Source organism: Haliotis rubra, unplaced genomic scaffold (genome assembly GCF_003918875.1).
Source record: "Haliotis rubra isolate DU_JTF1 unplaced genomic scaffold, ASM391887v1 Scf2170, whole genome shotgun sequence".
Taxonomy (NCBI): domain Eukaryota; kingdom Metazoa; phylum Mollusca; class Gastropoda; order Lepetellida; family Haliotidae; genus Haliotis; species Haliotis rubra.
Window position 1 is genome coordinate 1 of NW_025766193.1, and position 59,535 is coordinate 59,535.

At 41.4% G+C, this 59,535-nt stretch overlaps 4 protein-coding genes across 4 annotated transcripts; 2 read left to right on the top strand and 2 right to left on the bottom strand.

The window, feature by feature from the left end:
* Nucleotides 1-25,883: 25,883 nt before the first annotated feature.
* On the bottom strand, nt 25,884-30,369 carry LOC124277054 (myosin regulatory light chain, smooth muscle-like). The gene has a single exon (XM_046712708.1). The coding sequence runs from the start codon at nt 28,374-28,376 to the stop codon at nt 27,900-27,902; it is 477 nt and encodes a 158-aa protein (XP_046568664.1). The 5' UTR covers nt 28,377-30,369; the 3' UTR covers nt 25,884-27,899.
* Nucleotides 30,370-30,699: 330 nt separating this feature from the next.
* Nucleotides 30,700-31,654, top strand: LOC124277053 (myosin regulatory light chain, smooth muscle-like). Its single transcript, XM_046712706.1, has one exon. It carries the CDS (start codon nt 30,700-30,702, stop codon nt 31,174-31,176), a length of 477 nt encoding a protein of 158 aa, XP_046568662.1. The 3' UTR covers nt 31,177-31,654.
* Nucleotides 31,655-37,777: 6,123 nt separating this feature from the next.
* On the top strand, nt 37,778-38,883 carry LOC124277052 (myosin regulatory light chain, smooth muscle-like). Its single transcript, XM_046712705.1, has one exon. The coding sequence runs from the start codon at nt 38,081-38,083 to the stop codon at nt 38,555-38,557; it is 477 nt and encodes a 158-aa protein (XP_046568661.1). The 5' UTR covers nt 37,778-38,080; the 3' UTR covers nt 38,558-38,883.
* A 2,283-nt stretch (nt 38,884-41,166) lies between these two features.
* Nucleotides 41,167-45,749, bottom strand: LOC124277055. Its single transcript, XM_046712709.1, has 2 exons — nt 45,513-45,749; nt 41,167-44,539 (listed from the first exon to the last, which is right to left on the bottom strand). Exons 1-2 carry the CDS (start codon nt 45,629-45,631, stop codon nt 44,218-44,220), a joined length of 441 nt encoding a protein of 146 aa, XP_046568665.1. The 5' UTR covers nt 45,632-45,749; the 3' UTR covers nt 41,167-44,217.
* Nucleotides 45,750-59,535: the final 13,786 nt, after the last annotated feature.

The following is a 59,535-nucleotide window of genomic DNA, read 5'->3' on the forward strand; positions in this document are numbered from 1 at the left end:
GGTGCTACGCATTGCTCCCCAGCATGTATGGGGTGGGCATTGGATGTTTCACATGGCCACATATAGTTTCAAGGGAAGAAACACACATTGTCCTCTTAGGACTGAAAACAGATCCAGTGAGATTCAGACCTGAACCTGAGGGACAATAAAGGCCCTCTTGCTGCAGAAAGGTCTGAGCAGTTGTATCGGGGAATGATATGGTATAGGAACTTAGAGACAGACTTTGATAAAAGGAGTTCAATATTGCATCCTGAATTCTTGTAAAAAAACTAGCCAGGATTATCTCTCCCTCAAGATCAATTATGTCGACCACAGCAGCAGTACTTTGGCCACCATCGATCCCCTCTCTGTTACATGTGGTATTCGTCACTTGCCCCAGCCCCTTGGAGTTAGCATATGAAATAAGCAAAGTATCCTAACAGTGCACAGTGGAACCCTACCTAGCCATACTGACGTGCCACAAAAGCAACTTTCTATTATAAATAAAGTCCAAATATTATTGAATGTATTAAACAAACTAAATTACATACACGTACATACATACATACATACATACATACATACATACATACATACATACATACATACATACATACATACATACATACATACATACATACATACATACATACATACATACATACATACATACATACATACATACATACACGCACACACAAAATCACTCACTCCCCAACCCTCACTTACTCACTCACTCATTCCAACAGCACACGCGTACAGCATTACCCGGAGGGTGAGTTTCATATTCCCATACTGGACGTGGTGTTTCTTCTGCATTGCGGATACCTTACTCATAGGCGACCCATCAGTTACTTTCATCTCTGGTGAAGTTGCAGATGATAGGTCCACATACAACAAAACTATCAAAGTCCATTTAGCAAAAGTGAAGAAAGCAATGATAATCGTCAAAGAGAATATAGGTGATACTGTTTCCGTACATAGCCAGAAATACTGAATGGTGTTTCACAAACATGTTTCGATAAAGTTATATTTGCACACTGGGCACAAGTCATGTGCTCTTAACTCTCTCATTGTGGGAAGGTTGTTGTATTTCTATACATGTACAACTGTTTGTATATATGTACAGCCGTTTGTATACATGTACAACTGTTTGTATACATGTACAGCTGTTTGTATCAGGATATATGTTTGAGGATTAAGTTGTTTATGACAACCCGGACCAAGTCGGGCCGAAACAGAGACTTAACACTTTTGATTGAGGCTATGTTGAATAATGAGACAAGGGCTTCACTTTAACGGAGCAGTTATCTTTACATATTGCATTTTATAACATTACAAAGCGACATTTAGGTAGATATAATACCAATCTATGGATTTAAACACAATTCAAGATACGGTGTTACGTGTAAGTTGCTTTTTGACGGCTTGAGCCGGGCCGGTCCGGACCGAACAACATTGTGGCCGAGATAATGTTGAAAGTGTGGGGAACAGATCGTATCATTTAAGGCGGGCATGCTTTTTTAAATACGATGAATAGTGAATTTATGGGGTGGTATGTGATTGGACATAGATGTAAAACATTTTTTAGCCGAGGGAAATGTGTATCGGAATTGACTGGAAGCATTTTATAATGTTTTTAAATCCTGTTTCGTTTAACGATTTCACTTTTTAGACGTAACCTCGGTCAGCCAATTCACAGGCTTCTCGTCTTCTTGAGTTTTAGCTGATTTTACACGTAATAAGGTTATTGTGGTACGCGTTTATGGCTTCCGATTGATCATTATTATCATGGGTGTATGTTGCACTAATTAATTGTGCAGACACGGTTATCGTTAATGGGTTTATTAGCCAATAATAGATTTGGCCCGCCTCAAGGTCTTCGGCCCGGCCCGACGTTTAGGCCATCCCACAGGGCCATCCCACCGTCTGCTAAAATAAATCCGAAATTACACACTTCGAGATTTATCAGTGCTGCCTATATAATTAATTAGACATCTAAAAGCAAATGAACTAATTAGTCACTTATTCTGCACAAATTTTAAAAATACGTTGAAAAACGAGTGTTAGCATCATAATGACTTATTAAGGTGGACAGCATCTCTGTAGTTATTCTGCGAAGTAATCTAAAACGACAGACAGACAGATTATTTATTATAGTCTCACCCCTGTTATACATATATACAAACTAATTAAACATATATTTACATAGGGCCATTCCATACGGAATTATGAGAGACTAAAAATTCCTTAAAAATTGCATGTACATGTATTATGAATAATAATAATTAAAAGTTATATAATACGGATTTTAAAACGACATATGAATGGTGCTTGTCTGATGTTTCTCCGGGGAAAACACGTGATCACCCAACGCACACGGTAATTGTTCACGACACGTATACTAGTATATGACCCCATCATACTTACCCGCTCACGACTGTGCGCACACCAGAAATGAATAACATTGATATAATTTATCATTCGGACAGTGAGTGAAGCTCTTGAAAAATTTCAGAAAAATATATGACTATTTGGCACTCTTATTTTAAATCAATTTTCTTCCGAAATCGCTTAGCAATTATTTAGGCAAATATTTGAAACGCTTAAAGAAAGTGAGGTTGTCACTGTCGGTATAAATTTACAAATTCTATTTCCAAAATTTTCAAAAAAGCATTTTTCTAGTGTTAGCCTATTACGACACGGAGCTTTAACATTTATATTGACGAAGCGGGAGATTGAAGTGCTTTTAATGAAAGTTTCCTCCTGTTTATAAGGTATGCGTTTGACCAGAATGTGTACGTGCAATATCCCTCGTGCAATATCCTCGCCTACATTCATCCTTGTTCTCCGACACGAGACTGCGCATCGCCGCTGTCTTTGATCTTTGAACGTCATGTGTGTTACATTGTTGCTGTTTTCACGTGCATTATTCATAGCGTACGCGGATCGTATTTATTTGGTTGATTGAAAACAGTCAATCAAAATGTTTATTGTATAAATAGGAAATAAGACGAATTAGACTTTCATTCAAGCAAAACTTATTACCTTGATATTGTGTGCGTTGGTTGAGTAGCTTCGACCACTGAGATTAACAACTCGTGTCATATAAGACACCGTGTGTCTTCACCTGTCGTCCTGACGAAGGAGACACATTGACTCAAGTCAGCGGACAGCCTTTACCTGACTGTAACAGTCATTGTTGTCCACGGTCGCGATGACCGTATCGTAGTTGATGCAACACTGTTCCCCCATTTCAAGTAGGTATTCAAATTCACTGATTAATCTTATCATAAGTGCATCCTGTAGCAAGCAAGGTTTTGATGATGATAACACTAACATATATGTAAACTGATCTTGCAGCTCATCAGAGGAGGTGCAGCTAGCTGTCAGGACATTATCAACCTTGTTAATGATAACTCCTGCTTTGGTAACTTCATGTCACTTTAATCCTATCGGTTACTGTTTTTCTGTAGTATAATATTTTTACAAACACCGTCTGAAAACATTTTGTTTTACCGCTGACCTCCTTTCAAACAAACACGTACCCTCTCTCGTTGCATGTTATGTGAAAAATATTCAACGACATTTTATAGCGTTTTCGTTCATGTTTAAAGCAAAGATGATGCTTTTGCATCCATATAAAAAATCCTTCCAGAGGGATACGAGTCACTGTGTGGTTTTGGGGAATAACGTGGTTTAACAATATTTTTCGTTTTCTCTACTAAATTCACTTGCAGTTTTTCTCGCTGATAGTTGTGATCACACGCGCGCAGCATGCATGTGCTTGTGTATATATTACTTCCGTTTATTTTGTTCAATTTTCAGCTGGCACAACTACATCTTCAAATGTAACTCTGACACTTTACTTACCTCGCTAATGCCACCACCCGTATAACTCTTACCAGTACGAACAGCCCTGACAGTGCTACTCCTACTCCAAGAAATGCACCTATAACTCTTATAACATACCCTACCTCTACTAATACAAATCGACACACAAGGGCTACTTCCACAAATGCTTATTTTAATCACTGCTCATCTAAAACAAACAAGTCACAATTTAATTCTGGACTCACAAAAGTCCAGAAACTCTCCTCACTGTGGGCACTTTCTGACAAGGGATTTGACCAAATTAAACATGCAGTTGTTATGAATATATGCCAAGGATGAAAAAATGAAGAAAAAAGTTTCGAAATCTTTAAATTTAAACTGGCCCATGGGCGAGAATGTTTAAGTTTGCTCAGAATTCATGTTTTGGAAGTTGAAAATGATTGAGTGTATATTTATAAGCATCATGACACAAATTTCAACTCATTTTGACTTAATTCGACTAACTTAGAACGATATTAAAAATCTCGCCCATGGGCGAGAATGTTTACTTTTACTCAAAATACATGTTTTTCCCACATTCACACGATCACTCAACCATACCCATTGCCGGTTGAGCCACACCATTTTCTACTCTTGTTTTCTTAAAAGTGGCTTTCCCGGGCTATAACTATCAGCACACCCCAATACGACCATCTGTCATTAATTACCTGTCATGAGCATATCAGTTGTATTGAAAGCTCTCGCCTATTGTTTCATTACTTAATTGTTTCACGGATAGGTATGTAGTCACTCCAAATTCACCATATGTGCGTGACTGTCCTCTCCGACGTCCGCGCCCACCTCTCAACCTAGCAATCGCGATCCACTTTCTGCTCACTATCTAGACATCTATAACTTCACCTCTCTCTCCAACCACCTGCGGTCACATCTATTCATTTTCATATTCGTTGAGCGTCCTTGGAGCTTGTCGCTGTTAAGCAAGCCGCAGCATCGAGGGAACAAATAACAAACTGACCCTGGCGTCGCCATCTTGTCAAACAATAAAGCAAAGGACAATCAAGTCAAAGTCTCGGCAGGGCGCCTAGCCACTGGCACTCCGGCTCTTGCCCCACCAAAAACTGCCAAAGTACTACTTGCTCTCCTGTACATATCTCCATCTTAATCAATCTAAATCCAAAACTGTAAATACCTATAAATCATCATAAATTGTTTTGTAAATATTTCCTGTTCATTTTCTCAACCTTTATATGCTCTTATTGTTCATTTTGTATATATTGCATGCACCACAAACCCCCCACCTACTGTCCCCTCAACTCTCAAATCTTCTTTCGTTCCCCCTTTCCCACATGTCATCCCCACTACCATCAACTTCACTTTTCTCAAACCCAAACAAGGATTTCCTGCAACTCAGCTCCCCAAACAACATCAATCCAATCCCAATAAATTTCGGCATAGACCTTGAGCACTTTCTCCCATCCCAACCTATGGAAACCACCAAATCCCCACCACCACCACCCACAAAATGTCCAACTCAACAAAACAAAAACGCCCTGATATCTCGCCTGAAGCTTCACAACAATCCTACAAAAATCATGTGACAAAGATACACCACCCCAACCACTACCCACCAAACACCTACTACTTGCCTTGGCCACAAACACCAACACACCACTCAACCAAACATACTCTACCAACAAATTTGCCCTCTGTCTCAAAAACAAAATATCACATACAAATACATAAACTTCTGCGGCAGAGGGTTTAAGGTCACATTCCCAGACGAACAATCACTTAAAAGTACACTCAAACACACACTCATCGACGGCAACACAATAAAATGGGAATACCCACGGTGACAGACACAATCACAAGGAGTAATACATATAGATAACAGGGAAACACCAGCAGACATACAGGAATACATCCACATAGCCAACAACATCAGCACCCAACCCAAAATCATTGACTATAAAACTATCAACACAAAACAGCCATCCGCAACCAAACCAAACACCCAAATCACCTTTCCTCACATTCCAATCCACTACATTACCTAACTTCATCACATCTGAGCACTCAACTACAAAGTACACCCACTACGCAAAACCCACACAATGCAAAACTGTTTCCAATATAACCACACTACAGAAAACTGCAGAAACTACTCATTATGCCCAAGGTGTGGGTCAGACATGCACGACATAACAGAATGTACACTCGCCACATACTGCATAATACGCTGCGAATTACACGGACACTCAGCAAACCAAAATACATGCCCCATAAAACAGACACAAATACTTAAACTAAACAAGCACCTCAAACACACTGACCTACCCAAACCAGCAACTTACAACATAAAACAAATTACTCTCTCCTCTCGTTATCATCCTCCTACCCCTCAAACATCTCTTCCTCCTCCAACACCTCCTACCACCCCCCACTCGCCCATCCCAAATCCCATAAATCCCGCCAACCTCCATCCCTACCTCACTCCCAAGCCCCTCCCCTCCCCAAACCAACCAAACCCAACTCCCAAGCCCAATCCCAAATACCCACCCCAAAACTCCCAACCCACTAAAAACCACTACTTCCAGTCCCCAACCCCACCCCACCCCAGCCCACCCACCCAAACAACCCCGCTCCAAAACTGCACCCCCAACATCCTCCACCCCACCCCCCATCCCCAAACCCTCATTCACTGCATCACCAAAACCCTGCTCACTCAAACCTAAAAAATCCACTACACCTGCCCCTCAAATAAATCTTACACTCACCCCACAAAAATCAACCACAACCTCAACCTCATCATAGAATTCATCACAGCAGCAATACTCATACAAAACCCAACAGCCAAACAACTACACAACATTGCACGCAAAACAACAAAATATATCACAAAGTCTAGCCAGCCTCATCATCGCAGTAAAATCCTTCTCTTAAACAACTCACCACTAAAGCTACTCTAGCAACTAAACCGCCTAATCAAAATTTCTGCCCCACCCATGGCTTTTATAAAATTCTCTTCCAAATTACTGCAGTCATGGCTCTGATGCAATGGAACTGTAACGGCCTTCGAGCAACCGGGCATGAGCTTAAGGCACTTATCGCCCAAAACAAAATTTCGCCCCAAATAATCTTCCTCCAAGAGACAAAATTATCCCCAAAATTCGCCTTCAAAATCTCAGGCTACAATTATATCAGGAAAGACAGACCTCGGCAAATAAACCTCCCAGGTCCCCCAGCTGGGGGCCTGGGGATATTTATCTCAAACAAATTAAACTATTCAGAAATTGATATTCCAACCACTAACCTAGAAGTCCTGGCTATAAAAACTACAATTAATAATAAATGATTAACTTTTATAAATATCTACAGAAGACCCTCCATTAAACTTATACCCCAAGATTTAGACAGCATAGCAAAATTCTTAACGCCCAACACCTTTATCCTCGGAGACCTAAACTCTCACCATCCATTATGGGGCACAAAACCCTATACTGACAACAACGGCGTCCTCCTATCTAACTGGCTAGACGACCAAAACCTCATTACACTAAACGACAACCAACCTACCAGATACCCTCTCTCCCACGTCCAATCACCTACAGCAATCGACTTAACAATCACCACCCCTACATTTTCAACATCTTGCCTATGGGAGGTACACTCAGACACCTGGGACAGTGACCACTGCCCCATCAAAATTACCATATCTACATTACTTGCACCAGAACCACAAACAAATCCTAATACTACCCCCACCCCCAGCACAGAAATCAAATACAATGTACACAAAGCGGACTGGAATAAATTCACTAAACTATGCAAACAAGTAGACCCATCCAACATTATTAACACCGACACAGAAACCTTTAACACACAGCTTACCAACACCATTATTGACATAACAAATACATGCATACCCACCTTTCGGACCACCCAAGCACGGAAAACAGTCCCATGGTGGAGCCCCGATATTATCAATGCCAGAAAGGCACGAACAAAGGCCCTCAATAAATCAAAGAGGGACCGTTCAAAATTACATTTGGCCAAAAACTCAGAAACGATACAAAACAACTAATCATGGCAGCAAAAGGAACACTGGAGAAAATTCTGCTCAACCCCTGAGGCTAAACCAGCACAACTCCAGGAAATTGTGGAAAAATTTAAAGCTATTCAGGGAAATTCCAAAACTATAATTCAACCAAACCTTCCGAACCTCCCCACAAATAAAGAAAAAGCTAATACAGTTGCTGCCCACTTTTCGAACACTAGTAGCTCCACCAACTACACAACAAATTTACAAAATATCATTAAAACCAACCACCCTTCTCACCTGAACCACCCCACTCACACCTACCCATAAACAAAACATAAATATACACGAACTCAAAGCAGCTCTTAAACATAAAAACAGTCTCAGCCCCTGGTCCAGACAACATCACATACACCATACTTAACAAACTACCACCAAACATGCTCAACTTAACACTTACACTATTTAACCAAATCTAGACCACAGGAAACATACCATCTTCTTGGAAAACAGCTAAGGTGGTGCCAATCCTAAAGCCAGGGAAACCCATTAACTCCCCAGATTCATTTCGACCTATATCACTCACCTCACATTTATGTAAAACACTTGAGTCTATAGATAACAATAGACTAAAACATCAAATCCAAACCCGTAACTTAATTAAACAGGACCAGAGTGGCTTCACTCCAAATAGGCAAACTTTAGATCACATTTTATATTTGGAGCCTGATATAAAGGTAGCCCAAGCACAAAACCATACACGCTGGCCATTTTTATCGACTTTAGCAAAGCTTTCGACATGATCTGGCACAACGGCCTAATCCAAAACTACAGGGAAAATGCCATACACGGGCGTATTCTAAATTTCATCCATGCATTCCTTAATAACAGACAAATAATTGTAAAATCTCACAACACCATCTCGGACCCTTATCCACTAGAAAATGGAACCCCCCAGGGGAGCATAATATCCCCAACATTATTTAACTTTATGATTAACGACATATTTCCGGAAAAGTGGCAAGAAATACATATTGCTAAATTTGCCGACGACATCTCATTTTGGACATCCTCTACCTCAGGAAACCAAGCGACAATCAAAACTCAAAGAATGTTAAATCACATCCAACACTGGGCCCAAATATGGGGATTCCATATAAATGTCAACAAAAACGTGGGCATCTTATTAAAAAATCAAAGAATGCAAAATTATACACCCAAACTACACCTTAACAACCAAGAAATTAAATTCGAAATAGAAGCAAAATTCCTAGGTGTAACTTTCGACCACCACATGACATAGACACCCCACATTAATGATTTGGTCAAGTCCTGTCGAAAGGTTCTAAATCTCATGAGAGCCATCAGTCGTACCAACTGGGGTGCCGACAAACAAACACTTATCAACATATATAAAACTCTTATCCAGTCGAAACTGGACTATGCTGCTCCGGTCCTTCACTCCCTCCCCTAACCAACATACAAAAACTCAACTCTACACAATATAAAGCCCTTAAAGGTCACATAAACCCTAGGGGTACAAATACATAAATCACTAACTGGCATCGTTATAAATGAAACCCCGTCATCAAAACTACTCATTTCGACCTTTAATTGACTTAAATCGACCTTTTTGACAACAATGCACAATTCTCACCCGCGAATGAAATTTCAACCAATCAGAGCGGCGCGCCTCTGTGACGTCATATGAGGAATAGCTTTGAGGGCCGATGCAGAATTCATCTACATTTTAGGGGTTAAATTATCTTGTTTACAGGCTTGTATAAACCTGAAATCGTGACAATTGTTGTGGAAAATGAAAGCTATATGTTCTCACAATCTACTGTCATTTAATTTTGTCTCCTACTTTGCCTAGTTTCCGAGTTACAACTTGTTTTCATAGACGATTCTGTCAAAATCGATTGGTGTCGTTAGACCCTATTTGTATAATGACTGATCCAAATTGATCCCATTTCTGTCTTTTTTTACCTCGATATTTAATCATGTCATGTAAAACTGTTTGTATTCTCAAAACAGTGTCGGCCCATAAGTTTTACATGCAATACAGCAATTAATACTCCCTTGTTGTAACCCGTGTTAGGTGGTATAAACCTACACATGTTATTTGTCATCATTCACTTGATGGTCAGTTAATGAATTTATAACAGGTATAATTAGTGGTAACACAGTTAGATTACCCGACAAAGGTTCCCATTTGGCATTTCTTGTGTCTGGAGTTTATAATGTTCAACATTATAAACATCGATCAAAGGATTAACCGATAACACGCTGATTGATTAATTACTTTTATCTTACACAGCGGAATTGTCAAAAGGTAGTGTTTATGTATGTAGATTTACTAATCTATACTGAATACACTCTGTCGTGTCGGTGTCTGCGTAAAAACAACGTCCTTCTTTCAAAGGATTAACCGGCAATACATTGATTGATGGCCCATTATTGGCTAACTAAATTACTGTTTTTAAAGAAAGGCGGACATTATGCAATTAGTTGCCAGGTGTGCTATCTTGGGTGACCAATGAGACTATACACCAATACCTGAAAAGATTTATCACTTTTTCGTATATTAAACTGTTAAAACACACATCGTTTGGAACAGTTTTGTGGATATTGATGGATACATTCCTCGAACAAGGTAATGGCCTGATATTGTTCCTATAACTTTAATCTGTTTTAATTTTAATATTTGCATTTTGTTTTTATTCATTTGTCGTAGCATTCAACAGAATCATTGTTTTCGCCGTGAAGTGTAATGAGACAGGCAACATGCACTAGGGTGTGTGTGCGAATTATGATTCAGTTACATTGGCAAACTATAAAATGTCTAGATATTACAGTTCTGTCATAAATTCACTATAAGTATCAGCAGATCGTCTGCTTTTATTTAGTTTCAAAATGCATACAAGTGTGATAATAAACTAATTAGGATTATAAGACCACATATAAAGACGCACATTGACTAGTATCTACATACTGGTGAGTGGACATTAACCATGGGAATGTAGCAAGAAATTTATCACGCAGTATTGTGACTTCGACCCCACACCTCGCTTCCGTGGAAGAAATCGTTATGTTGTAAGTTGTGTCATGCAAAATCCGTTTGGTTATGATTCCAATACATATTTAACTACGAGTAGAAAGTAGTCTTGATTTTCTAACTTGATGAAAACAAACTATAATCTCATTAATTCTAACAGATTTTTTTATTTTTAAAATGGCGGCGCCCTGTCGGGAACATCCGCCAGTCTGAGGATAAATGGTATTTAGGTTTGTTTTCACCGAATTACAAAATCAAAACTACTTTCTACTGGTAGTAAAATATGTATTTTATTGATGGCCAATAGGATTTTGCATGACATAGCGTATATCATAACAATTTCTCTCGTGGCAGCGAGGTGGGTGTCAATATAATACTACTTACAATATTATTGTTACTTCGATCACAGCCGAGGAAGAAATCGTTATGTTACAAGTTGTGTCATAGAAAATCTTTATGGTCATCAATCATATGCATATTTTACTACAACTAGTAAGTAGTTTTGATTCTTTAACTTCCGTGAAGCGATCTGAACACAAGTAAGATATCGTTTCAGGCTTCCACAACGCTCGCTTCGCACTCACAAACATAACCCATTTAGCACGAACTGCGGGGTCCTGTGGAAATCTGTGCATGGGGACACCATCGCCTTTGACCCCTAGGAGCAATTGACGACAAAGCAACGATTCGGCATGTCTTCGTTGATGTCGAGAAATCATCAAAATGATGAGCGTGCTACACATATTCTATACAACTAACTGAAAATCGTTCCTCATATGACGTCACTGCAGTGCTCTGGCGACAGAGTTACGTAACCTGTCTGTGGTTTCTGTTGGCGGGCGAGGGAAGCAGGCGACTTTTAGCCACTTTTAATCGCTCGGTATTAATTAACCACAAGTTTTAAAGAATAAATTTGGTGTTCCGCATAAGACAAACCACAAATCTTTCATATGTAATGTTTAAAAGAGTAACAAAAACAAAAGGTTTATTGGTTCTTTTGCAAGCAAGCCCTAGGCGCCAGGACTGGCACCTCCCATAACACTCTTCTCCTACTTACAGGCATCCCTTCAATCAAAACACGAATTAACCAAACTGCACTCAATCACTGGGCTGGGGCCCAGCACAACCCAATATACAAACTAAATTACAACCAAATACACAAACAACAAAAAAATCAACCCTAAAATCTTTTAAAACAATCCCAGCAAAGCCCTTTACTCACTCACCTTAACAATCTGCTTCACTCACAACAGCTAAACAACATACAGCACACACCTCCCATAACAAGCTACATTCACGACAAACCCCCACCCACCACAGACACCACCCTGGTAAGTACACATCAAAACCTCCCTAAAAATACTGACATTCATACCAAAACATATCTCATCCAAACCCATATTAATTTAAACTACCCCCACCTCACACAAATATACACAGACGCATCCATAGGGATAGACATAGGCATACATGTACAACAAACACCCCCTATAACAACAAACCTGCACAATACAAACCACACCAATATTGATACAGCAGAATTAACAGCTATCCTAACTGCACTCCACCTAATCCCCAACATGCACCCTACCAACTTCTTAATACTTACAGATTCACCCAGGGCTATCAAACAACTTCAAAACAAGCATTCAAAATCACTTGAAACGACCTAATACACAACATCATCCTTCAAGTTCACTCACTACAACAATTAAACATAACTTTAATGTGGATCCCAGCACATACACACAACCAGGGAAATAATATAGCAGATGCTGACGCCAAATTAGCCACCACACAAACCTCTCCACCCATTAACTTTCACACATCCAAAACTGAAACCAACAAGTCATTAAATCTCACATACTTAACCAAAACTATTTTACACAACATCAACACAAACAAATCCACCTTGGTCAAATCTATCATAACCTACTCAAACAGCAAACACACAGATATACTTATCGTGAGATTTTTAATCACCGGCATCACTCTAATCTAAACCACCCAAAATAGACAAAATAGACACACAAATGCACTATGCATACATTGTAAACTACCTGAAACAATTGAACATATATTTACACACTGCCACCTGCAACGAACAAACATTACCCAGCTACACAATTCTATACAATTCCGCAAACAATATTCACCTTCTACTCCAACCCACACAACCCACTTCCAACATATTCAACGCTATAGCTACCTTCCTCACAAACTCAAACTTAATGCATAAAATTTAGAACCATCCCAAACAAATTCTATACAAACTTAACCTAAACAAATCTATCTCCTCTCGCCTCACTGTCTAGAAAAGGGATGCAAATTCACATCTCCCAGCGCGGCTGTCTTCCGACGTCCGCGCGTCCCTTCCTAGCATTTTCGATCCGGTCTCTCTCTCCCACACAATAGCAACCATGCTCAACCCACCTCAATCGCAGCCGCTACTCCAACCACACCCATTACATAACACCCATCTCCCCAACCCATACCACACAGTACACTATCGCTCCCAGCTCAAACCTAAAGTAGCATTTACAGACAACTCTCCCCACCCATAAGTCAACCCCCCTTCCACCAACTCTTATCTAAGCAGTATACCTATCATTCTATACCTACCTTGGTACAGCCACCCTCGGCAAAACCCTTACCGTGCCTTCAGTCCCCCTTCCCACCCTCGCTACCCATTGCATCATGACATCCCCCCTCCTCGCTTTTCTCCACCCCAACCAAAGAATTCCCACCCCTCACATCACCTCATCAAATAGACCCCATCCCCATTGATTTCGGCCTTGACCTTGATTCTCTCCTACCCTCCAAACCAAACAGTCATACCTCCAAACAAAATCACCCAATTTCGTACAATCAACAACAGACAACCCACCTCATACAACCCAAACACCCAAACAACCTTCCTCACATTTGACACAACCACTCTTCCAACACATATTACATTCGGCGCACTCACATACAAAGCTCACCCAATTCGCAAAAACCCTCAACATCGTAAATTCTGCTTCTCGTACACTCACCCATCCAACACATGCAAATCAATCATGCTATGCCCAAAATGCGGGTCGGACACCCACATACTTGACGAATGTTCCTATCAGAAATACTGCATTCATTGCGACACACACGGCCACACTTCAACACAAAACACTTGTCCAATCAAACAAAAGCACATACTCCAAATAAATAGATACATAAAACAAACCGACCTGCCCAAACCAGCACGCACACTATTAGCCTACCACTCACTCCTCTCAGTCCAATCATCATCTCCATACACCTCCTCCTCACTCAAATCATCATTCTTCTCCCCACCACCCCCACCTGAACCCACCAACAAACCACCAAACCCACACGCCCTCCCTCAACACCCAAATCCAACCCCCCTGCACCACCACCCCAAACCTGCCACAACCCACAATTGATACAGCAAGAACTAGTTGAATCAGTGCAAGTATAATGTGTCTGAGTGGGGTTTTCATGCTTCACTGCGGTATGGTATCTAGCACTATAAAACCAGCTTCAGTCTGGTCTAGTACAAGCAGCCGCACATACACATAAACACACATGCACGACGTCACATGAGTGAAATATTTTCAAGCACGACGTTAAACCCAACTTTCACCTCACCTCATTGAGTGAATAACTTACGATACAAAATATTTTACGACACTTCACTCAGTGATAGCTTGTGGAACAGTTACAGATCACTTCATTGAGTTGATAGCTTGAGGTAAAGAACATTTTACAACACTTCGCAGAGAGTTGACAGCTTGCGGCAAAGACAGATTTTCAACATTTTAGTATTCGTAGATTATCAAGCTGATACATATGTACATTACATATCACGAACATATGGTATGCTCCTGATGGTGGTTGCTTCCCCAAGCATTGGAGTAACTCTCCCAGTTTGTTTCATTGGAGTAGTGGGGATGCCTGTCATTCCCACAACTGGTGTTGTTGTTGACGGCGGGGAGGAAGTGGTATCAGCGTTGATGTCATCATCATCCTTTTTATTACCATAAGTTTACAAATACATGCAAAGCATCATGGGGTATTTTTTCAAAAATATATCACTTTTAGGCTATGGCTTGAAATAAATCAGCAATTATGTACAGGTAAATTAATCATGTCATGTTGACAGACATTATAATGGAAATAAATTTACATAGATTTCTTAATTGCTTCATATTATGAGTTTCAAATGGGGCTGACATTTTGTAATAGTTAGGGTTGTTTACATAATAATTCTTTAAATACATATTTCTGGGAGCAGTAAATTTATTGCATTGAAATAAATAATGAAATTCATCTCCGAGTTGGGAGGGACATGACGGACAGAATCGTTTATTTGAGGGAATATTTTCCCAGCGACCTGTTTCAATAGGTAATTTATGGTTGGCGGTTTTAAATTTGATTAAAATATTACAGTGCTTTGTTCCTAATTTACGTTCCAGTAAGGAGATATCATAATGAGATTTCATACATTCGTAGATAACAGCTTTAGAGGAAGATGTTATGGGGTTGTTAAACAATTGGAGCGATTGGTCTGAGATTCTAAGTTGGACAGCATTTTTTTGAACCAAGAAAAGGAAACTATATCTTGAGAGTGCCATATATTGGACATACCAATATTATCTAATATGGTTTTAATGTAATTGGAGCCATTTATAGTTGTGGTTGTATTTCATTGAGTTTGTTAATGATATTTGATATAATGCTGTTAACGTAGAATTACATTTTCCGGATACTATTTTAGACCAGAAACACAACATGCGCAGTTTGATTTTATCAGTAAGAGGTGATCTCCCTGTTTCACGATACAACATATATGTTGGGGTACTGCGTCTTAGGTTTAGAATATATCTAATAAAATCAGTATGAATCCTTTCAATTGCTTTTACATTTTCAAATCCCCATATTTCGCACCCATGGAGTAAAATAGGGCAAATAGTACAACCAAATAAATAGAGTTTACATTCTATAGACATGTTAATATTTCTTAATCGCTTGTACAACAGATGCATTGCTTTATTGGCCTGGCTAATATTAGATTTTCTGGTATTTGCATACGAACGATTGTTACTGAAAACAACGCCAAGGTACACTCTCTCTCAAAAAGAAACGCAACCCCTATCTAAATATCTGACATCATTTCTAGAATAAAGATGGTGAATGTAAATTAGAATTTTCTTCAAAATACTGTTAATACGTTCCCATCTGATCAGTATAAGCTCCCAAACGGAACCATTTTCACACATGATGACCTTTGTATCCGTGTTATTTGAGAAAGTGCGAAATTGTCATGTACAAAATGCTAAAGCCTGTTGCACGTGCAAATCGTTGAAAACACAGTTCATGTAGAGGGTTTTAAAAGCACGCGTAGTTTGTAATTTTTCTCTCATAATTTGCTCTGCAAATCAAGTTCGAAAATGCCCCGTTTGAGTACAGCAAATCGAAATATTGCCATTGGTCTCATTGAGGCCGGGGAAAGCTTTGGAACAGTTGCCCGTCATCTAAACGTACACAAAACAACAATCTCACGACTTTGGAATCGTTACACACAGTTCCATGCAATTGAAGATCGTCCCAGGAGCGGTAGACCTAGGATCACCCACACCGGCTCAGGATCGATTTATTCGACTCAGCCACCTACGTAATCGGCATGCCACACCCACCATCACTGCAACACAGGTGCCAGGTTTGAGGAGAGTATCGGCCCAAACCATCAGGAACCGTTTACATGAGGCAAATTTACGTGCAAGAAGACCAGTTGTTGGGCCCGTCTTGAAACGCCAACATCGACGCCAACGTCTCAGGTGGTGTACTAACGTAAAGGGATGGACCCTAAGAAACTGGAGAAGAGTCTGGTTTAGTGACGAGTCTTGTTTTCTTCTTCAACGACGTGACGGTAGACAACGTGTCTATAGACGAGCAAATGAACGTTTTGCACCGAACTGCGTTCGACAGGTCGACAGATTTGGAGGAGGAAGCATCATGGTATGGGAGCCATGTCTTACAACCAACGGTCAGACTTGGTCATCATTCGTGGCAAGGCAATTTGACGGCAATAACGGTACATTGATGACGTCTTACAGCCCATCTTCTGCCGATAATCGACCAACAGAGGGAGTTGTTTCAACATGACAATGCCCGCCCCTCATACAGCTCGTGCAACAGTGGCATTCCTACAGAATTCAAACGTCAACGTGATGCCGTGGCCCTCCAGATCGCCAGACATCAATCCTATCGAACATCTGTGGGACCAGCTGGATCGTCGTGTTCGTGCACGTACACCACAACCGCACGTTGGTTGAACTGGCCGCAGCACTCCTGGACGAGTGAGCAATCCCCAGGAAAACATCCGCCGTCTGATTCGTTCTGTTCCGAGGAGGTGCACTGCTGTGATTAGAGCTCGTGGCTCTACAACGAGATACTGAAGACAACGCCCCTAAGCGTAAATTGAGAGTTCGATACTGGACCTGCATTAACTGTTACCTTATACCGTGCTGACCTAAGGTTCACCATGTCAAATTTCATGGCATTATCTTTAAAAATACAGTGTATTTATATTGGTTTACAAGCTCGATAATATCATGTCCGATCATAAAATTATAGTTTCCTGTAGGAATTTTTTACCGAAGATTATGATTTTGGTCTTTTGCGTATTTATGGATAATTTGTTTTCTAAACAATAGTTGTAAAACAGTCTAACGAATTTTGTAATTCTTTTGATCATCTGATAATATGACAGTATCGTCAGCATATAGTAAAACGAGAAGTCGAACAAATATGTACATATTATTATCATCGAGTGTAACTGTTACACCGTCAACATTATTTCTAAGAAGCGAACTTTCTAAATCATTTAAGTACAGTGCAAATAGTATGGGGGATAAATTTTCTCCTTGTCGTACACCATTTCTGCAAAAAAAATACTGAGAGTGTTGGCCATTGTGTTCTACACAGGACTTAATACCTTGGTACATTGATTTAATTACATTAAATATATTACCATTGATATTGTAGTTAAGAATTTTCTTCCAAAGAATTGGTCTGCTTACATTATCAAATGCCTTACTAAAATCTATGAAGGCGCAAAATAGTTTACGCTTGCTTTTCGCAGTATATCTGAAAGAGTATGAAGTGTGTATATATGATCAATAGTCGAAAAACCTTTCCTGAAACCAGCTTGATTATCCAGCAGTACCTTCGTGTTTTCAACAAAAGTGGTTTGTCTATTGTTGATAATAGACGTAAACAGCTTACTAATACAGCTTAAGAGCGTTATAGGACGGTAGTTTGATGGATCATCTTGGTCGCCTTTATTTTTAAATATAGGTTTTATAATGCCCACTAGCCACTTATCAGGAAACACACCCGACTGTAGGACAAGATTAAAGAGTTTTTCATACGTGGGGACAAGGATGCATTTTGAAGACTTAATATATTCATTATACACATTATCAGATCCACAGGCTTTGTCATTTTTAAGATTGTCGATTGCTTTTAATATTTCTTCTTGTGTGATGGGTGTGTTGATTTCGTCGTTGATGACGTCGACAACTTCCTCATCTACAGCTTCGTCAGGGCCGTCGTTAATCTCCTTGAAGTAAGTAAAAAGCTTGTCGAGAGTAATTTGTTCATCTTTTGTTTTTCGATAAAGAATTTATGACTTTCCAAAATTCTTTTGGCCGTTTTTGACTTCAATTTACTTAATTGTTTACGAAAGTTTTCATTTGATATTTGTTTGTAAAATTTCAACGTTTTTCTGTAATCTTTTGCCACATTTAACATTTTTGTTCTATTGGCAAGATTTCTCTGCTGGTTATGCATTTTTCTTGCTAAATGATATTTCTTTCTAGCCAGCTTACATTTATATCCAAACCAGACAGATTTAGATGTACGTTGAATCTCGTCAGGTGTATCAATTTCTGGAATGGGGATGTCTGGTAGTTCATCCATCATTTGCGCAATATGTTCAGCCTGTTGTACGTACTGAGGACCATCAGCCAAAAGTTGATTGAAGACATCCAAAGTCATAGATATGCTCCTTCTCTGGTGTCTAGCATTCCAGTTCGTAAGGTGGATGTACACCGTACCATTAAACAAGTTGATAGACAAAAAATGTTTGTCTGCAAACTAAACATTAGTTGAATCAGACATGATTTCAGCTTGGAAACTCGGTTTGGCAACAATGACAGAAGTGAGCAGAATTCGTAACTATTCTCTGGAAGTGACTGTATTTATGTCACATCATGATTTAGCACCAAAAGAAATGTACAGTCCCTAGCTCAACCCTAGTCAACCACTTGCAGCAGACAACCATACTGACTTGTAGAAAAAGAAGTGACTAATCACGATACTCTTCAAAAGTTCCTCCACCCTCATTCATTAAAAACACGTTTTTATCAATAACTCTACATGTACCAAGCTACCTCACTTATCGTGGGCACCCTTGAAGAGACACCTTCTCGTGGTGGGTGATGGGTATTGCTAAGCGCCCTTCAACCCCCCGTTGTGGACCCGGTGGGATATTTGGTCCACCAACCTGTTTGCCGTGGGTTGCGCCCCTGTGTCGGTGGAGGAAGGGAGTCTGGTGGTTGAGGGCATAGGAGCCAGGAACAGCGTTCCTATTGCCCAACACACCACTTCGGCCCTAACTTCACCTAGACGGGTGGTAGAATGGGCCCGATTCTATCAATCGGCTGGTCATGTCGAGCCCTGTGCATTACTTGTACTTGCACAAATTATATTTTGAACTATATGGTGGACTTTTGGTCTCGGCTCTATTAATTTATAAAACATCACTTGATTTCGAAACATATCTTATTCAATTTGCCTAGAGTTTAAATGCCCAGAGGGCGATGGCTGATGGGCCAATCCGGTAGGATCTTTCGTTTTAAGATATTATCCTGCTTGAGTATACCCTCCTAGTATCCTTGGTGCCGTCTGCTGGAGGCCCACAGACATGAGGCATCGTCCTTGTTGACACTCCATGGTGGGTGGGGAGCTAGGAGGGCGAATCAAGTATATATACTAGGCACAACTGTGCATACACAAATTTAAAATCTAAATTTATCAAACCTGTGTAGACACATAAGGATTTAAACTCAGAGGTTAGTGACATGTATCCAACATGCATGCACGTGCCACGTTCCGTGACGTCAGTGGGTTCGTCCTTGAGACGTGCAATACGTTGTTGCACGTGCATTCCGGGAAAGAGAAACAGAGCAAATGAATGCCACACAATACTGTCACTTTGGAAAGCTCAACCCCTGCCCTTGCGATCGTTAAAAGAATTAAACACCTATTGGGATGGTCCGTGGGGGAATGTCTCAACGACAAGTGGCTGCACATTTCCACTGCCACCGGAACACCATTTCTGCACTGGTGAGACGCTACCAGAACACAAATGACGTCATCGATCGGCCACGTTCTGGACGTCCACGTGTAACAACGCCAAGACAGGACAGATGGATAAGGGTGACCCATCTTCGCCACAGGTTTCAGACTGCAGTGATGACTGCCCGAACCATCCAAGGACTTCGCCGCATCCACCCTTACACAGTTCGACAACGTTTACGTCATCACGGGATCAGACCACGACGCCCCGCCATACGGCCTATCCTGACAAAACGTCATCGACAAGCTCGCCTAATGTGGTGCCGAAATCATGTCCGCAGACCCTTGTTTTGGTGGAGAAAGGTGGTTTTTACAGATGAGTCCAGGTTTAACATTTCCCATAGTGATGGACGTCAACGTGCCTATAGACGCGTGGGAGAACGTTATGCACAGGCCTGTGTCTTGGAGAGGAATCGCTTTGGTGGTGGTTCCGTGATGATTTGGGGTGCAATAACAGCACGCCAATGGACTCCTTTGGTGATTGTTCAGGGCAACTTAACTGGTGTGGGCTACAGGGATCAGATTCTTCGACCTGTGGCAATTCCTTTTCTGCAACGTCATGGCCTCAGAACTGCGGCAATAGGCCGTATTTTGATATTATCCATTTGTGCTTTATATTAATGTAATTGCATCTGACGTGTGAAGAGATACATTTTTATAAGTTGGGATCATGTTTAAAGTAAGTGTTTTCTATTCGCCGTCCTATGCGATCAACAAGGAACCAATCTATATAATAGTATAACTTCACTCATCTGCATCCTTCTTGTTCTAAGTGTCAAAAATTGATATTGACTGTTATATGTGCTTTAGTATGGCTAGCATTTTCGAAAATACTGTTTTAAGTGTATGTTTTCCTGTTATCCACAGAAGCGCAAACAACGTTTCCCTTGTCACTGTTTGTATAAACACAAATTACATAGACCTACGTTACATCATGGATTGAATGAAAGCTTACCGGACTCACTGACTGACTGGACAGGGTTTACTACATGTCATAAAAGTGAACCCTTGCCAGGGAATAATAGACGTATTATACGTTCCTTAATTGGTACCGTCTAATTGACACCTGTCACAAGGGGTGGGCCGTTTGGGTTTGTGGTCAGAGACGGTGTTATTTAATTGGTGTATTCACGAAATATCATGAACTTGTTAATAGATAATTGTTTAGGTTGTCCACACAGGCGCGGACTGAGGCAAAAACAAACAGGGACGACAAAGTGGACGAATTCCTTCTTAAATTAATCATAGTGTAACTAATTAATTTGGTCATTTACAATAAAAGGTGACTAAATGTTTAATACATTATTCACTTTAGATCACTTTGCATAATTTCTAGAGAAATCAGTACACAAGTTCATATCACAGATGATTCCAGAGACAAATAGTATATGAGATTCTAGTTTATGAAAAGCATTAAATTCCAAAATAAGCAAGCCAATCTGATCTCTAATGCTCATGAATTATTACCACTTATATGACAATAGTTTGAGAAGGTGTCTGCTCAGGAAGCCGACCCTTCGATATTTATAAGACTCAGGACGTCAACAAGCTGTACGCTTTGAAGTTTGGGTGTTATTTTAGCACATGGATAATCTCACGTGACGTGTTATTACAATGCTGGTGGTTGATGGAAGTGAACACATCGCACACGGAAGCCGAACGTGTCAACACATGATCATAATGATGAACATATTTAACATAACAAGAAAATATGGTCGCGACGGGTGATTCAGGACACTACTCTAGCTGATATAAAAATGTGTAGTTCAACTATCAGAGGAAACAGCAAAGAGCGACAATGGAGAGTGATATCATGAAACTATAACTAGCTGATATAAAAATGTGTAGCTCAACTATCAGAGGAAACAGCAAAGAGCGACAATGGAGAGTGATATCATGAAACTATAACTAGCTGATATAAAAATGTGTAGCTCAACTATCAGAGGAAACAGCAAAGAGCGACAATGGAGAGTGATATCATGAAACTATAACTAGCTGATATAAAATGTGTAGTTCAGCTATCAGAGGAAACAGCAAAGAGCGACAATGGAGAGTGATATCATGAAACTATAACTAGCTGATATAAAATGTGTAGCTCAACTATCAGAGGAAACAGCAAAGAGCGACAATGGAGAGTGATATCATGAAACTATAACTAGCTGATATAAAATGTGTAGCTCAACTATCAGAGGAAACAGCAAAGAGCGACAATGGAGAGTGATATCATGAAACTATAACTAGCTGATATAAAAATGTGTAGCTCAACTATCAGAGGAAACAGCAGCAAAGAGCGACAATGGAGAGTGATATCATGAAACTATAACTAGCTGATATAAAAATGTGTAGCTCAACTATCAGAGGAAACAGCAAAGAGCGACAATGGAGAGTGATATCATGAAACTATAACTAGCTGATATAAAAATGTGTAGCTCAACTATCAGAGGAAACAGCAAAGAGCGACAATGGAGAGTGATATCATGAAACTATAACTAGCTGATATAAAAATGTGTAGCTCAACTATCAGAGGAAACAGCAAAGAGCGACAATGGAGAGTGATATCATGAAACTATAACTAGCTGATATAAAAATGTGTAGCTCAGCTATCAGAGGAAACAGCAAAGAGCGACAATGGAGAGTGATATCATGAAACTATAACTAGCTGATATAAAAATGTGTAGCTCAACTATCAGAGGAAACAGCAAAGAGCGACAATGGAGAGTGATATCATGAAACTATAACTAGCTGATATAAAAATGTGTAGCTCAGCTATCAGAAGAAACAGCAAAGAGCGACAATGGAGAGTGATATCATGAAACTATAACTACAAGTCTTCCTCAACACTGCAGTATCAGCTCATTATTGCAGCAAACCCAAGTCAATGAGTATTAACCCCATGGTCTAATAGAGGGTGACCAGCACTGATGCAGTCAAAATATGCAGTGTGGGTGACAAAACCGGTTGTAATGCGTTATGCATTCTCTACATTTGACCTATAAGTAATCTTACTGAATTCAAGTCTTACAGATTTGGTTAGTTCCTGAAATTAGTAATGGTAGTGGACTGTTGTTGTTTTTTTATTTATCTATTATTTGGTAGATATATATATTCAAAAAAAAAAAAATATATATCGCCTGCATATCAGGCGTCAGAATGAGAGCCGTTTTGAGGTGTATTTTTTGCAATACCGGAACTGATCGCAGGTGGTTCATAAATTACTTGGTTCCCTATCTGCTGACCGACTAGATATGCGTCTAAGTACAAGAATGTACACTGGCCTTAAAGTAAAAGGTCAATTTCACCCACTGAGTGAACATATAATGCGCTGTGATTAGCTGTTATGGGGTGTGGATCTAGTCTGTCTCACAGTCCCTGATCCACAATATTTTCCCTACTGCCGAGACCTTTCTGCAATGCTAAAACCCTAAATGAAGCAAGTCTAGATTTCCTCAGGTTCTGGTTTCCCTGGGGCTCCTTTCCAATTTATAATGGGTTTGTTTGTTACTATCAAACTTTTATATATAATTCAGAGACTTATTAAGCGATAGTCTTGATACGAGACCTCACACTCGCGATCAAGTTATACTAGCAAACAATTTCTTCCACTTGCGAAATCTTGAAATATATTCTGTCATCAGACAAGCATCGCCTTTGATATAATTGTAGTGCAGCTTTTTTCTACAAAATACTCCGATTACGATACAAACCATGCATTTCCCATAGCTTTGCTTCCAAGTCACCTCGTGTAGTGCGCGAAAACTGTAGCAAACGGGATCCGATTTGACACAAAACATGAGCGGGCCTTCATGTGAAACATGAATTCAATTTATTTACAGATTATTACAGCGTTATTTTGATTGAAGTATCAAATGTTTTAAGTATTTAAACGTGTTCTTGGTGGCATATTAGTATTGTCTGTCAGCTCCCACAATATCTACAGACATTATTGAATTATTAGCTAAGTGCTCACTTCGACGTTACCGCTTTTTAACTTTCAGCTTTTTGACGCACAGAGCGTGCCACGCTCTGGCATGGAACTCTGGGTAGGAGAGTGAAAGCGTGCCGGCATATTGCCGAAAGTTAGTGAGAGCGAAACAGTGATGTTATGGCGAACACTTATTGATATGTATATTTGAAAAAACAGTACAAACCCTGATAGCATATATGTAGACAATAATTTCTCCATTGTTTATTTCTGAACATATATCCAGGTGTTAGAGAATTTTATAGAAAACCCTGTGTCGCCGAAAGGTCGCAGACGTTATATACATAATATTTTTGATTTTTCAATAACAGCACTGAAGTTTTATAAAAATACAAAAGAAACACACCCGAAGGTCCTGAGACGACCCTCTATCCAACCATCCACTTTGGGATAGCTATTAAAGAAAATGAACATAGTTGTGACATGCAGATATTTAGGCGACAGTAATATATCATTAGGGCGACAGCTGTCGCCTAAAGGTCGACATTGTCTATATATATATATATATATAAAACATAAATTATGCAAGCTTAACGACGTTTCATTTTTCATATTTTATCCTTGTCATTAGAAATTTCATGAAATTGCGTCAGTACCGTAACTAAATTTGTAACGTCATTTTGAAAAGAACAAATATAAAGATGATATTCATTTAATTACATATATATTAAAATATCTAGTTTTACAATATAACATGGCTAATGAGTTTCGAAATAATATATTTATTGCTTAAAAGGGTCCAAAAGGCCAACAAATTCCTTTCATTTCGGATTTGCAAATGTAAAGTAATGTGTAGCAAAAAAATCCAAAATGAGAATATGTATTATATTATGCTAATTTGAAGCTCTACTACCAAACATACTTGTTAGTCAGATATTTCAAAATGTTTGAAGAATATGTAATAGGCAGTAGATTTACTTATGGATGTCCCTGTCATGTTACGGCAGTGACATTGTGACGGTATATAATGTCACTACCTTAACGGCCCTATTACAGCCGTTTTCCTCTTTGTCACAGCCGTTACACTACCCCGTCCTTACCGTAACAACAAAATCATACTTAAATCCGTATTAATTTTATTTATTTGATACAAAAATTGTATGTTAAATAAGATTCCAAAACATTTGTTTGATACAAACAACAGTAAACTAGAAAGATGTCACTGCCGTCACAAAATCTGCCCTTACCGTAACCAAACCCATGATAACGGCAGTGACCGTAACGGTAGCGACAGCGACTAACAATTTCAGTTTAAAACAATAACTGGTGCCCAAAGTTTACTGAAAACATGGTTTCAAATGATTTCCCCTACTGCCTAAGGTACTTGGCATTGTTTGGCTTCACAAAATTAATTGGTTTCAGCGGTACCCAATCTCAGATACCATTTTGTACACACCTCTTTTGCGATAATATTAAGAAAAATGATTTTTATTTATGTCAATGTTTGACGTTCATGTTTCCTCACTGCCATTGCTTGCAAACATGGAGTAGAATCAGGAGACAGTACTTGGAGTAATCATTATTGCAATTTTGGGGGCACTTGCTGGTAAAACAAACGTGTGCAGTGAAACTCGCACACCTGAATCCTACATGCAGAAATCTATCTTTGGTCGCCTTTAAGGCAATTTAACTGCCTTTTGGTACAGAGACGAATTCTTAACGATTCACGTGATTCCGATCACTGACCGCCAGAGGAAGTTGGTAAGATAATACATGGCTTCGCACAGGACATGCCACTATTCAGTACCCTCAGAATGAGAACACAACAGTACTTCCATGGCCTTCTAAATCGCCCGACCTCATCGAGCCTTTGTCATTTACTCCCCGAAGAAATTAATGAAACATGTAGGAGTGAAATTGGCTCGGTGTTTCTTTCAATCTATTGAAATATATCTAACTGTATACCTGTGAACTTTAAGAAAAAATCATATATATATATGATTTATTCAAATATATTTAGTTTTTAAAGTCCATTGCTGGTATCAGAGCCTGTCTGTTCAGTATATGTTTAAAATACATACAACTGAATACTGCAAGCAAATTTGTGAGAAAGGCAAGTGAGATATTAAGCGACAGTAGTCACATATTTCATTCAGAATATCAGATTTTAACAAAAGCCAATCACTGTGCTGGAAACAGACTGAGTCCGAGAGTGATTCATAGGCGTCAGTAGTAGTCCTTTGTATGGTTATCAGTTGAATATTTTCAACAGTTCATGAAAAGATGTTAAAGAACGCCTGAATCCATCATACCGTGACAGAGATTAACTAAGGATTACAGAAATCCAATGTTTGTTTAACTGTTTGTGAGTGGTATGTAATTCGCACATTTTTACAGCTATGATCCACAGACAGAGTACAATATGGGCCTTGTAGTATGATGATCTGACTTGCTACTCAAGCCAAACATATTATGTCAGTGATGCCACTGATGTCGACTTGACACGCCTTGATAACCATATAGACTCTACAGAGTCTGTGTTGGTGTAACTGATCTCCCGTTATCAAAGCTATATTTGGTTGTCCTTGCATAGTTAATGCCATTTCTCGCTAAATTTGTTCACGAGTGAGGTATGTATGAACGACATCCAGCTATGCCTGGGTCTAACATGACAAGAGTGAGTGAATAAGGTTTAAAACGCTGCTTTCGAAAAAGATTCCAGCAAAGAAGGAGACACCAGAAATGGCCTTCCTACATTCTGCCCATGTGGAGAATCGAACCCGGGACATAGGCGTGGCGAGCGATCGCTTTACCCACTAGGCTATCCCCGCTTCCCACCACCCTTAAAATTCCCTTACAAGGGCAACAAGGGATGACTGGGCAAAATCATCAGATACCTGTATAACTGGGTTGAAATGTTAACCAACAAGAAAGCAGGGGGTTTGTATTGTGGTTCTACATGACTCACACAGCTGACTGATCCCTACGTTGTGCGTGTTATTTTATGTACCAGTAATACTGAGTACCTTTGTACATTACAGTCAACATATACCCGAGATCACTGTTTTGATCACATTGGAAAATTCAAATTCGTAGATTCAAATAAAGATTCCAGGTACTTATAACAATGAAACAGAATCAACAAGATCATGTCACGACATTTATTGCACTAAACTAACCAACAACCTGTCCATACAGTTCATTCATACATCCAAGATATTTGCGTAGAGCACAGTCATCCGATCGGATGTGAGAACAACGGACTTGTAAACCACCTCAAGGAATGTCCTTCCTTGCTATGTCAGATATTCGTGAAAAGGTGATGACAGTTCATATAATACCGTGTTGTCAGCGCGGTTATTACAGTAGCAATATATAGATATAACATTAGCATCTGTGGCAGAATGATGTTCACTAGAACAATGTGTTTCAGCAGAGGCGGAAACCGCTTGTGAAGTTGTTTTGTATTTTGGAAAATCCGGATATAGTATGTACAAACACACTCGGTACCAGCCTTGTCTCATGTTGAAGTTGGCACAAGTCACTCTATCACAATGTTGTCCGGGGCGATGTCCGAAGACAATCAGTCATAAATATAACACATATCAAGAAATACTTTACACTACAGAGTTCATCAGTCCAGGCGTTTAAGCCTTGGCCATTTCCTCGTCATCCTGTTTGCCCTTGACCTTGGCGGTGAAGGCCACGTAGTTGAACATGCCCTTGGAAATAGGGGCCTCCTTCCACGTCTGTTTGATCTCCTCCTTCGTGAAGTTGTCTCCCATGTTCTCCAGGAGATCCTTGATGTACTCCTCGGGCAGCACGCCCTTGCCCTCCTCGTCAAACATGGCGAAGGCGCTACGGATGGTCTCCTCGCCGTCCGTCCCTCCCATCTTCTCCCCGAACAGGTTGAGGAAGGTGGTGAAGTTCAGGGGACCAGGGGCCTCCTTCAACATCTCCTTCAGCTCGGAGTCGGCGGGCACTTTGCCCAGGTTGCCGTAGATGCTCTTCAGGTCGTCTATTTCGATGACGCCGTCCCTGTTGACGTCGATGAGGGCGAAGGCTTCCTTGAACTCCTGCACCTGAGACTGACGGAACATGGAGAACACGTTCTGGGGAGCCATTGCTGGATGAAGGAGCTGTGAGCAGACAACGTCAGACTTCTAAACGTGATGGAAGTGAGAATGATTTGGAAGGAGAATGTCCTGTCTATTTAGGTCCAACATCTACATCATGTGACATCTGTTATGAAACAGTCAATCTGGTACTCCTTGGACGTCATGTGGTCATTTGTCTGGAACCTGATATCAGATAGCGGGAATCTGCACGCGCGCTTACGCAATCAGATGAACTTCCTAATACCTGGTTCCCTGCTGTCATAGTTTCGTGTATTACACAAATTTCGGCAAGATGAGTTATATGGGGGAACTCAAGCAGTGCCTGTGTTAGCAATAGACATGTATTTCAGTTCGTTGTTTCCTTAAATTCGTCATGATTTTTTTCAAATGAAACGGAAGTAATTGTATCATTTCAAATGAGATCTAGGTGATGGGCCTGTTGACCTGATTTTATGTTAGTGTTAGGACACTTCATTTTGTATTTTGTATTTTGAACGCACTCTCCTGTCCGGATTAAATGTTACGCTTTCATTATATTTCTATGTCTGGTATTTAACAACATGAGTATGTACTGTGTACAAACAAATCTGGAGATTGAGAGCAATGTAATACCATGCAAGTTATACAAGGCCAGATCCATACAATCTTTGGACAGTTCGATAGGGGCGTAATTTAATCAACAGGTGACACCTGATATACATAATTATCAGAGCGAGGTAGCACAAATACAAACACTGGCTTTGTTAGACCCAGGTCATACATACGTGTACAACTGTAACAGTTTCGGATGCACACAGTCACCTCTAGTCGTTGACGTCAGGGTTAAATATTGCGTTCTTTTATAACCAAACGGCAAGCTATTCAGACCTTAAGCTTATGTTAAAAGAATATACTGGATACAAGTGGTTTTCAAATACAACGGTAAATTCTTAAGGGCATTCAATATTTAACAACAACAATACAGAGAACAGACTTTCCAGAACGAAATGTACTGAGTGTATATATTCATTCTGAACAAGTACGCGATGCATTTGTCAGTATAATGGCAAATGGATAAGTTGAAACGTTTCTACCCCAAAGGAGTACGCACACGTTGTATGAATTATGTTAAATTCATGGAAATGGATAGTGTGTCACGCCGCAGTAGTAATAGTTTGGGACACACAAATAAATATAGAAGTCTCCCAAAATTATAATGAGCTCGGAGAATACATAAACAAATCTTTAGTGAAGAGAAAATAATTATGCCATAACTGTTGAATTTATTCAAAGTAGTGATGACTGTTATCTCAACTCTTTCAACACGGTAAACCGGACACCGACAACACTGTCATCAACATGAATACAAAACTAAGCAAGAGTGTAAATGTTCTAGTCTACCCTGTATTAGATCTTCCGAATTCCCCCATACACCTACAAATTAAGAATTCTAAGGAAATGTTGACTCTAAAAATGTTGTCATTCGCTTGAGTAAGCCCCAAAACCTTTCCCGCAAAGATAGATACCAGTGGAGTTGACTGTAACAAAGGTTGTGCAGTATATACCACTTGCAAATATCATATTACTTTAATCCTCGTGTGGTTGTCCTGCTCCCACAAAACCTGCGTCATTGCTGATTTTCAGTAATATATTCTTGTGTTGAGCTGCTATTTCAGATGTACGCACAATGGAATCTCTTCCCATTACCAATCTATGATGGTCCGTGCATGGGCCCTGTCTGTATGTGATATGGGAAACACTAGACTAACGCTCAGTCTCTGAATATATAGAATTTTGACAACAACAAATAGAGCCATTTAAATTGCAGGGAAGGCTAGGCATTAGGGAAAATAAAGTGGTCAAGGGACTGTGAGACAGACTATGGGAAACACGTGTCAGTTTCAGAGTTGCACTCGAATAACCTACTTAATTATTGCCAAACAGTCAGGTACCACCCATGGGCACCATGCTGCTCGGACATTCAACATTAAAACATAGTTTCAATATTGATCATATGGAAGTAACAACACTCCACGACGAGGGGTGGGGGTAGGGCTGGGAGTTCGGGGGTGGGGGTTAGGGCTGGTATGTTTACCAGTCTGCTTAAGACGTAACGTTAGTATCCCCTCCTAGGGGTATCTGACTAACTACCGTCATTATTTCAATAGGACCAATGGGGTCGGGGTCAGGGGTCGGGGCAGGAGGTCGGTACTACTGAAATATCCAATAAACAGATGAAGGTCACGTGATGAAAACATTCTGGGTATAAATGATTTAGAAACGTTATCGATATCATTCTGTTCTTCAACCATCCTTTAGTTTCAAGTCCTATACGATATAATTATCAGAGATGGCTCCCCAGAACGTGTTCTCCATGTTCCGTCAGTCTCAGGTGCAGGAGTTCAAGGAAGCCTTCGCCCTCATCGACGTCAACAGGGACGGCGTCATCGAAATAGACGACCTGAAGAGCATCTACGGCAACCTGGGCAAAGTACCCGCCGACTCCGAGCTGAAGGAGATGTTGAAGGAAGCCCCTGGTCCCCTGAACTTCACCACCTTCCTCAACCTGTTCGGGGAGAAGATGGGAGGGACGGACGGCGAGGAGACCATCCGTAGCGCCTTCGCCATGTTTGACGAGGAGGGCAAGGGCGTGCTGCCCGAGGAGTACATCAAGGATCTCCTGGAGAACATGGGAGACAACTTCACGAAGGAGGAGATCAAACAGACGTGGAAGGAGGCCCCTATTTGCAAGGGCATGTTCAACTACGTGGCCTTCACCGCCAAGGTCAAGGGCAAACAGGATGACGAGGAAATGGCCAAGGCTTAAACGCCTGGACTGATGGACTCTGTAGTGTAAAGTATTTCTTGATATGTGTTTTATTTATGACTGATTGTCTTCGGACATCGCCCCGGACAACATTGTGATAGAGTGACTTGTGCCAACTGAGAGCAGCTACTGTTTCTATTTATTCTGTGTGTGGACAGCTCAACATTACACCACTTCATACATTTTGACAATTCTATAATTGGTGAGCAAGACAATAAATTAACATTTCTTTATATGTGTCATATTTGTGAATGATTGTCCTCGTGCAACGCCCTGGTCACCACTGTGATAGCATAACTTACAACATCTACAGGAGACAGGTTCACAGATGTGTCCATGTGTAGGTTGCGCAGGATTCTGGCAGTGGACACGTGACACATCTATGGTGTTCCCATGTTTTTACAGAAACCTTAATCTGTCTATCGATGTTTTCCGAATATATGATATTACTGTGCAGGTAGATTGTTTTGGTAGTAAATCATAGCAGCTCATTCCAATAAATGTTGTAAAACATGACGTGTATGATTCTGTTCTGTTGTGGGGGTTATAGTTCAACAAACGGTCACAAGCAACATCGTCTTTTCGTACGTTGTGACTGCAAGTTCCCGCTCTGTGTTTGTACTGTTGTTCTCGTAAGCAGGGTGTTTCCCGTATGCTTGGGGGCGGTGGGGTAGTCTAGTGGTGAAAGCGTTGGCTCGTCACGCCGAAGACCCGGGTTCGAATCCTCACATGGGTACAATGAGTGAAGCCCATTTCTGGTGTCCCCCGCCGTGATATTGCTGGAATATTGCTAAAAGCGGCGTAAAACCAAACTCAGTCAGTCAGTCAGTCCCGTATGCTTGCCAACATGCCGAACAGCCGACATTGCCTGAAATGAAATTACTGGAATATCCGATATTGTGACAGATGACTGTCAAGTGATGAAAATAGTCTGGGTATTATAAAGGATTTGAAAATGTTATGATGATCATTCAGTTCTTCGATCATCCTGTAGTTTTACGTTTTATACGATATTTTATCAGAGATGACGGTGGAAACATGACACATTTGTGGTGTTTCCATGTTGCTGTAAGAACCTTATCCTGTCTTTCAATGTTTTCCAGTTGTGTTGTGAAATACCGTTAAGTGCCTGACAACCAACAGTACATAACATACTGAACGTGCCTGACTCCCAAAATTTGCCTGACATGCCTTTCAACCGACATTGCAAGGAATGCCTGACACCCAATATTTGCATGACATGCCTTTCAACCGACATTGCAAGAAATGTTTGACTGCCAACACTTGCCTGACATGCTCGACTGCAGTACTGTACTTTAAGCGGTTTATCCTACATATGGTACGTAGGATACTTTTCCGAGGGGCAAACGTAATGAGGTGCCAACTAGTTAACAGAAGATCTTCAGTCACTGGCGGGGTCTTCGATACTGAACACTGTGGGGCGCGGTGGGCGAGCTGGCTTAGGCGCCAGGCGAGTGATCGAGCGAGGTTGTGTTGCCGGGATCGAGCCCACCTGTGACCGGGTGTGAAAACGTTGGAGTCAACTTTTGTGTGCAGACTCTTTCAGTGTTGTCACAACCCCTAGTGTACAGTACACAACCCTGTGCACTTAAAAGAATCCACGAATCCGTTGGTATATGACCAGACGGTGGCCACATGAATACGTGCAAACACCTAGTTGCGGGTACAGCAACGTGCAGTGAACATGGGCAAAGTACTGTGACTATGTGCCCCAGTTCACCCAGCTGTGAATCGGTACCTCGTTAGGATGAGAATGCCACAATAACTCGGTGCGCCTAGTGGCTGCAAGATTTGCATACTCCCCAGGGAGTTGAGATTGATAACACGTTGTGCCGTTGAGATTGGCATCCAATGATCGAGGGAAAAATACCAGCGCCTTGAGCAAGCACTAGTTGCCAGGATATGTGCGCTAAAGAAATATCGTATAATAATAGTATAATATATAACGTTAATATAACTGGCTACAGCGTGCTGCATTTAAGGGATGATAACAGGATACACTGGGATTTGAATTATAGAAAGAAAGTTTATGTCAGTCTTTTCACATTCGGCTCAGACTTACTGTCAGCAACCTAACCACAGATCTGCGGTATATTAGGCATATTCTGGATATTAAAACTTGCGTCTGTGGATGTCACAAATGTGCTATACTTTTCGGTTTTAGTGGTGACATACAAAATATATATTTTTACCAAAATCTTTGCTAGTTATAATTCGTACTTGAGAAATGAAGACCAAATACAAAGCTTCATATTTAAAACTGGTCAATTGAGTTAAGTAAATGAACTGAAAAATATTTATGTCACACATATTTATTGTTCAGTGTCAAATTCAATATTCATTGATAGATTAATTGTAAACCCGCGTTTTGATTTATTGAGAGATATTTATTTAGGTGCTTAACCTGTTTCCAGTCCATGTTCATATCTTGCGAAATTTAAGTATGATTAAATATATTAGAGACTGATTTCATGATTTCTCTCAACATTCAAAGGAAACGTTTTAGGAAATGTTATGAAGGTATGGTCCTTTAGTATGTGTCTGAGTCGCTTTGAATGGAACATGTAGATCGTGTTATGTACTCGTACACACTGTTTGATAAGTTACCCCCAGTAGTGCATAAAATGTAAACATCTAACGGACATCAAATATCAGTCACGTGGTCACTTCACGTTGGCTCCGGCAAGCTCACTGTTGAATTGTGGTTGTTTTATGTCTGACAAGTAGAATCTTTCTAAATAGAACATGGTTTTACCAAGATACACACCCTTGGCTCTCAGGGACATCTACATAAATATGACCAGCAGTCAGTGTTGATGTACCCGCCCTACTGGCCCATACACTACTCAGGTAATCATTAGACAGTCCGAAGTACTAATTATGATCCTCACCAGGCACTAATCGCTCCATAAATCGAAAACAAGAGGAGATTGAGTTCATCACTGTAATGGGTAGTTCTTCTGTAGTGAGGTGGACATTAATTTTATATTTTTGAGGAGGGATGATGTCACGAATACATGATATCACGAATACATGACACGTTTTATGGATAACAACTTCTATTTATATGACGTTTCACAGCTAATTCTTGATCCTTCATCCGGTGAATGCTGAGTCAGTTCACAAAGTGAATACATATAGATAAAACATGTTTACACAACGCAAGGTGAGAGAATGTACCAAGATATCACGTATTTAATGTAATTACTTTCAGAATAAAGAAACTATGTTAAATATTACAAATTGTAGTTTGTTATAATTAGTGTCTAACATTAATCTTCGTGTGTGTAACGAAGTAATTTGTGTTTCACTGTATACCATCATACTTAGACCACGACTTGCATTATTTCAATGTTTACAGAATAGTTCTAATTTGTTTTGGTTACAGTTGAAATAAAGTAACTAAAAGGTATACAAGGTAAACAACAACCAACAAACAGCAACACAAAACGGTATTACTGTAACGGTATATGCATATGATGTAACGGCGTATGCATATGATTTAACATTTTACAAAAGTAGTGTGGTTTGGAATTCTTCTTTTTAAAAAAGAGTTACGAGGATGAATTCGAGCTTTGGACGTTAAGAGGATTGACGTTGAGATTTGTATAGAGCAAAAGATAGGCCGAGCCAGAATACGGGAGCAATCCTGACCACGTGCCATGTGAGAACCACTAGGATCTGAATCTATAATGACACGTATATATCTTGAAGCGACGGTTCAACTTTATGCACATGTGTACACGTTTCATCTTTGAGGGGCGGCGAGTAGCCTAGTGGTTAAAGCGTTCGCTCGTCACACCGAAGACCCCGGGTTCGATTCCCCACATTGGTACAATGTTTGAGGCCCATTTCTATTGTCCCCCGCCGTGATATTACTGGAATATTGCTAAAAGCGGACTAAAACCAAACTCACTCACTTCATCTTAACCGTGCTTCCTCATATTTCAAGACAATGACTTCGTTTTAATCCACTATCTACATTTACTCATAGTTTTGTGAAAAATATGAACATGGTGTATATAAATAATTACATTTAGTTACACTGAGGACATCATGAATCGAAGCGGTGGATCTTGGTGTGTTCTTGATCTTCCCTCACTCTTTTTATTAAAGATCACATATACTCTAGAGGGTACAAATACATAAATCATTTATTGGCATCGTTATAAATGAAACCCCGTCATTAAAACCACTAATTTCGACCTTAAACTTAACTTAAATCGACCTTTTGGACAACACTGCACAATTCTCTCCCGCGAACGAAATTTCAACCAATCAGGTGGGCGCGTCTCCGTGACGTCATGTGAGGTATACACGCGGGAGACGCTTTAGAATGCATGTACATTTGCGGGGGTAAATTATCTTGTTTACAGGTTTGTCTAAAACTGAAATCGTGGCAATTGGAGCTTTATGTTTTCATAACATAACAATTTCTCTCTTGGAAGCGAGCTGTGTGTCAATATAATACTACTTATAATATTATTGTCACTTCGACCACAACCTCGCTTCCGAGGCAGAAATCGTTTTTGTTACAAGTTGAAGTGATCTGAACACAAGTAAGATATCGTCCAAGGCTTCCACAACTTTCGCTTCGCACTCACAAATATAACCAATTAAGTACGAATGGCGGGGTTCGTCGGAAATCTGTGCAAGGTGCCACCTTCACCCGACCCCTTGGAGAAATTGATGGCAACACAACGATTCGGCATGTCTTCGTTGACCTCGAGAAATCAGCAAAACGACGAGCTTGTTACAAATTTTATATACAACTAACTTTAAATCCTTCCTCATATGACGTCACTGCAGTGCTCTGGCGACAGAGTTACGTAACCTGTCTGTGGTTTCGTTGGCGGGCGAGAGAAAAGCAGACGACTTTTTGGCAACTTTTAATCGCTCGGTATTAATTAACTACAAGCTTTTAATTAATGAATTTGGTGTTCCGCTTAAGACTAACCACATGCCTTTCATATGCAATGGTTAAAAGAGTACAAAACAATGTTTATTCGTTCTTTAAGAAAATCGTATTTTTTCTTTAACTGTACCCATGTATCTGCTGTACATTTCAAAGAATTCGAAAATGACTTGAATGTTTAACAAGTTTACTCTTGTACCACATCACTGACTTTGTGAAATGAAACCCGGGAGTAATGTTACCAAAGTAGGCCATTTTGCAGCGGGATGTCGATCAGCAAATACACAGTGGCAGTGTTCGTTACACACACGTCATCAGCCACCTGAGAAGACGTTAGGTCCCGGTAAGGCCCCTGGGGGTGGGGGTGGGTGACAAGGTGGGGCGGGGTTGAGTTAAGAAGCGGAATGACATGTGTAGTGATATTCATTATGAATAGTGGGATGGGGAATTGTCACACCAGGACCTGCATTCTTTAAACACATTAACAAATAGCAAAATATAATTGCTCCGCGTAATCTTGTACTGAATTTGAAACGTTTTTGAAAAATGGAATCAGTCTTGCTTTCTGGGACTGTCATGGAATTGTTGGGTAGATGAAATGTAACCCAAGTTTTTGTGGATGACTGAAATATGATTCGTCGCTTTAATTTTAAAAGGTTCTTATTATTTATGGAAATCCTAACATGATTAGAATTTGGGTTTTAACGAGCCACATTTGCTTTGCACAGTTTGGATCTGGACGTGCCAGAATCCTGTAATGATGGATCGAAACTTGCCCCGCTTTTCCCGCACAACAACCACGTACTTGACAACGGTACAAGAATCTGTATCGAAACGTCGCACTCACGAAAATAAAGAAGTTGTTATCCATAAAACTTGTTATATATTGTACGTCTCAACTTCTAAAATGCCACTCAAACAAGTCACGTACTTTTTTTGTTCGACGAGTGTGCCAGCGCGTGCTGGTTAGTGTGTGATAACATGTTTCGTATTTGATCATGCGCAACGATTACGTCACGATACATCTTAACACAGCTTGTCAATCACCTGGTGCACTGCTTGACTTTGTCTGTTCATCGTAATGCAGAGATTCTTTAACGGTTACCGGATCAGTGTGTGATAGTCACTCGTTAGTTTTGATGGATTATTTATATCATGATACTGTGATAACTTTGACCAACATAATTGTGAAAAAGATAACATCGGAAGTGATCACAGAGTTTCAACCCGAATATTCACTATCGCATTATGTAAATGTTTAATGTATGACAGCAGTCGTCATCTTCTATCCCAGTATTTATGTGTTGGGATCATATATACTTCACACAAAAAGGCCTTTCTTGACATGAAAGTGAATTAACTTGCCTCTGCGCGTGCTGTTTGACGGACGTGCTCTCCCCTTTGATGACGTGGCACCATCACTATTTCACTATGATTTAGAAACTAGGAACGTACAACGAATGATGCTTTGCAGATATATGTTATGTTAAAAGGATTCTGTGACCACAAAACCTACCAGTGGGCTTCTTGAACATATTGTGTCACTGTGTTTCTCATCAGTCAACCACGGTAATACAAATATGTAGAATATGTAAGTAATCTGAAATCCGATGCCTGTTAAATGTAGTAGAATGCGTAAGTTATTTGAAGTTAGCGAGCTGTGATGCAACATTGCTGATGCTGGCCACTTAATGCACACAATCAGCGCAGCAGGAGCCCAGTCATTGCAGCTTACTGCTTACATGTGTACGTGCTGCGTCATGACATGCGATACCCAGTTATGAACGAGATAGTCAAGTGATCTGTCTGGTTCGTGTTGTATTGCTGGTAATGGGATAATGTCATTAAGAAAGTCACGTGATAACCAATTCCAACATATATTGAGAAGAATTCTTCTGTCCCAACCATTCCCACTTCCATCACGTTTAGAAGTCTGACGTTGTCTGCCCACAGCTCCTTCATCCAGCAATGGCGCCCCAGAACGTGTTCTCCATGTTCCGTCAGTCTCAGGTGCAGGAGTTCAAGGAAGCCTTCGCCCTCATCGACGTCAACAGGGACGGCGTCATCGAAATAGACGACCTGAAGAGCATCTACGGCAACCTGGGCAAAGTGCCCGCCGACTCCGAGCTGAAGGAGATGTTGAAGGAGGCCCCTGGTCCCCTGAACTTCACCACCTTCCTCAACCTGTTCGGGGAGAAGATGGGAGGGACGGACGGCGAGGAGACCATCCGTAGCGCCTTCGCCATGTTTGACGAGGAGGGCAAGGGCGTGCTGCCCGAGGAGTACATCAAGGATCTCCTGGAGAACATGGGAGACAACTTCACGAAGGAGGAGATCAAACAGACGTGGAAGGAGGCCCCTATTTCCAAGGGCATGTTCAACTACGTGGCCTTCACCGCCAAGGTCAAGGGCAAACAGGACGACGAGGAAATGGCCAAGGCTTAAATAACAAACGATATATCTTCACTATAAAGGACACATGACAAGACATGACCAATGGTCTTCGCCTGTTTTCAGTTTATGTCTATATGAGGTGCTGTGAGTTTTACAAACATTTCAAAACCAGGGAGGACATGAACAGTGCCTAACGTTTACGCTACTTGTTACCTTGACAATGCTATGTTTGTCATGGGAAAGGCCACGAGAACACATTAGGAATCACCTATTCACATGTGAATAGTTCTGCCACTGTGTCTCAGGTAGCCATGTTGTTCATGAATGTCACTATTTGAGCCTTTGTCTTCAATGAGCTAAATAAAAATCAACAGCGATCATGTATTGTTTTCCATACCTTGATTAATTGCGTGTAAGGGTGCTAGTTCAACACCACGTGTTATAAGGAGAGAATGTGTCTCGACAGGAATTATGGTTTACTGTCCTAGCAGCATGTAAAGACATCAAACCGTTCGTATGATAAAAAGAAAAGGATGCATTATATTGTTATAGCAGGGTCAACGTGGCCATAGACTACCAACACTCTGCTGGGGTGTGAGGTTGTTTATTTCGTAGGATGAAACATTGCTGAATGTTAAACGACACCCTGTAACAATAAATATAATAATATTATATACATGTCACACAATTCATACAAGATACATATAATTCCATACACGGGTTAATACATATGGACAATTACCAATAATACTCAAAGCATGAGTACCATTATTTACAACACATATGGAATATGGGCATTATGAAATTACAGCATTACGAATAACGTAATGATGATACATGCATACAATGTAATACACAGAAGATAGATTATAATACACCATTACGCATTAGTCGTTATGATAAAGTACACATGATTCGTCACCACGCATTACGTGATGGTATTATATACAAATACATGGATATATAAATTATACATATACACATACCCTGTGGGTGGTACAAGGGTGTACAACAATCGGGCACAGCACCAGACTTATGGACGGGGTCTTATCTGCTGCAAATAATATTAGATGATAAATAATATACACTTATAGTTATCACAGTTAAAACATAGCAACTTATATTAAAACACATTCTCTCATCTCACACATTCAGTGAAAGGCATAGTAAAGATAAGAATATATTAGTGATACTTATTTATGTTTATACCTTAGGCTTGAAAAGCTAGCATAAATACATTCAGCACACTTACATGCTATACAATATAATACCTATTTAAATGATAGTAAATAGATATACGTTTATTATATAAATACTGCAAGGATTAAATGCAATATTACTTTAATTAAATGAATACTAACCTTAATGTCACACTGTGTCTGTCCAAGCTATCTTTACATGGCAGAGAGTCAGTGCAGAATGAGTGAAATTGTGCATGGAGTTAGTGAGACCAATCAGCGGAGAAGCGTCATGGCTTGGGCAATTAGTGAGACAGGCCAAGCTCTAAAGCTTAAACCTTAAACTGCCTAGAAATAATAAAGCTAAAAGGAGAAAATAATAATATGATTAAAATACGATATTTACACTAAAATACACCTGCCACAGTTTATGATAAATTTACATGTTGAATCAGTGGACAATATATGGCCAGGGTAGCAAGGGGCCGCAATAAGTCAATGTTCTTTGAAAAGCAAACGATTGATTCTCCCACAGAGGATATTGAATGTCGCTGTATTATAAATCTAACTGTGGCACAATCGTCTTAACCATCTCACACAACCAGCATTCCTCTCCAGAGTAATCGAGTAAGGCTAAAATTAATTTCTCGCTTCCAATATGTGTTTTGTACATGTCACAATATATGCATCTCACGAGCACTGCTCCATGAGAAACTGATGCTGTATGCTGTGTGATGTGTGTTGTGATACGGATGTTCCCTTCATGTCCGGTTGATGACCATAACATTCCATATATAGATTATTTATGAGTGGTGATATTGTGCAGCCGTTGTGCAATAATGTGGTGACAGCAACACATGACTTGTTGTGAGCTGTTCGAACACAATTAGGAGATAAACATACTGTGTTGGAAAATGAGAGTTAATAACGAAATTATAATAGCTCTAAATAAAAAAATAGAACTATTACAATTTCGTTATATACCTCTCATTTCCAACACAGTATGTTTATATCCATTCTGCCATAACCGAGTTATTCAGATTTTAAAAAGCTTCATTTTGTGTTGAAAAATCAGAGGTATATAACGTGATTATATACCTCTGAATGACTTTAAGTAACCAATCACAATCCCGTATTTACTGAAGTCATGGTAGAATATAAGTTATCTCCCTTGTATTACAACTCTGTCCACCTTTGATTCCCGATGTTTTGTCTCACATGTGGGTGAAATGCGGTGCTATGAACACTGCTCAGAATGTTTGAGTTCAAATTTATCATCTGTATAATACAGTGACTATACATATATTTCGGCATTTTCGTGGTAAGAATTTCGTCTGAACTGTGTTGAGTCCTATCATAAATAGGCTGGGCCTCCGACAGCAGCTACCCTAGTTGTCACTGTTTTCATTCCATTGTGCATCTGTGTCAAGGAATCTTCTTTCGGAATATTTCCCTTCAACTAACTCATAAACCACACAGTCATGTCATAAAATATTTTATTCATGTTTCATTCGTTGCGTACAAATAATTTTACATGTGATCCTCCAGGTCAGTACTCACATGGGCCAACATCCACACATATTCAACGTATGGTACGTCTTCTCACACTTGTAGAAAAATATATGCATTTGAGAACAACATCAAGCATACCTTGGGACAATGATGGTTAACACCAGTGAGTCAACACCCGGTGGATTGTTAGCCCCAACCGCCAAGGACACTATGCACACGGTAGATGAAGACGTTGCCAGGCGTGCGACCAATATGACAGGTCATATGTTCGGTCAAGTATTTCCATAGCGGTCTGGTCAGCGTATAACACCATGGTCTACCATGTGGATTTGTAGCTGACGTTGCAGGTGATGATGCTACGGACGTTGATGCCATCGAGGTTCCGTGACACACCAGTCCAACCAGCATTGAGAGTAGTCTCCCTTGATTACCACTCCCAACGTCACAACGTTAGACTGCACGTCCCAATCAGCAGTCTTCAATAGCATGTTCTGTACACTCATCCCTACATAGTTTAACATCTTTCACAGATAAATCTCCAATGACAGCTCATGTTCATGGCAACTGGAAGACGTTTACTACACTCCGACAACCATTCCCTTCTTTGGTTTAATTGGATAACCATGCTCGCATACACAATATATCACATACAGCGTCAGTGGTAATGAAACAGACACGGTTTACTAACATATATACACGTATGTGAAATAAACGCACCAGAGACCTCCGACTTACCCTTTGTTATGCCAGTGTATGCTAGATAGTGTAACGACAAAATAGAATGAATAGAAAAGATCGGACGAAATTTGAACCTCTTTCATAGCAAACATGAAATCACTTTTACTACGAATATTGCTAACACGGATAAGGAGATATTTGAACTGGTTAACCTCAGACCGTGGTCACACAAGCATTGCAGACTCATAAACTCAACCTATGCGACTTGTAATAAATCTCCAATTTTAAAGGGTGACACGGGAAAACGAGAGTATTGTCCATTGTACAACGAATTAATGAATCAACCCCTTTCACAATGCCAATGAGGATCGTTTACTCTAGTACACACGTGTTGAACCTATTGTAATTAACACAGCATAGGCATGTGAGAGGTCAATGCTGTAATAAGTTATCGGCCTCTCCTTCAAATCAGGGAGTACACACATTGGGATGGTAGGTTAGTGTATGAGTATACGAGGAGACACGAGTATAAGGGTGTGTACAGGTGACATGATACATCAAGCGGGTCACAGACCTACTACACAGAAGGACACAAAATCGATGCAGTTACGTTCGAATCGTAATTGTCTCTTTAGGCTGATTGGCTGGATCACACGATTGTTGTATTCGTATCCGACATGGGTTGTTGCAGTATGAGGTCGTATTTACAACGGTGGAGGCCGTCAGCCTTTGCCCTGACGGTATTGTTCTGGAGATGCTCTGTTTATACATATTGTGATTTCAAAATCAACATTTTCCTACACATTCCCACACTAATGACAGCGTTAGATTATAGAAAAATACCAATCTTCAACTGTGACAACACAACATCACAGATTAACGGCCCAACATGATATACATCTTGATTGAAGTCCCCCCCCACGTCCCCCACACATCCCCTCCCCAACCAAGACAAGATATTTTAACAACGTAGATCAACTCAGAGCAGATAATACCGCAAAGAACATTGTCTAAATAATCAGAATTCTACATCACAAAGTTACAACGTATTACCAAATATGCCGATGTAAACATACATGTTTTAAATCTACTGTATATTACTACTATGAATCGCACGCGTACATGTGTACCGTAGAACAGTACGTTGGAATGGCGGTGACGTTGATCACGTGATGAAATACACATGCACCATGATGAATCTTGCTGAGATCACGTGTTGTGCTGATGTAATTTTTCACATTCGGAACCTTTAAAAACGCACATATAATCTCCGAAATCAACAACATGCATATACATTCTCTTGACATAACCATAACAAGATATAATGTATGTACAAATTGGAATAAATAGTTGGGAGACCGTAGAAGCTTGGCACAATGTACACCGTTAGCCAGTGCCAGAAGGAATGGTTACCTCGGGATATGTCCTCAAGCAGAATCGTTACAATAACAATATACACAGACATTTGGCGTAAATCATTTCATAAAAAACAACGTGTTTTCTCTATCGTGATTAGGACATAATGTGTAACACAGAAGGGGCAGTGGTCTACGTTCACGTGGACATCTTTGCATTAAATCTATCAATACTACTGCGATAAACGATATCCTGTTCAGAAAAAAAGATATGTTGATCGTTAGAATTAGTAATCTGGTCGGGATTTGCATGATAAATACAAGGCACATGTATTGCACTCCGCTTCATACTATATCTCCATACTCAATTATGTTTGCTCTTCAATATATTCAGATTATTTTTCAATGTTGATTTTTTTCATATTGATGCAGTAAAAGAACAAAATGTGGTTCTGGTATGAACTATACAAAGACTAAATTGTACACGAATAACATGCAAATAACATGGTATTGTTAATAATATGTCATACTCTCACAATGCTGACATATATCCCCTAGCTATAACACAAAATACCCAGGGTCAAGACAGGTGGACGTAATCACAGCCAAGTCACCTGGCACAGATGCATCGATCCAGATGTTACAATCACCTTCGGATTAGTTCTGTGACACTTGACCTCTCTTAAAGGGAGATAATAATGCCAGCCTAAGGCCAAACGTTGTAAAGAGGGTTCTGGGGGAAGGTGAGACAATGTCCAAAAATAATTAGGGTAATTATTTGCTGTTAGATTGGCAGAAACAATACAGAAAATGCTACAGTTCCTGGTTCAAACGCATTGGGACGGCTAATAGCACGTGATAGTCCTCCTTGAACCAGGGGCGACCACTCAGGTCTGCTGTGTAGTTACTCTCCTCTTCAGTGACAACCTGTGTCATGAGTGTGGGCGGTGGTTATTGAACAACGATAACTTGGATCATATTAGCGTCGTTATTTAAAGTTGATTGGATCCACCCTCAGCAGTAAGTCAGGAACCTCGTCTGATGACGCACTGTACAGTTCTTTGTTTGATGCCTTCGTGGTTTCGTCCTCAAATGCCGAACTTCCAAACACTTCGTCATAGAAGTAACCGTCTTCAGCCTGTTCACGGTCGTGGTCGCGGTCGCGGTCGTCAGCGATGGCGAACATGTCACCGTCTGTGACACGTGGCATGGCGTCCACGGATTCAGTGTCGTCTGGTTCGAGCGGGCGACGGCTGCTGGAAGTTGATGATCTTCGAGGGCGACCCCTGGCGGTGAACCATTTCAACCTCCTGGAAAAGACAACCCCTGGTGAGATGAATGTCCTGTTTAGCCTTATGTTACACGTAAATACTCGTGTACGTCAACAAGCATGAACTCTTGTTCGTGTAAGAAATGGCGAAGCTACCCTTCCATCGTAAGATTCCAACCATATCTTAAACACGTGTTTATGTAATCACGTTAAAGAATAATGACAACGGGTCAAAGGTGAATGCATCTTCAGACCTGATACCGTCCTCAACATGCGGTTTTGAATAAAAAGTCCACAAGGCTGAGTGAGTTGGGGTTTACGCCGCTTTTAGCAATATTCCAACAATATCACGGCGGGGGACACCAGAAATTGTACCCATGTTGGGAATCGAACCCGGATCTTCAGAGTGACTGACGAACGCTTTAACCTCTAGGCTACCCACCGCCCAGGGGCTCCTTTCACGAAGCAACATTTACTAAGGTAAACCTTAACTCCCATTCTTTAAGATTGCACTAAGGTTATCTTAGTGACTTACGATCATCTTAGTACTTCGTGAAAGGAGGCCCAGGTCCACAAGAGGACGGTCCCCTGAACGGTATCACCTGAACATTCATATATAAACACATTGTTTCCAAATCATTTTTCTATCTCATCTGACAGGGAGTCAGCGCTGTCTCACTATGTCACTTGTCTCACAAAGATGCTTCCAAAAGGCACTTTCAGGGGCGTAGCAAGCCAATGTAAGCCCGATAGGTTGCAAAGCTGTATATTTAGAAAGTATTCAGTTCTTGCCCAACTTTCATGGTAATCTTTAGCAAAAATCACGTGTAAGCCCGGGCGTTTTTTATAATGGTATCTTCACCGTTGACTTTGCATTTCATTGACCATATTTGTTTATATCATGGCTGCCGTTAGTACAAGACAACACGCATGAGCATATCATAATGAGACGAGGGAATATTGTTTCCATGTTGAAAGTAAATACATTAAACCTTTTTTCAAGCTAAACTTACCCTGTTTTGTGTAGATAATACAAGACAAGCACACAGCCAAGAAACAGCAGTCCAACACCGATGGCGACGCCGACACCTGTCCCAGCGTTCATGCCTGCAACACACACGTGTATTTTCATAAACTGTGCGCAGGGAGTAATTTCAGCAGATCACCTAATCCGCAGCTGACCGAGGTTAGTCCAGGACTAAAACTAAACAATCTATTTTTCTGACAAATTGTAGACCCTCCGTGAGCGCTGAGTAAATTAGTATTGTTTTACGCCTCTGTTAGAAATATTTAAACAATATCACGGCGGAGGGACACCAGAAATGGACTTCACACATTGTACCCATTTGGGGAATCGAACCCGGTTCTTCGGCATGACGAGCAGACGCTTGAATCATTAGGCTACCCCACCCGACCCCGTGTTCGCTGAAGCGTGCAGATTTTCCCTCGCGAAGTGACATAGAATGACAAGCAACACGGAAATGAACACACCAACATACCAGTTTATAGATCATTGCAGTGAGATTAGCCTAACGATTCAGTTGATTTATATGTAATTTGCAAAGGAAAATTCAATAATATACATAATTATTCCAGAGATATGAAAATACACCACTCCGTCAGATTCAGCCAACCACGGTCTCTGTAACATATTAAACAGGATATATATATGCTTATGTAGCACATTATTTCCGAAGTCTAAAATCTGCAGAAGTAAGACATGATAAAGATAATGATTGTTTTCAAATGTCATGTATGCTAAATGAGGCGCTATTGGTACATGCGTTGTAACAATATTACCGTGACCTTGTCCATAAAATGAGTCCCTTACAGTTTCTATGGCAACCGAACAATGAGGTCAAAATCACACCCGCCTCAGTACAGACCAACATCCGGGTTTGTCAGGGCGTCGTACATAATGACATGTAAATGGGACATCTGCACATGCAACCGACTTTGTTCGCATAACATTAGTTTACCCGCAGTACGCCTGCTTCAAGAGACACGTTTAACGGGGTACTTGTAATAATAAACGCGATGTTCAACGAGTGGAATGTTGTCTGTTTGAAAAGGTCAACAGCACTTGAGATGTTAGAGATATTTATTTTTCAACACAGAAATAAAGTTTCTTTCGCATCATACCAAACTAAATACATTGTACAGTCCTTTCAGTCAGTTTGTTAACACGTGTTTCATCCAGTGGGAAATTGAGGCAGGTGAAACAATTTCACCAGTCCTCATATTAAGGTGCATGCATGAAGATTGATAGTGACAAAACAGTACCCGGAAACGGCGTGACAAGAGGATAACAACATTCACCATCCCCTTTACTTCGAGTAACAGGGCTTCAACCCTAACTGAACATTTCACAACTTATAGGTACAATCCAGAATTCCTCGAAAACTTCACAGAGCGTCATACGACCTTTGTTCACACGCTGTTATCAAGGTTACAACAGTGAAGTGGGAGGTTACTACATGTACAGGTGGGTTGTATCAGAGAAGGAGGGAGGTTACAACATGTACAGGTGGGTTGTATCAGAGATAGAGGGAGGTTACTACATGTACAGGTGGGTTGTATCAGAGATAGAGGGAGGTTACTACATGTACAGGTGGGTTGTATCATAGATAGAGGGAGGCTACTACATGTACAGGTGGGTTGTATCAGTGATGGAGGGAGGCTACTACATGTACAGATGTGTTGTATCAGTGATGGAGGTAGGCTACTACATGTACAGATGGGTTGTATCAGTGATGGAGGTAGGCTACTACATGTACAGATGTGTTGTATCAGTGATGGAGGAGGCTACTACATGTACAGGTGGGTTGTATCAGTGATGGCTGGAGGCTACTACATGTACAGATGGGTTCTATCAGTGATTGAGGGAGGCTACTACATGTACAGATGGGTTCTATCAGTGATGGAGGTAGGCTACTACATGTACAGATGGATTGTATCAGTGATGGAGGGAGGTTACTACATGTACAGATGGGTTGTATTAGTGATGGAGGAAGGCTACTACATGTACAGGTGGGTTGTATCAGTTATAGAGGGAGGTTACTACATGTACAGGTGGGTCGCATCAGATATAGAGGGAGGTTACTACATGTACAGGTGGGTTACATCGGAGATAGAGGGATGTTATTACATGTACAGGTGGGTTGTATCAGAGATAGAGGGAGTTACTACATGTACAGGTTGGTTGTATCAGAGATAGAGGGAGGTTACTACATGTACAGGTGGGTTGTACCAGAGATAGAGGGAGGTTACTACATGTACAACTGAGTTGTATCAGAGATAGATGGAGGTTACTACATGTACAGGTGGGTTGTATCAGAGATAGAGGGACTTACTACATGTACACATGGGTTGTATCAGAGATGGAGGGAGGTTACTACATGTACAGGTAGGTTGTATCAGAGATAGAGGGAGGTTACTACATGTACAGGTGGGTTGTATCATAGATAGAGGGAGGTTACTACATGTACAGGTGGGTTGTATCAGTGATGGAGGGAGGCTACTACATGTACAGGTGGGTTGTATCAGAGATAGAGGGAGGTTACTACATGTACAGGTGGGTTGTATCAGTGATGGAGGGAGGTTACTACATGTACAGATAGGTTCTATCAGTGATGGAGGGAGGTTACTACATGTACAGGTGGGTTGTATCAGTGATGGAGGTAGGCTACTACATGTACAGATGGGTTGTATCAGTGATGGATGGAGGCTACTACATGTACAGATGGGTTGTATCAGTGATGGAGGGAGGCTACTACATGTACAGGTGGGTTGTATCAGTGATGGAGGGAGGCTACTACATGTACAAATGGGTTGTATCAGAGATAGAGGGAGGCTACTACATGTACAGGTGGGTTGTATCAGAGATGGAGGGAGGCTACTACATGTACAGGTGGGTTGTATCAGAGATAGAGGAAGGCTACTACATGTACAGGTGGGTTGTATCAGTGATGGATGGAGGCTACTACATGTACAGATGGGTTGTATCAGATATAGAGGGAGGTTACTACATGTACAGGTGGGTTGCATCAGATATAGAGGGAGGTTACTACATGTACAGGTGGGTTGGATCAGAGATAGAGGGAGGTTATAACATGTACAGGTGTGTTGTATCAGAGATAGAGGGAGTTACTACATGTACAGCTGAGTTGTATCAGAGATAGAGCGAGGTTACTACATGTACAGGAGGGTTCTATCAGAAATAGAGGGAGTAACTACATGTACAGGTGGGTTGTATCAGTGATAGAGGGAGGTTACTTCATGTACAGGTGGGTTGTATCAGAGATAGAGGGAGGTTACTTCATGTACAGGTGGGTTGTATCAGAGATAGAGGGAGTTACTACATGTATAGGTGGGTTGTATCAGAGATAGGGGGAGTTACTACATGTACACGTGGGTTGTATCAGAGATCGAGGGAGGTTACTTCATGTATAGGTGGGTTGTATCAGAGTTAAAGGGAGGTTACTACATGTACAGGTGGGTTGTATCAGATATAGTGGGAGGTTACTACATGTACAGGTGGGTTGTATCAGATATAGAGGGAGGTTACTACATATATAGGTTGGTTGTATGAGAGATAGAGGGAGGTTACTACATGTACAGGTGGGTTGCATCAGATATAGAGGGAGGTTACTACATGTACAGGTGGGTTGCATCAGAGATAAAGGAGGTTACTACATGTACAGGTGGGTTGTATCAGAGATGGAGGGAGGTTACTACATGTATAGGTGGGTTGTATCAGATATAAAGGGAGGTTACTACATGTACAAGTGGGTTGCATCAGATATAAAGGGAGGTTACTACATGTACAGGTGGGTTGTATCAGATATAAAGGGAGGTTACTACATGTACAGGTGGGTTGCATCAGATATAGAGGGAGGTTACTACATGTACAGGTGGGTTGTATCAGAGATAGAGGGAGGTTACTACATGTATAGGTTGGTTGTATGAGAGATAGAGGGAGGTTACTTCATGTACAGGTGGGTTGCATCAGATATAGAGGGAGGTTACTACATGTACAAGTGGGTTGCATCAGATATAAAGGGAGGTTACTACATGAACAGGTGGGTTGCATCAGATATAGAGGGAGGTTATAACATGTACAGGTGTGTTGTATCAGAGATAGAGGGAGTTACTACGTGTACAGCTGAGTTGTATCAGAGATAGAGCGAGGTTACTACATGTACAGGTGGGTTCTATCAGAAATAGAGGGAGTAACTACATGTACAGGTGGGTTGTATCAGTGATAGAGGGAGGTTACTTCATGTATAGATGGGTTGTATCAGAGATAGAGGGAGTTAATACATGTACAGGTGGTTTGTATCAGAGATAGAGGGAGGTTACTTCATGTACAGGTGGGTTGTATCAGAGATAGAGGGAGTTACTACATTTTACAGGTAGGTTGTATCAGAGATAGAGGGAGCTACTACATGTATAGGTGGGTTGTATCAGAGATAGAGGGAGTTACTACATGTACACGTGGGTTGTATCAGAGATCGAGGGAGGTTACTTACATGTATAGGTGGGTTGTATCAGAGTAAAGAGGAGGTTACTACATGTACAGGTGGGTTGTATCAGAGATAGAGGGAGGTTACTACATGTATAGGTGGGTTGTATCAGAGATAGAGGGAGGTTACTACATGTACAGGTGGGTTGTATCAGATATAGAGGGAGGTTACTACATGTACAGGTGGGTTGTATCAGAGATAGAGGGAGGTTACTACATGTACAGGTGGGTTGTATCAGAGATAGTAGGGAGGTTACTCCATGTATAGGTGGGTTGTATCAGAGATAGAGGGAGGTTACTACATGTACAGGTGGGTTGTATCAGATATAGTGGGAGGTTACTACATGTACAGGTGGGTTGTATCAGATATAGAGGGAGGTTACTCCATGTATAGGTGGGTTGTATCAGAGATAGAGGGAGGTTACTACATGTATAGGTGGGTTGTATCAGAGATAGAGGGAGGTTACTCCATGTATAGGTGGGTTGTATCAGAGATAGAGGGAGGTTACTACATGTACAGGTGGGTTGTATCAGATATAGAGGGAGGTTACTACATGTACAGGTGGGTTGCATCAGAGATAGAGGGAGGTTACTCCATGTATAGGTGGGTTGTATCAGAGATAGAGGGAGGTTACTACATGTACAGGTGGGTTGTATCAGAGATAGAGGAGGTTACTACATGTACAGGTGGGTTGTATCAGAGATAGAGGGAGGTTACTACATGTACAGGTGGGTTGTATCAGAGATAGTGGGAGGTTACTACATGTACAGGTGGGTTGTATCAGAGATAGAGGGAGGTTACTACATGTATAGGTGGGTTGTATCAGAGATAGAGGGAGGTTACTACATGTACAGGTGGGTTGTATCAGATATAGAGGGAGGTTACTACATGTACAGGTGGGTTGTATCAGAGATAGAGGGAGGTTACTACATGTACAGGTGGGTTGTATCAGAGATAGAGGGAGGTTACTACATGTACAGGTGGGTTGTATCAGAGATAGAGGGAGGTTACTACATGTATAGGTGGGTTGTATCAGAGATAGAGGGAGGTTACTACATGTACAGGTGGGTTGTATCAGATAGATAGGGAGGTTACTACATGTACAGGTGGGTTGTATCAGAGATAGAGGGAGGTTACTACATGTACAGGTGGGTTGTATCAGAGATGGAGAGGAGGTTACTACATGTACAGGTGGGTTGTATCAGATATAGAGGGAGGTTACTACATGTACAGGTGGGTTGTATCAGAGATAGAGGGAGGTTACTACATGTATAGGTGGGTTGTATCAGATATAGAGGGAGGTTACTACATGTACAGATGGGTTGTATCAGAGATAGAGGGAGGTTACTACATGCACAGGTGGGTTGTATCAGAGATAGAGGAAGTTACTACATGTACAGGTGGGTTGTATCAGAGATAGAGGGAGTTACTACATGTACAGGTGGGTTGTATCAGAGATAGAGGGAGTTACTACATGTACAGGTGGGTTGTATCAGAGATAGAGGGAGTTACTACATGTACAGGTGGGTTGTATCAGAGATAGTGGAAGTTACTACATGTACAGGTGGGTTGTATCAGAGATAGAGGAGGTTACTACATGTACAGGTGGGTTGTATCAGAGATAGAGGAGGTTACTACATGTACAGGTGGGTTGTATCAGAGATAGAGGGAGGTTACTACATGTACAGGTGGGTTGTATCAGAGATGGAGGGAGGTTACTACATGTACAGGTGGGTTGTATCAGAGATAGAGGAGGTTACTACATGTACAGGTGGGTTGTATCAGAGATAGTGGGAGGAGTTACTACATGTACAGGTGGGTTGTATCAGAGATAGAGAGGAGGTTACTACATGTACAGGTGGGTTGTATCAGAGATAGAGGGAGGTTACTACATGTACAGGTGGGTTGTATCAGAGATAGAGGAGGTTACTACATGTACAGGTGGGTTGTATCAGAGATAGAGGGAGGTTACTACATGTACAGGTGGGTTGTATCAGAGATAGAGGGAGGTTACTACATGTACAGGTGGGTTGTATCAGAGATAGAGGGAGGTTACTACATGTACAGGTGGGTTGTATCAGAGATAGAGGGAGTTACTACATGTACAGGTGGGTTGTATCAGAGATAGAGGGAGGTTACTTCATGTATAGGTGGGTTGTATCAGAGATGGAGGAGGTTACTACATGTACAGGTGGGTTGTATCAGAGATATAGTGGGAGGTTACTACATGTACAGGTGGGTTGTATCAGAGATAGAGGAGGTTACTACATGTATAGGTGGGTTGTATCAGAGATAGAGGAGGTTACTACATGTACAGGTGGGTTGTATCAGAGATAGAGGAGGTTACACATGTACAGGTGGGTTGTATCAGAGATAGAGGAGGTTACTACATGTACAGGTGGGTTGTATCAGAGATAGAGGGAGGTTACTACATGTACAGGTGGGTTGTATCAGAGATAGAGGGAGTTACTACATGTACAGGTGGGTTGTATCAGAGATAGAGGGAGGTTACTACATGTACAGGTGGGTTGTATCAGAGATAGAGGGAGGTTACTACATGTACAGGTGGGTTGTATCAGAGATAGAGGAGGTTACTACATGTACAGGTGGGTTGTATCAGAGATAGAGGGAGGTTACTACATGTATAGGTGGGTTGTATCAGAGATAGAGGGAGGTTACTACATGTACAGGTGGGTTGTATCAGAGATAGAGGAGGTTACTACATGTACAGGTGGGTTGTATCAGAGATAGAGGGAGGTTACTACATGTATAGGTGGGTTGTATCAGAGATAGAGGGAGGTTACTACATGTACAGGTGGGTTGTATCAGAGATAGAGGAGGTTACTACATGTACAGGTGGGTTGTATCAGAGATAGAGGAGGTTACTACATGTACAGGTGGGTTGTATCAGAGATAGAGGGAGGTTACTACATGTACAGGTGGGTTGTATCAGAGATAGAGGGAGGTTACTACATGTACAGGTGGGTTGTATCAGAGATAGAGGGAGGTTACTACATGTACAGGTGGGTTGTATCAGAGATAGAGGGAGGTTACTACATGTACAGGTGGGTTGTATCAGAGATAGAGGAGGTTACTACATGTACAGGTGGGTTGTATCAGAGATAGAGGGAGGTTACTACATGTACAGGTGGGTTGTATCAGAGATAGAGGGAGGTTACTACATGTACAGGTGGGTTGTATCAGAGATAGAGGGAGGTTACTACATGTACAGGTGGGTTGTATCAGAGATGGAGGGAGGTTACTACATGTACAGGTGGGTTGTATCAGAGATAGATGGAGGAGGCTACTACATGTACAGGTGGGTTGTATCAGAGATGAGAGGGAGGCTACTACATGTACAGGTGGGTTGTATCAGAGATAGAGGGAGGCTACTACATGTACAGGTGGGTTGTATCAGAGATAGAGGGAGGCTACTACATGTACAGATGGGTTGTATCAGTGATGGAGGGAGGCTACTACATGTACAGGTGGGTTGTATCAGTGATGGAGGGAGGCTACTACATGTACAGGTGGGTTGTATCAGTGATGGAGGGAGGCTACTACATGTACACAGGTGGGTTGTATCAGTGATGGAGGGAGGCTACTACATGTACAGATGGGTTGTATCAGTGATGGAGGGAGGCTACTACATGTACAGGTGGGTTGTATCAGTGATGGAGGGAGGCTACTACATGTACAGATGGGTTGTATCAGTGATGGAGGAGGCTACTACATGTACAGGTGGGTTGTATCAGTGATGGAGGGAGGCTACTACATGTACAGATGGGTTGTATCAGTGATGGAGGGAGGCTACTACATGTACAGATGGGTTGTATCAGTGATGGAGGGAGGCTACTACATGTACAGGTGGGTTGTATCAGTGATGGAGGGAGGCTACTACATGTACAGGTGGGTTGTATCAGTGATGGAGGGAGGCTACTACATGTACAGGTGGGTTGTATCAGAGATAGAGGGAGGCTACTACATGTACAGGTGGGTTGTATCAGTGATGGATGGAGGCTACTACATGTACAGGTGGGTTGTATCAGTGATGGAGAGGAGGCTACTACATGTACAGGTGGGTTGTATCAGTGATGGAGGGAGGCTACTACATGTACAGGTGGGTTGTATCAGTGATGGAGAGGAGGCTACTACATGTACAGGTGGGTTGTATCAGAGATAGAGGGAGGTTACTACATGTACAGGTGGGTTGTATCAGTGATAGAGGGAGGTTACTACATGTACAGGTGGGTTGTATCAGAGATAGAGGGAGTTACTACATGTACAGGTGGGTTGTATCAGAGATAGAGGGAGGTTACTACATGTACAGGTGGGTTGTATCAGAGAGATAGAGGAGGTTACTACATGTACAGGTGGGTTGTATCAGAGATAGAGGGAGGTTACTACATGTACAGGTGGGTTGTATCAGAGATAGAGGGAGGTTACTACATGTACAGGTGGGTTGTATCAGAGATAGAGGGAGTTACTACATGTACAGGTGGGTTGTATCAGAGATAGAGGGAGGTTACTACATGTACAGGTGGGTTGTATCAGAGATAGAGGGAGGTTACTACATGTACAGGTGGGTTGTATCAGAGATGGAGGGAGGTTACTACATGTACAGGTGGGTTGTATCAGTGATAGAGGGAGGTTACTACATGTACAGGTGGGTTGTATCAGAGATAGAGGGAGGTTACTACATGTACAGGTGGGTTGTATCAGAGATAGAGGAGGCTACTACATGTACAGGTGGGTTGTATCAGTGATAGAGGGAGGCTACTACATGTACAGGTGGGTTGTATCAGTGATGGAGGGAGGCTACTACATGTACAGGTGGGTTGTATCAGTGATGGAGGGAGGCTACTACATGTACAGATGGGTTGTATCAGTGATGGAGGGAGGCTACTACATGTACAGGTGGGTTGTATCAGTGATGGAGGGAGGCTACTACATGTACAGATGTGTTGTATCAGTGATGGAGGGAGGCTACTACATGTACAGGTGGGTTGTATCAGTGATGGAGGAGGCTACTACATGTACAGATGGGTTGTATCAGTGATGGAGGGAGGCTACTACATGTACAGTACATGGGTTGTATCAGTGATTGAGGGAGGCTACTACATGTACAGATGGGTTGTATCAGTGATGGAGGGAGGCTACTACATGTACAGATGGGTTGTATCAGTGATGGAGGGAGGCTACTACATGTACAGGTGGGTTGTATCAGTGATGGAGGGAGGCTACTACATGTACAGGTGGGTTGTATCAGTGATGGAGGGAGGCTACTACATGTACAGGTGGGTTGTATCATCAGTGATGGAGGGAGGCTACTACATGTACAGGTGGGTTGTATCAGTGATGGAGGGAGGCTACTACATGTACAGGTGGGTTGTATCAGTGATGGAGGGAGGCTACTACATGTACAGGTGGGTTGTATCAGTGATGGAGGGAGGCTACTACATGTACAGGTGGGTTGTATCAGTGATGGAGGGAGGCTACTACATGTACAGGTGGGTTGTATCAGTGATAGAGGGAGGCTACTACATGTACAGGTGGGTTGTATCAGTGATGGAGGGAGGCTACTACATGTACAGGTGGGTTGTATCAGTGATGGAGGGAGGCTACTACATGTACAGGTGGGTTGTATCATAGATAGAGGGAGGCTACTACATGTACAGGTGGGTTGTATCAGTGATGGAGGGAGGCTACTACATGTACAGGTGGGTTGTATCAGTGATGGAGGGAGGCTACTACATGTACAGGTGGGTTGTATCAGTGATGGAGGGAGGCTACTACATGTACAGATGGGTTGTATCAGTGATGGAGGGAGGCTACTACATGTACAGGTGGGTTGTATCAGTGATGGAGGGAGGCTACTACATGTACAGGTGGGTTGTATCAGTGATGGAGGGAGGCTACTACATGTACAGATGGGTTGTATCAGTGATGGAGGGAGGCTACTACATGTACAGGTGGGTTGTATCAGAGATAGAGGGAGGTTACTACATGTACAGGTGGGTTGTATCAGTGATAGAGGGAGGTTACTACATGTACAGGTGGGTTGTATCAGAGATAGAGGAAGTTACTACATGTACAGGTGGGTTGTATCAGAGATAGAGGGAGTTACTACATGTACAGGTGGGTTGTATCAGAGATAGAGGGGAGGTTACTACATGTACAGGTGGGTTGTATCAGAGATAGAGGGAGGTTACTACATGTACAGGTGGGTTGTATCAGAGATAGAGGGAGTTACTACATGTACAGGTGGGTTGTATCAGAGATAGAGGAGGTTACTACATGTACAGGTGGGTTGTATCAGAGATAGAGGGAGTTACTACATGTACAGGTGGGTTGTATCAGAGATAGAGGGAGGTTACTACATGTACAGGTGGGTTGTATCAGAGATAGAGGGAGTTACTACATGTACAGGTGGGTTGTATCAGAGATAGAGGGAGGTTACTACATGTACAGGTGGGTTGTATCAGAGATAGAGGGAGGTTACTACATGTACAGGTGGGTTGTATCAGAGATAGAGGGAGGTTACTACATGTACAGGTGGGTTGTATCAGAGATAGAGGGAGGTTACTACATGTACAGGTGGGTTGTATCAGAGATAGAGGGAGGTTACTACATGTACAGGTGGGTTGTATCAGAGATAGATGGAGGTTACTACATGTACAGGTGGGTTGTATCAGAGATAGAGAGGAGGTTACTACATGTACAGGTGGGTTGTATCAGAGATAGAGGAGGTTACTACATGTACAGGTGGGTTGTATCAGAGATAGAGGGAGGTTACTACATGTACAGGTGGGTTGTATCAGAGATAGAGGGAGGTTACTACATGTACAGGTGGGTTGTATCAGAGATAGAGGGAGGTTACTACATGTACAGGTGGGTTGTATCAGAGATAGAGGGAGTTACTACATGTACAGGTGGGTTGTATCAGTGATAGAGGAGGTTACTACATGTACAGGTGGGTTGTATCAGAGATAGAGGAGGTTACTACATGTACAGGTGGGTTGTATCAGAGATAGAGGAGGTTACTACATGTACAGGTGGGTTGTATCAGAGATAGAGGAGGTTACTACATGTACAGGTGGGTTGTATCAGAGATAGAGGGAGGTTACTACATGTACAGGTGGGTTGTATCAGAGATAGAGGGAGTTACTACATGTACAGGTGGGTTGTATCAGAGATAGAGGAGGTTACTACATGTACAGGTGGGTTGTATCAGTGATGGAGGGAGGCTACTACATGTACAGGTGGGTTGTATCAGAGATAGAGGGAGGTTACTACATGTACAGGTGGGTTGTATCAGAGATAGAGGGAGGTTACTACATGTACAGGTGGGTTGTATCAGAGATAGAGGGAGGCTACTACATGTACAGGTGGGTTGTATCAGAGATAGAGGGAGGCTACTACATGTACAGGTGGGTTGTATCAGAGATAGTGGGAGGTTACTACATGTACAGATGGGTTGTATCAGAGATAGAGGGAGGGTACTACATGTACAGGTGGGTTGTATCAGTGATGGAGGGAGGCTACTACATGTACAGGTGGGTTGTATCAGTGATGGAGGGAGGCTACTACATGTACAGGTGGGTTGTATCAGTGATGGAGGGAGGCTACTACATGTACAGGTGGGTTGTATCAGTGATAGAGGAGGTAGGCTACTACATGTACAGGTGGGTTGTATCAGTGATGTATCAGGAGGAGGCTACTACATGTACAGGTGGGTTGTATCAGTGATGGAGAGAGGCTACTACATGTACAGGTGGGTTGTATCAGTGATGGAGGAGGCTACTACATGTACAGGTGGGTTGTATCAGAGATGGAGGGAGGTTACTACATGTACAGGTGGGTTGTATCAGAGATAGAGGGAGGTTACTACATGTACAGGTGGGTTGTATCAGAGATAGAGGGAGGTTACTACATGTACAGGTGGGTTGTATCAGAGATAGAGGGAGGTTACTACATGTACAGGTGGGTTGTATCAGAGATAGAGGGAGTTACTACATGTACAGGTGGGTTGTATCAGAGATAGAGGGAGGTTACTTCATGTATAGGTGGGTTGTATCAGAGATACAGGGAGGTTACTACATGTACAGGTGGGTTGTATCAGAGACAGAGGGAGGTTACTACATGTACAGGTGGGTTGTATCAGAGATAGAGGGAGGTTACTACATGTACAGGTGGGTTGTATCAGAGATAGAGGGAGGTTACTACATGTACAGGTGGGTTGTATCAGAGACAGTGGGAGGTTACTACATGTACAGGTGGGTTGTATCATAGATAGAGGGAGGCTACTACATGTACAGGTGGGTTGTATCAGTGATAGAGGGAGGCTACTACATGTACAGATGGGTTGTATCAGTGATGGAGGGAGGCTACTACATGTACAGGTGGGTTGTATCAGTGATGGAGGGAGGCTACTACATGTACAGATGTGTTGTATCAGTGATGGAGGTAGGCTACTACATGTACAGGTGGGTTGTATCAGTGATGGAGGGAGGCTACTACATGTACAGATGTGTTGTATCAGTGATGGAGGGAGGCTACTACATGTACAGGTGGGTTGTATCAGAGATGGAGGGAGGCTACTACATGTACAGATGGGTTGTATCAGTGATGGAGGAGAGGCTACTACATGTACAGATGGAGTTGTATCAGTGATGGAGGGAGGCTACTACATGTACAGATGGGTTGTATCAGTGATGGAGGGAGGCTACTACATGTACAGATGTGTTGTACAGTGATGGATGGGAGGCTACTACATGTACAGGTGGGTTGTATCAGAGATGGAGGAGGCTACTACATGTACAGGTGGGTTGTATCAGTGATGGAGGAGGCTACTACATGTACAGATGGGTTGTATCAGAGATGGATGGAGGAGGCTACTACATGTACAGGTGGGTTGTATCAGTGATGGAGGGAGGCTACTACATGTACAGGTGGGTTGTATCAGTGATGGAGAGGAGGCTACTACATGTACAGGTGGGTTGTATCAGTGATAGAGGGAGGCTACTACATGTACAGGTGGGTTGTATCAGTGATGGATGGAGGCTACTACATGTACAGGTGGGTTGTATCAGAGATAGAGGGAGGCTACTACATGTACAGGTGGGTTGTATCAGTGATGGAGGGAGGCTACTACATGTACAGGTGGAGTTGTATCAGTGATGGAGGAGGCTACTACATGTACAGGTGGGTTGTATCATAGATAGAGGGAGGCTACTACATGTACAGGTGGGTTGTATCAGTGATGGAGGGAGGCTACTACATGTACAGATGGGTTGTATCAGTGATGGAGGGAGGCTACTACATGTACAGGTGGGTTGTATCAGAGATGGAGGGAGGCTACTACATGTACAGGTGGGTTGTATCAGAGATGGAGAGGAGCTACTACATGTACAGGTGGGTTGTATCAGTGATGGATGGAGGCTACTACATGTACAGGTGGGTTGTATCAGAGATAGAGGAGGTTACTACATGTACAGGTGGGTTGTATCAG

Bases quoted from the DNA above. Each gene is read 5' to 3' on its own strand.
- LOC124277054 (XM_046712708.1), bottom strand. From the start codon at position 28,376: ATGGCTCCCCAGAACGTGTTCTCCATGTTCCGTCAGTCTCAGGTGCAG.
- LOC124277053 (XM_046712706.1), top strand. From the start codon at position 30,700: ATGGCTCCCCAGAACGTGTTCTCCATGTTCCGTCAGTCTCAGGTGCAG.
- LOC124277052 (XM_046712705.1), top strand. From the start codon at position 38,081: ATGGCGCCCCAGAACGTGTTCTCCATGTTCCGTCAGTCTCAGGTGCAG.
- LOC124277055 (XM_046712709.1), bottom strand. From the start codon at position 45,631: ATGAAAATACACGTGTGTGTTGCAGGCATGAACGCTGGGACAGGTGTC. The intron at 44,540-45,512 runs GTAAGTTTAGCT...TGTCTTTTCCAG, and splicing joins TATTATCTACACAAAACAGG to GAGGTTGAAATGGTTCACCG.